This window comes from Botryllus schlosseri, chromosome 15 (assembly GCF_051294905.1).
Source record: "Botryllus schlosseri isolate E-star chromosome 15, Bs_hap1, whole genome shotgun sequence".
Classification (NCBI taxonomy): domain Eukaryota; kingdom Metazoa; phylum Chordata; class Ascidiacea; order Stolidobranchia; family Styelidae; genus Botryllus; species Botryllus schlosseri.
The window spans coordinates 15,832,820-15,888,414 of record NC_137250.1 but is presented as its reverse complement, the minus strand read 5'-3'; the positions used below and the strand labels follow the sequence as shown (position 1 = coordinate 15,888,414).

The window sequence follows — 55,595 nt, the reverse complement described above, 5'->3', positions numbered from 1 at the left end:
AGAATTAGTAAAAGCCGGAGGCCGTCGAAAAATTGGACATCAGATTCAAAGCCCACACACAGAAATTTGTCTAACGTACCTATTTTTTCATGCGTTGCAAAACTGTGTTGGCTGACGAATCAGCGTTTCTTATACTACAGTATTTCCATCCGCTCAAGACATACAATGCGCTACAATACACACATGAGAGGATGTCGTGTGCTGCCATGACCATGTCCCTCAGGATTGTTGATGTTACTATAGAGTCGGACATTAATATTGACACTGATTGGCTTCGTAAGATCCGTGTTCTTCTGGTATTTCTATGGGCTCTTTTGTCAATTTTACAAAATTTGTTTATAATCTTACATTAATTATTTTCATAGCCATACTGTCAACTGAACGTTGCTTATAATTTAACTTGCCAGTATGTAATATTGCCTTAATTTAACTGTCAATTCAATTTACTAGAAAACCATCTAAAAATTAGGAACAGTATGTGTTCAACGGAAAGTCACGAAATCTGTTCTTCACCGTGTACCACACACTTGAGAGACCTTGCTCACAAGTCACAATAGGAACTGGACGAGAAGAGCAAAAGACTCACAACCCATGTTCACTGCTGGATACGACTTTACGATATACTAGACCAGTCCCATAAACCTGCTTATCATTGTACATATGCAAAAACTGAGGAATAGAATAGATCTTATGAACCTAGCCTCGATAATAAGCAGATGACAATGGTACTGGTAGAACACCACGTCACCAACACGCGGCCCGTGAAGTCATATTTTGCGGCCCGCGACCTGATGTGAAATTTCGGAAGAACGCTCAGTAAAGCATTTTGCTGAAATTGATTTCAGTTTAAACATATTGTTGTTGTTGTTCAAAGTAAGCTACTATCCCGTGGCCAATATCAATATTCCTTACTAGCAGATACGGCTTCGGCGATGGTAGTCTGTTGCGGAATGCACTTTGCCAGAAAAATGAAGTTGCTTGCTTACTCCCAACAAATTTCTCGCCAATACCCCTGTTTGAGAACCCCTAATCTAATATTCATCATTTGTATTATATTGAAAGTTATGCATAGGCATGAATTCGTTTTTAGTTGATCTGCGGAAAACCATAGTTGCAACAAAGAAAGGAATGCTGACAATTGTACGTGAAGTAATTGAAAATGTCATTCCAAACGGAGAATTTCATGGCTTGCACTGTTCCTCACCAGGGCCGGTCCAGTGGGAAATTTCCTGCTGATCCGCCAGATTTTTTTTTATCTCAATTCTAAAATGAAAGAGTTTTGGCGCTTGTCCATTAATTGAAAACTGGCATCAAATCTGAAATTTAGTTGAAAGTGTGCAATGTATTTTTGATATTTTCTCGAAATATTGAGTTGATGGTCTATACTTTGGGCGAGCGTCACCATGGTGCGAGTGCGAGTGCGAGTGTCATAGCCTACGACGCGTTTGGGCAAGTTGTATATGAGGCTTTTTGACAGCGCAATTAAACGACCCTTGACAGTATAATAGAGGCTATAGCAAATAACAAAGTTGCATTTCCGAAACCGAACAATCACAATCAATTTAGTGGTCTTCAATAGGACTTTCCGCGCTTCACCTTGCAGAAACTTCAATAGAACCAAGTATGAATGCGTAGTATCAATATGCCATGATCAAATGAAGATTCCAATATTTCATTATAGTTGCATGTTCTTGTAATAGTTAAATTTTGGGTGCATTTTGTTTTTTAAGATTCACCGGTCCACAGCATTTGTTTTGAAGTTTTATCGGTCCGCTTGGTAAAAAAGGTTGAGAGCCACTGTATTACACAACATTTCAAAGAGTGATGGACAGGTAACATAATGAGTTTATTGCGTTATTTTTAATGATAAACCAATAACAATAGTGTTTTATTTTGTTCAGTGTCTGTGTATAGCGTAAGGTGCGATGCGTAAAGTTAGTATCGCTATTGTAGCGGTAAAGTGACAGCGAAGCGTGTTAACCTGCATTATAATTACAGTTCGTAGATTTGCTTTACTCAATTGTCGGCAATATTACGATTAGGTTGTGCTTGTAAACACAGTTTACACACACTTACCGTAAGGTTAATTTGCGTGCAATTGTCTGGCTAGTGGCTATACTCAGCTGCCGAGTGTTCGCAGGTAAATCGAGGTGATTATATTTTTCACTGAGTCATAGGGCGAAAATCTTTTGCCATACCTTTTACCGTCCCCTCGGGCCTACAGCCCAGGTACATGTGAGGTATATTGATTATTCAGTATCAATATATTATTTTCCGGCGTTACCAGCATCGTTGTTGGTCCACCTCGAAATTGATTTCAGGCCCTAAGTGACTTAACAACCAGGGCAACCCCATACCCTTTTTGCCAACAGTGTAGGGTTTTAAAAGGATTGTAGGTCGTAACTGAAAATATGGAATCCACTGATTGTAAGTCTAATCGTCAGCCGTTGCCGCTGCGGGAGGTTCAGTCGCGAGGAGACAAGTAACACGTCTAAAATTGTCTGAAAATAAAGTCATAGGTGTATTCCGACAAGCAATTGATATTACAGCCTCGTTGCTTACAGATCAAATATTTCATAGAGCAGACGTTAAGGTATGGAGGTAGCTCGCGATCAGCTACCTACAAAAATTTGCGTAAAACCGAATTGTAGAATTATCGGTATATCGTCAGTTCCAGTATTTTTAGTAAGGGCCCTTTTTGCCTATAACAGAATAGGTATAAATTGACGAATTATAATGGTGTCAACGCGTGATAGCCGTATAGAAGGAACTATCTACGTTGTATGTGCAGATATCCATAAGCGTCATAATGGTACAATATGATCATCTGTCTTTTCTATTGATAAACTACTACGTATTTGGCAGAAATAACTCCCACTACTTGTGTGCTATGTATAATCAGGCGTTCTTAGGAGATGACGATAAATCATATTTTCAAACTTGGTGGCGTCCAACGATCAAAATGAGAGAGTATAATGCGTAGAGGTAGATATAGTTGTTTCAAAAGTCCAGAATCTAATCGGTCTTTTCTTGAGTGAATGATGTGAATGTGTCGTCTATAATATCAATTTGAATTTCATCAACTAATCAGACGTCAACTCTCACCTATACCTATGTAAAAGATGTCTAAAAATTAGGCTTCGAATGTCCGTGGTTATATATGTACATGTACATGTACATTGTACATGTACGGTTACTCTTGGATACACGGAACAAGAAGAAGATCTAAATTTCCCGTTCGATATCTGTAGAGAATAGAGATTCATTTCAAAATTTTTAAGGATTTTCGAAAAGCAAGGGGATTCTACGATAGCTCATGTTTTTGGTCTTTCGTCAGTTGAACCGCATCATGAACCAACTATCTAATTGATTTATTAATCAGGTATGAGACGACATATGTGTTATTCGCCGCCGGCAGCATTGGCGCAGAAAAACTCTGTCTTTCGAGATTATCGTATCGTCCGACATGCAATGTGGGCAAGTGCATTTGCATCTATAATTGCATTTGTAGAGAGGTATATATTGATGAAGTTCGGATTTTTTTAGGGAGGCGAAAATTATTGTCAGGTATCGGTAACATTATTGCAGCTATAACCGACTTGAAGAGCTAGTTTATATGAAGTAATGGAGCCTTTGTATTTTATGCACCGACGCATATGAGCTACCTGCATCCACTGTGTAGAGGCGAAATTTCTACATCTATATGTCGTTACCTGTTGAGGTTCAAGACCGAAGAAAATATTTTCCATAATTCGGTCGTTTGGATCGCCTTACTTTAATTCTATGTATGCTGTATAGTGTATTGTATAATGCAGTGGTTCTCAACCGGGGGTCCGCGAAGCCTCTAAACTTATAAAATGATTGATTATTACAAGGCAGTTTCGCTCATTGCTGCTACAACTTCATTACTCACATCAACAGAATGGCCGTCTGAGATGAAATATCCTACTGTGCAAAACTCATTTTAATTGCCAACAGCCTATACTGATAAAAAAAAAACATATTGCAGTTTAGAGATGTTTTGTTGGGGTTTGTGGAAAATATAAAAATGTTTCAATATAAGGTCTATCAGCGTGACTTATTTTTACAAAAATCCATTTTTGCCGGTGACATACACAACCACTATCCCAGAACAACTTCGAGATGAGCTGCTGGATGAAAATAACTAGGATGGACGTTATATGCTCTGTGAAAAACCGGCGTCTCAACTTTGATGGTATATATGTTGCGATCATACGCAAAGAGGTCGTCGGTGGCCGTCATTATAGCATTCGCCACCACCTATATTTGAAGAAATAAATTTTCGGCACTCGTTCATATAAAATCGAAGAGGCGGATTTTCAAGACACGACCACGTATTTCAGCAGCGACAGAATTCGCTACCGTCTACACAATTTCCACATAAATAATGTGATGTTAATTTGTTACTATTTGGCACTAGTCTGTAATTAATATTCGCAAAACACAGATGATGGTTACACGATAATTGAGCTTGTTTGTGGTATTCATGGTGCTTGTCGACTAATGGTCATTCACACCGGGCCAATTTTCTTCATTTTCATTCCGTAGCTGTCGACATTTATCATGGTCCACTTCTAGGCTTTTATAAGAAACCGCTGACACGGCGAGGAAGATCTGAGATAAATCTTCAACACATGGGTAGGTATTCTGGAGTTGACCTCGGTCGGACTCGAACGCACAACCCAGTGGTGTCGCAGCTGTGGATTATAGCCTACCACTACGCGATCTCGCCAAATTAAGCTAAATTTGAACTAAAATCTAGGGGGTCCGCGGGGTCCTTGACGGACCAAAAAGGGTCCGCGAAGACAAAAAGGTTGAGAACCACTGGTATAATGTATGTACACTGGCAATATAAATGACTTTACCAATAAAACAAGTTAAATTCCATTCAGCATCTATTATTCTAATCAAATCTGCACAGAATACAAATATGGCAGAAGCAGAAACTTTCAAGACCAAGTTTGATTACGTCCTCAACTTGGTCGGGTTGATGGTTGGTTTCAGCAACATTTGGAGATTTCCTTACATCTGCTACAAAAATGGAGGAGGTGAGAAATTCCGCACCTACAGCAACGCTATAGAGATATCCAAACAACTTTTAAAAGCGGATCGCAAACTGAAAAAGGTTGGGACGCACTGTATTAGAACATATCATATGTCCACAGGGCCGTAACAGCACTTCGTCAGCCCCCCCCAAAACTTTGGTCTTGGGCCCCCCATAGGGTTATAGACCTAACTTCTGGGGGGCTTCGCCCCCCAGACCCCCCCTCCGGCGATACACTGTTTACTACTATTGTGCATATTCATTGGGAGTATGTTTAGTGAATCAGCTTTTGCCGCCTGAGCGCGCGAAGCGCGGAAAATTTCTAGAATTAATGATTTCATCGGTCAGTATGATCGGGAATTGCATATATTGGTATCAATTTTTATCTTCTCTCTGCTCACGTAACCAGATTTGCCGGTAGAGCTGATTGAGGTGTGTTTGAAAAGGTAGGATCACTCAATAATAATTAAACATCTTCGGGCGTATACCCGTTGGCAGGAACGAAACAGCACCTCGTCAGGCCCCCAAAAACGTGGGTCTTGGGCTCTCATACGGTGATAAAACGACCCCCCCCCCATCACGTTGTTCGCGTTTGTCACGAAATTATCTGTACTGCATTGTGAGCCAGCGCGAAGCGCGAAAATTTTCGATAATTTATGATAAAATCGGTCAATCAGATCGGCGATTGCATATATATTATGCTATCAATTTATTGTCCTCTCTACTCACGTAATTAGATTTACCGGTAGAGCTGAGTGAAGTGTCTTGAAAACGGGAGGGCCCGTAAATAATGATTAAACATCTTCGGGCGGACGGACTCGTTGATATGACTTCGTTACATGATGTTATTTCGTGACTTCCAGTCTGCTATATCAAAAAATATAGAATCGCCCAAACGTAGGCTTCTAAACTAAGAGACGCACACGATTTCAAATTGGTATTTCTTCACTGGAATAAAATTTTTCCCAGCGGGATGGTATTTGTCTTGTGAGGTTCAGATTGCAAAGACAGGAACATTCGGTGCCAGTCATTTAGGCGCCTATGGACAATTAAACCTATATGCATTTTGTATAGCCTATATAACGAAGTCTTCGGTCTGCATAAGGGCATAGACCTTTTCGGCCAAGCTTTTCTCGCTGCCGATCGTTCTGGCACACTTCTTGGAGTCGCATGTTATATGGCCTAAAACTTGATTGTATGTCATGGTTGGTCGTGGCGCGGTAATGGCCCAATACCCTACAATATAGAGAAACGGCTACATGAAATCGCGCGCAGCGCGAAAAATTTTGAAAAAATTGCATAAATTTTCAAAAAAATACTCTATGATTTATGCTAATTCACGAAATAATTTTGGGCCCCCTTCGAGCTCGGGCCCCCCCCCAATTGGGGGTTTGGGGTGCGGCAGTTACGGTGCTGTATGTCCACCGTGTATACCAGAACTTTACATACGCACGTTGTGAATTTAAATTATCGTTAACACATGAAGAACGTCCGTATGTACACTGTAAAAAATAAAAACCCCGATTCACCGCGAAATGTTTGGAAGCACGGTAGCCAGACATTTCGTGGTAATCTAACATTACCGTTAGTCAATGTAAATTTAACTTACACTCGTCCGGTAATCTCACTTTACACGCCAGACTGTAATGTTACAGTCACCTCCGGTATATCTGATCTACATGTTCTCCTGTACATTTGCGATCAAGACTGTCATTTTACCGCCTATACCTACCTACATGCTGTCCCTGTAAATCAGGATTACATACCAGCTTGCAAATTCACGTACATCCATACCTATCGCAAAGCAACCCGATGCAAAAATATCGCAACATTTTCTTCACATCCCCAAAACGACATTGAACAAACTGTATATTCATTAGGGTTGTTCAGATTTGAAAAATTGTCAGGAAACTTCGATGCTTGTGACCCTAATGATGGTTTAGTACATAAAAACATTTTTATGAGCAATTTTGGTCATCTTCCTCGTGACCTTCTATCCCCGAAAAGCCCCCAAAGATCCACGGGGCAATTCTCCTTACTGCTTGATCTGTAGTGTTGACCATGTCACCGGTTTGTAGCTTTTGTGACGTTATCATTCGAAAACGGCCATGTAGAGACGAGATATTGCAATAAAATAGATATGTTTCCAAAATTTTATTGAAATGCAGTCCTGTAAAGGCCACATGCATATCCGTTTTGCTCAACAAAACCTGTCTGTCATGCTCATGGGAATCACGTATTGGTTGCACCATTGACATCGGCTTTCTTTTGGATCATACATTGAAGAAGCGCCGTTGGGTTGCAATTCGTGACCAAATACTGATATTCCCAGCTAGTTTTCAGCCATAAAGTATTATTCAAAGTTATGTAATGTCAGTAATACTTTTCTCAACTTCAAATCATCTGTAAAATACCGAGTTATCTTATTTTATGGAAGACTGCAATTTAGTTGAAGAAGAATGCCTGAAATAATGCATCATCACAATGTTCAGCGCTTGCCTTGTAGGTATTCTTGTCATATTCCATACGTTAGCAACCTCTTCAACAGTTAGAAGGACATAGTCCTGCGTTGTGGTAGTTTCGGGGCAATTTTCTTTCAGATATGGCGGATGTAGTAGAATCTCATCTAGAGTCGGTAGCTTGGAGTGACTAATATACTCAGATAAATATCCGATCGAATAGTGACCGGAATATCAGACCAGATAGTGGGCAGACCTGAATCTTGTTCGTGGTTGGTCCGCAAAACCCATATCCGTTTTGTTTCAGACATTCTTCTGCAACTAAATTGCGGTCTACCATAAAATAAGATAACTCGGTATTTTACAGATGATTTGAAGTTGAGAAAAGTATTACTGACATTGCATACCTTTGAATAATACCTTATGGCCAGGCCGTGTTATTTTTGGCATATGCCAAAACTGCCAAAAATAACTTATTTTTGGTATTTTTCGATTTTTATTTTTGGCATCGTCCTCTAAACAGATAGTTTTAGCCTCGAATTAGTCACAAAAACGCTTTATTTGGGCTAGTTTGTCAAAAGACACCACAAAATGTGCAGCATCCACGTATAATCAGTGCCAACAAACAATAATAAGACGAAAAAACCCAACGATTTCATAGGTTAATAATACCAAACGAAACCACAAAATGTGTAGTATCCATCGGAATCGGTGCCAATAAGCAAAAAAAAAGAAAGAAAAGCCTAACAAACACGCTCAACAGCTGATTGTTACAGAGCTTCAAAATCTTTGAAGGGCCGAACCGGCTTCCATTAATCATGAAAAGAGATCACTTCGCCAGTGCCATCGATCTCATCGCGGAAAGAATTTTCTTCCCGATCCTTTTCCAGGAGTTTCCTGTGTTGTCTCTCAACACATTCTATTTAGTATCCCGACTATCATTTCTCCTTCAGTCTACCGATATATTTTCGGAGGACTTTTGTCACTTCAAGTGGCTTTAATATTACCAACTCGCATGGAAGATCCTGGGAAGGTTAGCTTGTTTAAAAACATTGACGCAACAAGACTGTCTGGCAAAACGAGACTATCCAGCTCAGAAATAGCCAGACAGTTTGTTGCGTCACAATGTTCAACTCGATCACAATGTACAAATCGTGGTTGATTTGGGGGGTTCCAGTTCCATGAGCAGAATATAATTTATATTTCAATAATCAGTACTGCGGCAGCTTCTCATTGATACCCGTTTTATCAAATTTAGCGCTCAACAATCCGGTCAAAAATGGTCGTAAAATTGCCTTTGGACAAATGGAAAGTATGACGTAAACCAAATGCTGTCCGCCGTTCAATTTCACTGTGCTTTCACCCCTAATGGGTGGGCTGGACCCAGATTAAGAAACCTGCCTTTCACAAACGCTCTTCTCGCTTGTAACGCAGTCCTGTTAACACAACACCATGAAAGAAATACACTATTTGGCAGGCTGTGTTATTTTTGGCATATGCCAAAAATTGCTTATTTTTGGCATTTTCAAATTTTTATTTTTGGCAGTTTTGGCATCTGGCACCTGAAATGCCAAAAATAACACGGCCTGCTTATGGCTGAAAACTAGCAGGGAATATCAGTATTTGTTCACGAATTGCAACCCAACGGCGCTTCTTCAATGTACGATCCAAATCAAGCCGATATCAATGGTGCAACCAATACATGATTCCCATGAGCATGATAGACAGGTTGTGCAGAATGAAATCGATGTGCATGTGGCCTTTATAGGACTGCATTCATGTAAAATTTTGAAAACATGGCTATTTTATTGCAATATATTATCCCTACACGGCCGTTTTCAACTAATAACGTCACAAAAGCTATACACCAGTGACGTGGTCAACATTACATATCCAATAGTAAGGAGAATTGCCCAGTGGATCTTTGGGGGGGTTTTCGGGGATAGAAGATCACGATGAAGATGACCAAAATTGCTCATAAAAGTGTTTTTATGTACTAAACCATCATTTTGGTCACAAGCATCGAAGTTTCTTGACAATTTTTCAAATCTGAACAACCCTAATATTCATTCATGATATCACGATGAAGTGGTTATCGATGGAAAAATATTGCTGCCGGAGGTCTAATTCTTCTTTAGGAGACATGCAGTAACACGAGTGGTCTCAAGAAAACGTGAATTAATTCCACCACCGGCCAAACTTCCAATTGTTTCTTTTTCTCGTTCTCATTCCTTCTGTGCAAGTAGTATCTTGCAGTTCCACTAAAAAGAATTCATGCGTAAGTCGCTATATAAAGCAAAGTTCCTAACGTTGACAGTGGACATGACATTATAAAGACTAAGACAAATGGGCTAACAAAAATATAACATGTTTTGAAGTACCGGTACTGGCACATTGTGTTGTGACGGCTCCGCCTTTTACATGACATAGCAGAGATTCATGACTTTATCTCTGTATTGAAGCAAAAGGTTCCTAATTTAAGGTGGCTTGTGTAGCAAACAAATCCAGCAGTGGATGAAAACATATCTATGCCATGGTCCGAAAATGACATTACCAAGCCAACAGTTTCAACTCCTCCGCAGCGGAGTATGTGGTCACTATATAAGTCGGCAAATATCCCAAAATAGAACAGAGAATGCGGCGAATGATATATATCAATCATGAAATTTAAGTCATCGAGGGCTGGTGTGCAGAGTCAGATATTCATGGTAACAAATACTATGTAGTACTGTATTACCTTGTAAGATGCGTATTCCATTCAGCATTCCTAGGAATCTTCAACGATCGTGTCCACTTTCTTCAAGCACAACAAGCTTCGCTCCACCCTTTGCTCAAATCTCACTAATGGCCACTGGCCAGACGAAACTCGAACGATTTCGAAATAAATGGTATTCATCCGCTGACACATGACACCAATAATATTTACTGGCCACGTTATAATGTTTGATCTGGGTCGTTTTTTCCATACAGAAACATTTAGCATTGCATATAGTCCCTTTTTTCATCTAATTTCGTATAAATTGATATATATTCCATGTGTTGTTCACTACTTACTGTACTTACCTAACCAGACGCTGCTTGTGATGTCACAGTTGTGCGTTGGTTGTTTACTACGAATCTCAGAAAAAGCAGTCACTTAATGTAACCTATTACAGGTCGCCTTGTCCGCCATTAACAAATGGTCAGCTGAGCATGCGGTGTTGATATTTCTAGTTTCCCCGAGCAATATTATACATCCTGAACTAATTTTCTAACTTATCAGCCTTATCCGTGACAACGAATGTAACCAGCGAGACTGGCCGTACAGCCATTGCCTTATAATATAATATGGCTACGGTGTACCACATTAGCTACGATTGTCAGTTATTTCTTGTACCCTACTAAGCTTAAATTGATACTAGGGCCAACAATTTCGGTATGACAGACCCCAGTCTCGCAAACGAGGTTCAATCAGGTCAAATCACCTCTAGAATGATATATCAGTAACATTCAGTTCTACGTATACATCGATGTTGATGCTAATCAATTTTGCCAATAGCCCGGTAAACTGCAGTAACGAGTAACTGTCAGTAATTTTGCGAAGAAATTCTGGTAACTTACTTTACAGCTATATTAAGGTAATATTACATATCAAAATGTAAAATGACAAGCTACGCACAGTAATTGGCTGCGACCGGTAATTCGTGGTAAAATTTACAGAGATTTCCCAGTAAATCTACCAGATTTTTTACAGTGTACACATTGATGAGCTGACTCTGATATTTTTCGGTTCAAGTCCAGTCCTGAAATTTTCCAATTCAGTTCAACTCCATATCCTGATACAAAAATATTTTTTCAAATTGACATTCTCACTCCATCCTGATCCAAAATTGTTTTCAAATCTAACGTCCAATTCTGTGACTGTATATACAAAATACCACGTTTCAGAGGACATTGAATTTGGTGTGATAGAACCCGATTCTCAAGTAGACCTACAAAGTATGTATAATTCTACGGTAGTCCTATACTGCCTATTCTACACCACACGGCGCAGTAATTCTCCTCCATTGTCAGAGAAACAAGACAGTTAATCAAAACTAGAACGATGCCTTGCAGTACCTCAACCATCACAACATGTACTACTTTACATGTACAAGAGAAATAGTGAACAATATATTCATTATCAGGGGGTCACTAACAACAAACTTGGTTTAGTATATTACTCACTGAGCACATAAAATCTAGACACACAAATCACAACATATAGCCGAGCTACCACGCACGGACAATTCCACCCAGTATAGGTTAACGCTGATAAGAAACGATATACCTCTGTTACATTTGTCAACATCTTCCTCCTGACTTGCGACTCGTCTGAATTCATCATGATTGCGTATGCAAAACGTAAAAGACTACCACAGTGGCACGCGTAAAAAAAGGGCAACTCCATCGACACTGTGGCCGCCACAATCGCAAAATTGCTACATGCTGTCAGCTGAACAACGTTTGTAGTTTTTGCTCTGCAAGGTCCTGACATTACAAAATATAAACTGACTGTAGTAACAAATTTTCGTGTCTTCTCCCCATCTCGTGTTTCAGGTCACTATTTTTCTAGCGAAGAGCAGACGACTAATCTGAATATTATGATAAATACAATATAGTTCTTATGTACAGGAGCGTTTATGCTGGCCTACTTCATTTTCATCATCCTGTTGTTATTGCCATTGGCTGCGATAGAGGCAACTTTGGGTCAACACACTGGAAAAAGTGTAATTAAAGTGTGGAATATCATCCCACTTTTTAAAGGTGAGACTTGATTAGGATTAGAACGGAGAATTTATGATTGAAAGCTTAGCAAGCCTTTTTACGACTGCAAGCACCATGAATGCAAGATTTTAACAATTTCATGAAGTTTCATCTCCAATCATTCTATGATTTCAAATTTTCACTTGGATCAAGTCACGATCTTACACTTTGTCATCGAATCAAGCCCAAGTCCAATTCATGGTACATGAGTCAAGTCCTATCATTGTATGAAAAGTCAACTCCTAATCACAGTTCTCGGTAAAGGGTCAACCGACAGTCATTCTTATTACCACATTGGAATCCCAATCGGCATTTCACTCCTGTATATTACTGAGATAGCAATCTCCCAGTATTTCATCGAACATTTAAGACATTAAAAACCAATTCAGATTACACTAAATTGTTTCAGGCTTAAAAAGTTCTTGTTTGGGTGCTAAATCATTTCGGGTTTGAGTCTGGTTCCATATACTTTCATGCATTTCCATACGAAATAATAACTATTACTAGCAGTGATATGGCAGCAAGTGGATCTTGCAGATGTCATTAAATTCGCTAATGTCCACACCCTGGGATTTTCGGATTTCCGATTTCCATAAATCTAGGCTTACCATACGTCCTCTTTTAAGAGGATTTGTCCTCTTTTTTGACTTTTTTGAAAGTTTCCTCGGAGGACGCCCTTTTGTCCTCTTTTTTGAGATTTTGTCCTCTTTTTTAGGATTTAGAGCAGATTTAGAGCAAATTGCGAGTGATATGCCACATAATAGCACAGAAATGAAGCTCCGACGGGTGAAAAACGGTGATTTTAGCTCTGAGCGAAAAGATGACCTTTTTTTTTTTTTTTTTTTTTTTTTTTTTAGTCAACCACCTAGCGATGTGGAGTAAATAACGTTATTTTTAGATCTGAGCGGAAGAGATGACCTTTTTTTTTTTTTTTCAGTCATCCACCTGGCGAAGTGGAGTAAATAACGTTATTTTGAGATCTGAGCGGAAGAGATGACCTACATAAATCATGCGGGACTATGGAACATGTGTTTACATATTCATTCTCAAAAATTCCGTACGCGTTGCGACAGCTCTGCAAATCTGAAGACGATTAAACTAATCCGAAGACAGGCCGTCATTTCAGTTCCAACGAGGGGGCTTGCACTATAATAGGCTGAAAAAAATGTAAACCATCCGACGAGCTCACATTTTACTTCAGTTTGCAAATCACGCTACCGGACATCACGTTGGTTACTCGAGATGCTGATTTAAATCGTTAAGACAACATTGCGCCGCAGTTTTAAAATGCACAATGTGCATGATGGTACGAAATCGGTTCAACTGGTCATGCTTTGAGTTGTTATTTCGGAAACACGAATTGCGGTGAAAAAGGTCGAGACTATCGCGTCGCTAAATAAGTGTGAGCAAATGTGATATACGAGATACCCGAAAAAGGCTATCAAAATATATGACTCGAATCGTATTAACAATGTCTTATACAATGCAGGTGACTTGGGCGAGTGATGCTTAATGACTCGAGGATAAGTCAAGTTAATCTAAAAATTAACTCAGGTCGAGTCTCTTCATTTTCCAATGTTCATGAGTCGGGTCTAGTCGAGTCACGAGAACATTCCGACTCGAATCGAGTTACGACTCGAATCATTACAGCCCTGACGAGACGTAAAGTTTTGATGGTGAACCTTCACCGTGTTCTAATTCGCACTCCTACTGAAGATGAAGGATGTGGCAAAATTCGTTTTGTCTTACCCTCATATTACTAGGACTGGGATATTCTGCAATATTCATGATGGCATATTGGAACTCATACCTGCCGGTGCTATTATCGTGGACAGTCAGGTGGATGTACGCATCATTCACCAGTGACCCTGTTTGGCTTACATGCAATAACACATGGAATACAGATTCATGCGTGTCAGTGGTTGGAAAGGATACGGTAGACTTTTCCACTTACAATAGATATCAGTATTCACAGCTGGATATATTCCAGGTGAATACAACTGACATCTCCGGAAACCAAACCGTTTTCTCTCGATCATCGGTAGAGGAATTTTTCAAGTAATTGCAAATGCTTTCCTCGCGATGTATGACTGTTTGTTATGTAGACTTCATGTTAGGTTTATCAATCTTTGTTGTGACTTCGAGCGTTAGAGTTGCCCCGCTAGTCATATCGCGTTATTTGATAGCATAATCGGTGTGACATATGATAACAACCGTTTGCATAATCTTTAAATTAGAGGAACTCTCGTGACTTCGATTCAGAGATCATATGGTATTAATTCCAAAGTTGAATATTGATGCATCACTTGGAGAATAATTAATTTCTTTTGTAGAGCGGGGTTGAGAATATACTATGAATAGAAAATTTTGAATGTGGTTGAATATTGATATAGCTTTCGGAACATTACTCGATCACTATGGGTTTCGCTTTGGACGTTCAATGGCAGTGAAGTTAATGAACCTGGGTAAATAGTAACCGCTTCAAAATTTTCCATTTTTAATGTGTGTGCCCACAATCTGAAATTCCGTATCGAATTGCAAACCAGTGAGTCATACTGCAAATGATCTCGCTGATGATCTCCCATAGTAATCGCATTAACTATACATAAACAAGCTAACGCAGAAGTTTTGATCGGACGAACTGTTTGCAGCAACCACATTTTGTCGAAAAGTGCGGGTTTGCATGATTATGGAGCCATCAAACCGGATCTTCTCATCGCCCTAGCGATAGTCTGGATTCTTGCCTATTTTTCGGTATGGAAAGGAATAGGCTGGACGAGCAAGGTATTGTTGTTCTACATCCGTTGATGTATCACGCTGAGCTTGACATCGATTTAATCGATTCTGATAGGTGGTGTTCGGGTTGCATTCAGAAGAAATGGTTGTTTAAAAGCACATTGTTTAAAACATGTTTTAAACCGAGTTTTAAACAAAAGCCTTTCAAATTTTTTTTTTCAAGTTGTATAATTATGCCATAACTGTGTAATTACTTTCCAAAAACTTGTTGTATGAACCTATACGTACGACGATTACCACCCGATATAGCCGATGTGTACGATATGGGAGGGCTGGAACCCGCGAAATAGTCGGTTCAACAGCTATAGTACGTAGATGTAGATCATTGGTACGGAATGAATGTTCTGATGATGATGACCGCTGACCGTAAAAATGCTGCATGACGATGTATAGTCCTGGACTCCTGGTTATAGATATTTTTAGTCCGCATATGGAAAGGGTTGGATGCCTATTTCGTCAGAGGAGCTATATTTATCCTGTATATTTTCAATCGTGAATATCAATCCGATATGACGTCACAATTGAATATGCGTGACGTAATGGCTTGGGAAAAAATATAAAATAAAAACCAAGTTTTAAACAAGGAAATTATTTTAAACATCTTTGTTTTAAATTGATTTTTGTTATAAACACAATCCTAGGTGGTGTACTTCACTGCAACGGCTCCATTTCTCATGCTCGTCATTCTGGTGGTACGGGGATCTACATTGGAGGGAGCGGCGTATGGCTTGAAAGAATATCTGAAACCAAACGCAGCCAAGCTTGTCACACTTGATGTAAGTGTCATATATTAATGGCGATACACATCAGAGGCCTCAAAAGTAAAATTGATGCCCGCTTTGTAGAAATTATTGCTATCATCTATTAAGAAATCAACATTAATTTTTATACAAAATCTTAGCCAGGGCGTTTGACAAAAGAAAAATGTTGCTTGCCAGGCCGCATGCCGTTTGATACCCTTTTTCTGCATTATGGGTGACAGTAAATACGGAAGTATACACAATTACACATTTATCTATAGTTGTTTCAGCGTGTTTACCGTTTATAGTTTATCGTATGAAAAATCGTACATGTCTACTTTGTGAGCGTTGGCCTCCTCGATCTTGTATGCGAGTGTTTTTTACCAAATAAGGTGCTGGTAGTTTTCGTACGCCCCGGCACATCGCAAACCGTGCTTGAAGACATTTTTGATTATAAGCTATATTACTACAGGTCTGGACCGACGCTGCTTCGCAAGTAGTGTTCTCATTCGGAGCATGCACTGGGACTCTTTCTACAATTAGTAAATTCAATAGTTACAAGCATAATTACGTGAGGTATATTGATTTATTAGTATTATTATTATTAACATTCACATATCAAAAACGCATCCTTAAGGGATATTATACTCATGACGATAGCTAATACTGCCGCCAGTTTTCTCGCCGGTGTGATATGCTTCACGGTATTGGGACACTTGGCAGTTTCGAAGGTTGGTGACAGCAACTTATAATGTAATACGTTTCGTCTTCTGGTTTCAATTCCACTGATATTTTCAGAATACTACAATTGATGAAGTTGCGGATAAAGGTCCGCAACTGGTGTTTATCGTTTTTCCAACAGCTATTTCCCTGTTACCACTGCCCCAGCTCTGGTGTTGTCTGTTCTTTATCACGATGCTTCTTGTTGGTTTCGACAGTTTGGTAAGCAGTAGGAATGTTGTGAACGTGAGGTTCGCGTTCGCGTTCTGTGTGTGAAACTCAGATATATAGAGGTTCACATTCACAAACGAACCTTGGTAGGTCCTGCCATGTGGACCTTTATCATATATAACAATTTCACGTCATTATAACATCATTGGTTGGAATTCTTTGCATTTCAACTTCGGACCACTCTATGCATGGGACTGGCTCCATAAAACAAATCAACACTAAACGAACATGCACTTTGACAATCTCAAAAATTTTACTTGCTTTGTTACAAAATTCTGCTCGAAATATTCAGCTTTCCGTTTGTGAATATTTAGATACTCCGTGTTGTGGGCTTGGCCCGCTATCACGCAACATCAAGAACGAAATACATTACATGTAGGTATAGTCCGCGAATGATGCGTCGAATGAATCGTTGTCAAATGTAATAAATCTAGCAAGCGTACGGGATCCATCTTGATTTGATATGTTTATTGTATCATAAAAACCAAATCTGTGCGATTGGGATGCTGGCTGGGGTGTTGTTTATGGGGTAATATCGGTAGCAAGTATATAGAAACCCGTTTCACACTCCACTCAATATCAATGTAGCAATAAACAGATGCAGAATACGTTGGCCGGACTGGCCTAGGCCGTTACGGCGTAAGTTTATATTCCCTCGCAAGCAATGCTCCCTCTAATTTTTCACGAGTCTGCGCGCACTCACCAACTCACTGCGCAGTCCCTTGCACAACAGTGCGAAACTACTAAAAAAGAAAAAGGTCATCACTTCGGCTTTTTTTTGTGCGCAGCTTATATTTATTTTGCGCAGAGACCGTGTTAGCACTGCGCAATTACGCACGTGCGCAGCTTAGAGGGAACTTTGCTCGAAAGTCCTCGTCGAAATTGCTGGCAGAGCGACGGAATATATTGATTTTATGGGATTATTATAGCATTTGCTTGCTCCAGTTGATACATTATGTGACGTTTAAAATGTCAGCATGTACTCCAGGATTGTGGGATAATGTGCCCTGAGTCGTCGCTAGGTCGCTAGAATGTAGGGTTGGGATTAGCAATATGACGTCACGTGACGTCATAGGTTCACGTTCGCGTTCACACAGAACCTTTCAAAAAGATTCGCGTCCACACGATCCTGAACATTTCAGAGGTTCGCAGGTCCGCACCATCCCTATTAAGCAGCTCTACATAATGACTCACAAAGTCTGATTAATAGTGTTGTGGAATAAGTAGTACGTTTCATATCCATTTTGACTGAAAATGAACCAATGTAGATATATGTAGATACACTAACAGCATTAGAACAAAATTGCTGCAGAATGATGATATTTGCTACGTTATTTGAAATTGGCTCGAAATTGGAAAATTTGGGATGGCTTGACTTGATTCGTGACTGCGCTTCACATATCTTTAAATGACTCGACTGGATTTGAGGCTAAATTTGCAATGGTTCGAAATGACTTGCGACTCTTTCGTATAGTGATATGATCGCAGCAATAGGTTGTTGTTGTAGTAATATTATATCGTTGTTCAGGACCAATATAATGTCAGTTAGCGAGCATATGTTGTAGCTGTTGTGACAGTGATGGCGTGGGTGAAATCGAAAACTAAGAAAAATCCATTAGTATTGAAGGATTGGTCGACTGCAAAAGAGAGTTCAATATGCTTTGCGAAGTAGAGTATTGATGATTGAAAAACATTTTCGCCAATACTACCAACATTGCATGCCCACTTAGAAATCGATTGTTGTAATTTTAACATTATAGTTCTGGTCTGGCATGCATATGTCTTTCCATGAACCAAATGGAGTCAAGTCGTTTAACAGCAGGGTTGTAACCAAGTCACACGGTTCCGAGTCACAAGTCATGCATTATATTTCAGTTTGTCTACCACGAGGCTTTCGTATGCTGCATTAGGGATATTGTGCCTGGTTGGTTTCGTTTCAAATACTCCAACGAAGTATGGATGGCCGCTACGATGTTTGTGCTGTTCATGTTTGGATTAACAATGATTACGCCAGTAAGTAAAGAAAAATATCCCATTTCATGTTAAATAGGCCTAATGATTCATAGATCAGGTTATCGTTACATAAATTATTTCGGTTGTAATAACATAGGTCTATGACCAGGCCGTGTTATTTTTGGCATTTCAGGAGCCAGATGCCAAAACTGCCAAAAATAAGAAATCGAAAATGCCAAAAATAAGCAATTTTTGGCATATGCCAAAAATAACACGGCCTGCCAAATAGTGTATTTCGTTCATGGTGTTGTGGTAACAGGACCGCGTTACAAGCGAGAAGAGCGTTTGTGAAAGGCAGGTTTCTTAATCTGGGTCCAGCCCACCCATTAGGGGTGATAGCATACTGTCCTAAATGGTGTGGGCACAGCGAGATTGAACAGCTGACTGCATTTGGTTTACGTCATACCGGTACTTTCCATTTTTCCAAAGGCAATTTTACGACCATTTTTGACCGGCTTGCCGAGCGCTAAATTTGATAAAACGGGTATCAATGAGAAGCTGCCGCAGTAATGATTATTAAAATATAAATTATATTCTGCTCATGGAACTGGAACCCCCAAAATCAACCACGATTTTTGCATTGTGATCGAGTTGAACATTGTGACGCAACAAACTGTCTGGCTATTTCTGAGCTGCATTGTCTCGTTTTGCCAGACAGTCTTTTTGCGCCAATGTTCTTAAACAAGCTAACCTTCCCAGGACTCTTCCATGCGAGTTGGTAATAGCCACCTGAAGTGACAAAAGTCCTCCGAAAATATATGGGTAGACTGAAGGAAAAATGATAGTCGGGCTGCTAAATAGAATGTGTTGAGAGACAACACAGGAAACTCCTAGAAAAGGATCGGGAAGAAAATTCTTTCCGCGATGAGATCGATGGCACTGGCGAAGTGATCTCTTTTCATGATGCATGGAAGTCGGTTCGGTCCTCCAAAGATTTTGAAGCTCTGAAAACCTTTTGTGGATGACTGGCAACATTCTTTCCCTAAACGGCTACTGTTGAAGCCAATATTTCCCAGATTCGCTGGGCGAGAAATGAATTTAGGAGAAACTTAGCTGACCTAAGTTGGGAAGCACTGTTACAGTGCAAACGATTTAAGTCTATTCAACAGCTGTAACAATCAGCTGTTGAGCGTGTTTGTTAGACTTTTTTTTTTGCTTATTGGCACCGATTCCGATGGATAGGCTACTGCACATTTTGTGTTATCGTTTGATATTAATAACCTATGAAATCGTTAGGTTTTTTCTTCTTATTGTTTGTTGACACTGATTATACGTGGATGCTGCACATTTTGTGGTGTCTTTTGACAAACTAGCCCAAATAAAGCGTTTTTGTGACTAATTCGAGGCTGAAACTATCTATTTAGAGGACGATGCCAAAACTGCCGAAAATAAAAATCGAAAAATGCCAAAAATAAGTTATTTTTGGCAGTTTGGCATATGCCAAAAATAACACGGCCTGTCTATGACTATGACTATATATCTGTAGGCCTACTGTAGATGAAACCTCATTCAGCTTATGAACGACGGACAGACACAAATGCATCTATACGTTTTGAAATAATACTTCTAACATACACTGGAGTCGCGGAATGCTCTTGGATGTGGAATCCTATTGGTATTATTCGAGTTGCATTGAGAAATATTGGATTGCTGCTTCATCGTGTAAGTCGTGGTATAATCATGTGGTTACCCATGGCGGGGTAATGTAGATGCATAGAAGTTGGGTAGACAAGAAAGTGGCGTGCGCATGTGACTTGGATATGTTTTAGATATGCCTATATGCTTCAGAAGTTCATAAAAACGTGACACGATGAGTCGACTCAAATATTGTCATATGGTTTTCAACATGCGTCTAATCTCCTTGCATTTTTAGGGTGGCATATACGTCCTTGAACTCCTGAACAATTACGCTATAACCGGATGGTGTATCTTTTTCGTGGCTCTCGTGCAATTCATCGCAATCGGCTGGGTCATGGGCTCGAATCGCATGTGTGACATGATAGAAGACATGACCGATTATAAGCTTATAAAATCAAGAGTATATCTGCACATCATGTGGAGATATGTAGGACCTGTTGTATCTATGGTGAGTTTATATCGTGCAGTTGCGAAAAGGTCACCGTTATCTGGTGTTCGGAACTTCTGAAATATATAGTGAATACGAACTTGATAAACATGCCACTCTTGAAATAATACACTGGTTCGACTAAAACGTTCTGAGTCAATCTGGGAGATTATAATCGATCGTATTTACGACAAATACACCCATCAACTCAATTATATCCTATCAACGTTACGTCTTCTGGTTGTGTGATCTTGTGAAACGGATCTTTTCGTAATCAATCAATCCCAATAATAGGGAAATTATCCTTACGAGATAACACAACTTGCTATTTTGTCAACTTCCAATTTACATTTGTTGGATCAAGAAAACGTGCATCAATGTATCTAATCTAGCGGTTTCCTTACTATTAACCTGGCGAACCCTAACGTTAATATGTGTGAGCCTTCGGCGAACCCCAAATTTTCGCTGCTTCACAACAAAAAGAATCAACTGCATTACATGCTGGATGTTGGTACACAAAATGGAGAATGCATCAGCAACAGTGTTAATGGAACAAAATAATTAAGACATGCTTTTACATAAAACTAAAAGATTATAGTGGGCATATAGTGGGACTTCTGCTTCATGAGTCTAGTGTCTGACACAGCGAACACCACGGGCTCGTGAGAATAGGCTATTAATACTGGTCTTCTGCGTCATAAGTCAAGGTCACTTAAAAGTTTCGTCAACCATCGCCAGAGTTGTGCTTATTGTCTCATACGAGCGATCATCAATCGCTGATGATGTGAAATCAGTTATCATAAGACAATAGGCTACAGCTCTGTCACGCCTGAGGGCTCTCGTTCTATCCTAGCTGCCCACCAAAATATCAGCAGCGGTCGTTGCCCTCCCCCAGTGGTGGTTCAAAACCCACATTAACGGGCCGGGTTGCGGCAGCCAAATTATTTTTCGGGTCACTGAACATGAGCAGTAGATCAGTAATCTGCTATTGCATGTCACATTAGGGATAAGCATCCAGTTTCTATGCCTGATTCTCTCATCCTAATAATTACGAGGACTCCACATTTTGTGGGGCGAATGTAGTCGATTGGAAGCATACTAGGGATGGTGTAAACGTGAGGTTCACGTTCGCGTTCTGTGTGTGAACCTCTGAGATTTAGAGGTTCACGTTCACAAACAAATCTCGGTAGATTCTGCTCTCTGAATCTTTTCATTTATAACAATTTTCATTTCATTATAACATCTTTGGTCGGAATTTATTGTATTTCAACTGCGGGTCACTATATGCATGGTGTTGGCGGCACAAAAAATAAACACTAAACGAGCAAGCACCTTGACAACCTCAAAAATTTTACTTCATTTGTTACAGAAGTTTGCTCGAAATAGCCAGCTTACCCTTTGTGGATATTTAATGACTCTCTGCAGTGAGCTTGACCCGCAATCACACAACATCAAGAGTGAAATACAATACATGTCGTCATCGAAATGCTTATTCAATCAATTAATGAACCTAATATCGTAGTCTGATGTAAAAAAATCTATCAGGCGTACGGGGTCTTGACTTCATATGTTTACTGTATCATAAAAACCAAATCCGTGCGATTGGGGTGTTGGCTATAGCTGTATAACTTGTTAATGGGGTAATATCGGTAATAAGTGTAGAAATCCGTTTTACACTATGCTCAATATCAACGTAGCAATACTCAGACGCCGAATAGATTGTTCGGACTGGCCTAGACCGTTAAAGCGTAAGCTTATATTTCCTTACAAATCCTCGTCGAAGTTGTTGGCAAAGCGACGGAACATATTGATTTTATTGGATTATTATGTCATTTGACTGCCCCAGTTGATATATTTGGCGGCGTTTAAAACGTCAATATGTACTTCAGCATTTTAGGATTATGTGGGCCGAGTCATCGCTAGGTATGGTAGGCTAACACTTCACTCCTTTCGAAGGTTCACACCATCCCTAAAGCCTGCATGAAAAATCAGAAATTTGAATCGTTTCGGATTTAACCAGAATAACAATTTCAGGTTTTCACCTTTTACTCACTGTCACAATACCGAACCTTGAAGCTAGATTCGTACATTTATCCTACTTGGGCGAATGCAATCGGGTGGATTATCGCTCTTACATCAACAATGACGTTTCCTATCGGAGCCGTTTGGATAATATGTAAGGCAGACGGAACAACACTGAAAGAGGTATAATATCACCTTGACATTCAGTTGAATGGCCACGATATCCCTACATCAGATTTAAGCATTTTCTCATCATATCTCTAGACATGCAAGATGAATATTCTCTACAAATGTCTTCCTGTTTGCTTTCAAGTAATATGATGGTCATGTGTGTATACGAATAATATCAAGCCACTTGTGTAAATCCCAGTAGCCCATGACCGAATATGTTGACGTATTTATAACCCAACGTATAGCGAAATTATGACGCCTACTTTGACAAGCAGATAATCCTTGAAGAGCACCACGTGCGTACATTTACCATAAGTTTCAAATTATTTTTCAGAAGTTCAAAAAATCCCTGGAAATACAAGATGTTAAAAGACCTATTAAAATGGAAAATGAAGCGGGAGAAAAAATGTTACGCGTAAAAAGTGACAGGGATATTGATATGTAAAATACGGATCCATTGAATAATTCTTGCGATTGCTTAAATGTCCAATGAAGTGCTCTTTGTAACTATACTCAGTGTGCTTGTACTGTCGACCTTCTGCAATACAGAGAAATCAACATTACAAGCTTATTGGTGACAATTTTTGTGGTTCCAACAGTGTTGGGATGACTCGAGTGTGTATATTTCTGTTCTGTGTTCTCACCTTGACCAAACCTCTTGTTTTTATTTAAATTGAATTCGAATATAGGTGATATAGTCTGTTACCATTGGCGCAGGCTCGAATTGTATCGTATCAATTTGTAAATGGGTGATGTATTGCATCTTATCAATTCGCTTCTCTATTCTCTATTTTGACTGGTAACCATAAACTGAGGCTATGCAATTACTAACGTAGCTTAACAGTTCTACGTATATGTGAGCGATACAGCGCCTTCTTGCGTGTATATTTACCTCTATATTTGGTCATCGGCTCAGAATCAATGACCGCCCAATCTGTATTTTAGACAGCTAGCAAAATGCAATGAGGTAATCATGCCCCATACTTCGAAAAGTCAACTTGACTTGAATTGTGACTTGACTCGTGACATGACTTGACTTGACTCGGGTCACCTCCAAAAATCGAGTGACTTGACTTGACTCGAGTCGCCTCGAAAATTCGAGGGACTTAACTTGACTCGAGTCAAAATGCGCAATGATTCGAGATGAATTGTGACTCGAAGGTAGAGACTTGATTCTGAGTCGAGTCAAGTCACTAGTTAAGTCGAGTTCAATTTTCAAAGTACGGGGCATGATTCAAAGTCATTGCATTTTACTCGCCGTTTCAGATACCATTGCACTCTCCATTGATTCTGAATCGAGGAACGAATTAAGAGTTGAATACACACGCAAAAGGGCGTTGCACCTACACTACATATCCATGATAAACGTATAAACGAGTCTGATTCTAGTAGACTTTTTCCAATGACTTGACTTGACTCTAGTCACTTTGCAAAAATGACTTTACTTGAGTTGACTGTCGTCTCAAAAAAGTCCATTGACTCGTTACTCGAAGCATAATTGTCGAGTCAATTTCAAGTCATCAAGTAATCGGTGTCGACAAAATCGTTCAACACCTGTACGTACATGTTCTCGACACGCTGATACTATCTGTCTGAGCAACCATGCATATAGTCCTTTAACCATTGTGAAGCCTGGTTTTACTCAGCCTCCATCAGTAAATCACAAGTAAATTGGCCGCAAACGAAGTGACTGAAGCTTACTTTGTCCTAGACTAGTAGTAATCTATCGATTACCAGTGAACTCGGCCCTCGGTGAACTCGGCTCTTGGTGAATTCGGCCCTCGGGAAATTTTGTATTCAAACTATTAATGCGAACTATTAAACTAATAATATTATTATCAATTGATTTGTCAATATTGTACGGAGGTCAGGGCATGCATAGATCACGAGATCACGGATTGAGTAAGCGCGGGAGATAACGCCACGCTCACATATCAAACACACGTGGTCTGCTTGTTTGTTTTGTGGTATTCATGGTGTTTCTCGACTACTATGGCCCTCGGTGAATTTGGCCCTCGAACAATTTTGCAATAAAAATGCATTTAATGTAATGTATGATTCTCAGGTAGGGAACAATCACGTGCCGTGGTAGATCTCGCAGTGCGAGAGCCTGATATCGAAGACTCCACCAGCACGCACGCTTTACCGGTTCTCCGTGATTGGTTACCGGAATTAATCGAATGTAAACATGGAATGGCATTGTATGATCTTGGTTGCTTTTACATCTTAGGCTATTTAACGTCCACTTGCAAAGTAATAATCTTTTTTATCACACGAGCTTTCGGAGCTCCGTTCCTTTGTCAGGTGTTAAAGTGAAAATAACGCAAAAAGATTTTAAATGCAAACATATGCTCATATTGTGACATCATAGAGAACTTTCAGACCCGATAAGTATATGTATATTTATGACGTCATAGACAGCAAAAACAAAATATGTCTTAGAAACGTCTACAACAAGTTGTGGCACTGAAAATGAGGATTAGCACCGAATTTATCAACTGCAGCTTCGTATGGTGTAGTGGTTGCCCGACATATGAGCATGCGACACAATGGAAAACGACAGTTCAGCATGGAACACATCAGCATGCGTCACTTCAGCATGTGACTGTATAACCCACAAACTTACCCTAACCCGAAACACAGCCTAACCTAACCTAACCTAGCCTAACCTAACCTAAAGCCTAACCCTAACCCAACCATAAATCCAACCCTAACCTACCCCTAACCCGTAATTTAACCCACATGCTCATGTGTCGCATGCCAAATTGTCGCATGCCGAAGTCTCGCATGCTGTAATGTCGCATGCTCATATGTCCACGGACCGGTGTAGTGCAGGGATGTCAAACATACGGCCCGCGGGCCGCATCTGGCCTACGAAGCAATTCAGAGTAGATTGAAAAAAAATGCCCGTATTATCCAGCACATCTCTAACAATTATTGAGATATTTAGTAAGAAATACATACATTGAATAATCCCCAACGACATTCCCCAAGACACCAAATGTCGAGTATGTTCAATGTTCATAGGCCCCACTCTAACCATCCGACAGTGGTGTTCAGGTGTTCAGGAACATGTCGCTGACATCAATACCCGATTCCGGAAAGGCAAAAAAAAAAGTGCACACTGACTTCAGAGTGTTATGGAAAAATCTACCACAACGTAGTTATTCAGAGAAGCAAAAACGCCAATGCGAAACCGGTACATGAAGGTTACAATGATAACATAATGGTTACACAAATTATAATTCAAATATCTGTGGTTACACTGCTGTATCATTTCTGACTCAAAAGGTTCCCGGTCCCCAGAGACAGTCGAATCGCGATCAAATAATAAATGAAGCAAATTCAATATATAGGTAAATCTCTTGTAATCCTCAAAACGCATATACACAGGGCTAACTCCCAGAGTACGACTAAACAGAAGGAATAATGGAAATGTGCCAGCTTATTTCGTCGTTAGTGCCACTGTTTTACCGGTGCAGCGGTATTCAATAGGCGAATAGGCCAATCATCGTATTTATCCATTATTTGCGAATGAAGGTGTTGCTGGAATCTGGAATAGAACCCATATGATCCTTAATATATGTATTATGCTATTGCATATATAAGCTTAATAATAATGTATTCAAGTGAAACAGCATGGATTTTGAGACAACATTTTGGAATCATTTGACTGGTCCGGCCCGCGAGCGATTTCAAGGTTTGAATCCATCCCGCGACGCCAGTTGAGTGTGACATCCCTGGTGCAGTGTGACATGCACCCTCTATCTATATTTAGCCCTTGATGGAATGTATTTAATGGGTCGATGTATTTTTGTTCAGACGCCTTGCGCAGGGTTGAGTCGTCGATGTTTCCGCCCAACACGTTGATAATCATATCATTCTGCGAGTGTCCTACTGAAGAAAAGTGCTCACCGACGGGCTTCGACGTGTTACGTTTAGAAAGAACATGCCGATGACCATTATTCTCTTGCGGCGTGGTTGACCAGTTTCTCCAACGTACCACACATTACAACATTCTTTTCGGCAACGAATTGAATAAATCACCTCATTGGATTTCCATGTGCAGTGGCTATGGCCTGTGGTGTTGTAGCCTACTTGGTTCGCCCTCTGCAAATCACGGTGCTCGTATAAAGAATTGCACGCATCTTAAAGGTTCTTCCGCAATTCTCTACGCTGCTTTTTTGTCTTGAAAGAGGTAGCCTGCTTTTGACCAAAATGCTACGAAAGTTTCGTGACCGCCGGATGGCTAAAAGAGGCGTTTTTGGGAATACCTCTCGACATTTTGGGGCATTTCCCAATATCCGTCAGCGTTTCCGTAAAATCTTACGGATCTTTTCAGCTCGAAGAAAGTGAATAGTCACCAGAGGCACTGTGTGGTCTTTTGTGTCATCATCATTATTGGTACTGCTATTGAGAAGTTCTTCTGACTTGCCTTAACACGAGTCACCTTCAAATATCGAACGACTTTACTTGACTCGAGTCAAAATGTACAATGACTCGACTTGACTTGTGACTTGAAGGTAGTGACTTGATCCCAACACTGGATTAGGTTGTACTCCGATTTCCCTAGCGACGGAGCCAATGCTATACGTACAATCAACTTGAATCGTATGCATTCCGGAATCGACGTATCGTTTCTGTAACGTACTTGTTCTCGAAGTACATTCCTGGAGCATCCCATCATAGGAGAGCAGAAACACGGTCTTCTTGAATACTCGTTCCGCCCAACGAGACTGCATTTCTGCAATTGGCATCGGACTGCAAAGCGGTTGCACATTCACGATAATTATAAGAGCATGATTTTCGTGCAGTGATAACGGCAGAACATGTTTATACAATAGGGGTGTTCAAAAATGAATTTTCTTCTCAAATTGTACTGGCTACTTAATAAAATTGTTGGGTTACCTAATTTAAGCCTACACACCAAATTTGGTTCAATTCCAGCCAGTAGCCGTATTGCTACAGGAGAAGAAAGTTTCTATTTATTATACAAAAATAAATTACCAAAAATTTCAAAATTTTCTGTTCACCCAAGAAAGTTTTAGGTTATCTATAGAAACGATGTTCACCAAATTTGGCTCAATTCCAACCAGTGGAAGCGGAGTTATTGCCGTCGAAAAATTTGTATTTGAGTAAAATAGTATTTACGGTGGGCTAAACTACAATATCTATTTAAAGAATTGGTTACCGTAAATACTATTTTATTGATAATCCATTGCATTTTGTTAGCTGTTGAAATACAGATTGATTTGTTATTTATTTTAAATCGAGGAACCCAAGAATTAATGTAGAGTTACATATCACAAAAGGGCGCTATATCGCTCACGCATACGTCGCTCACGCTCGCGTTCACACGACCCAGATCCTTTCAGAGGTTCACACCATTCCTAGTCACAAGTATACGCGAGGCAATTGGAAAGGGCATTCAAATCTGAGTCGTCCGTTGTCTGCAATGTTCTACACAACATTTCGAAAAGTGTTAGACAGATAACACTGTCTGACGGTTTTTTGTACCTTCATGAGATTGTTACATACATGTTAATTATAGGCCGATAAAAGTGTTTTGTCGAGTGTCTGCATGTAGCGTGACAAGCGATGCGGTAAGTATAGGTATATTGATGTTGTAGCGGTAATGCTACATCGAAGTAGATATGGGATGTTCGAAATATCTGCACATTTACATCGGCATCGATCAGACTTGAATATACTTGAATACAAGCAAAACGACATCACAGGTTCACGCCATCACTATCCCAAACGCCCAACTATAGATATATTTTCTTGCAAATACCCTGTTTGAGAAGTCCTGCTCTAATATTCATCATGAATTTGGGACTCTGTGTTCAATTGAAACTGAAACATACGCATGAATTAATTTTAGTGGAACAGCAAAGAAAGGAATGTTGACGACTATGAGAAGGAGTTGGAATATCATTCCAAATTGGTAGTTTGCAATGTTATACACGGTATTTCAAAGAGTGCTGGACACTGGACAGAAAATACCGTCAGAAATTATTTTGGTATCTTCGTGAGGTTATTGCGTACTTTTTAAGAATACACCAATAATATGATGGTGTTTTCATTGCCATTATACAGCGAAACGTGCTATGCTGTGCGGTAAGTTGGTATCTCTAAAAACCTAGATTGTAGCGGTAAAGTTACAACGAAACATGCAAGATTATTACGGTGTTTAAATAATCTCTACTCAATTGTCTGTGATATTACAGCTTTGAGTGTATATCCAGAATAGGACGTGCTTGTACACTTAGTTTACATACATTTTCTGATCGTAAGGTTAATTTGCATGCAAGTGTCTTGCTAGTGTCTCATTGGTGCAGCCAGAATGAGACAAAAGTGGTCATGTAAGGTAGAGTATTTTTGAGCAGATGTATTCAACTTGACATTACATTTTTCTTCGCGCTTTGCGCGATACATCATTTCCGTGTTTATTTTGTTGTTGAGTACCCCTCTCCCGATAAATAAAAAAATAGGCCGGAATAAAAATACGCATGATCCACAGAATTGAATCTTGCTGTATCCATGTGTGCCGCCTGCGGTTGCGGGACTGTTAGGCACCAGATTTCCGGCGCCAAAAATACGCTTGAGGCAGATAGGTTTTAGTCGACACAAAGTGCGACCCAGAAAGATCGCCGGTGATAGAACCTTGGTCGAAGATCGCACGGGATTGCCCTGTCCTTGCAGACCTTAGTGGTACGGTACGAATGCGACGAGCAGATGCAATAAATATTGCGCCCCGTGAATAAATGCGAATTGGAAATCGTGTCCATCTCACCAAAGACGTTTCTTTTTTAATTGGCCGTGATACGTGTGCGCGATCTTTTAAGTGACGACAACTTTCTCCGGAGGTGACGAAATAACAACATGCTGCTTCATAAATAATTACAAGTGGCCCACCCGATGCTCACCCCCCAGAAACTCATGAATAGTCCCCCCGTGTGGTATGAACGCAGGATGAATAATTGCTTGTCTTCTATATATTTGAAGACACCGCTTCTATCAGCTCTCCCGATAAATATTATAGCGGTAACGTAGCCTATATGTAGGACCGTAACAGAGTCGCACCCCAAACCCCCCAATTAGACGGGAGCTCGCATCGGGTCCTATATTACTAACGAAATTCAACCATTAACTTTGAAAATATTTCGCACTTCGCGCGGAAGTGGAGACGCACTGATCTTCTGTAACATAACATTATGTCGGTTGGTGAAAGATCACCTTAATAGTTGTGTTAATCACCCAATAATGACCCAAGACCATAGTATTTTACTTTTTTTTTCATATCTTCAAAAGGGGGGCGTATTTTACCTTATCTAATTTTTGCACCTCACAAAATTTTTCTGGCTTCGCCCGTGTAGTGCCTACCCTGCTGCCAAGTGTTCGCAGGTAAATCGAGGTGATTATAGTTTTTCAGTGAGTCGTTCAGCGATAATCTTTTTCCATGCGTGTTACCGTCTTTTTGGGCCTATATCTCAGGTTCATGGAATGTATATTGATTAATCTGTATGAATATATTGATATCCGGTGTTACCGGCATCGTTCTTCATCCACCTCGAAATTGATTTAAGACCATAAGTGGCTCACAACCCTCAGTATATGGCTCAGTAAGATTTGGGATATATACAGAGAATTTATAGCACTGCAAGATTTATCCAGCATATCTCTCTACTTTTCTATGTGGAGTTATGCGAGTCATATTGGTACAATATGACCGTATATCTTTCTTTCTTGATAAATTGCCAAGCATTTGACGGAAATAGACTCCCGCTACTAGTGCAGTATCTACTATTCGCATTATCAGGCGTTCTTCGGAGATGACGATAAATCATATTTTGATACTTGTGCGGGGCCCAATGATCCAAGTGTGAGCGGGTGGTGCGTATACCTATGAATACCGATAAATAATATATTAGTTTCATAATTTCAGCATCTAATCCCTCCTCTATGGAGCGAATGATGCGAATATGTCGTCTAATATCAATCTGAATTTCAATAACTGATCAAGTATGTCAACTCTCAATGATGTATCGAAATGTGATTTACGAAGTATATTTCGAATGTTCGCAGTTATATATTTGTGCCGGTTATTCTTGAAGAGTTTATAGGTTTTTAAAAATGACAGTGGGTTCTACATCAGCTTCAATGTTTTGTGTTTCGCGAGTATGATCCGCCTAATCACATCACGAGCCCACTATCTAACTGTGAAACTCTGATTTATTAATCAGGTATTAAACGAAACATGTTTTATACGCCGCCGGCAACATAGTCGAGGAGAAACCCTGTCTTTCGAGAGATTGTCGTATCGTCCGACATACCACGTTGGCAACTACATTTGCATGGGTAATGTCTATAATAATGTAGCTAGGATTTGTTGAGGATGGCAGCAATGATTTTCAGATATAGGCAACATTTTTTTGCAGCTATAGCCCACTTGAAGAACTCTTTGTACATTGTATGATATACACCGATTGAATAAATGACTTTACCATGCACTAAACGGGTAACTTCTTTTTGCCAGCTCTTATTCCAATCCGATCCATATATACAGAAGCCGTTTTAACTATGGCGAAAGCAGAATCAGATACTTTCAAAACAAAGTTTGATTACGTGCTCAACTTGGTCGGGTTGATGATAGGATTTGGCAACATTTGGAGATTTCCTTACATATGTTACAAAAATGGAGGAGGTGAGAAATGCCGCGTTCATAGCAACGCAATAGACATATAAATGTTACTTTATAAATTTGAACATGAAAATATGATTCACTGGAAGGCATGTTAACTAGAGCTTAAAATTCCGCCGTGTAGATCTCTACTTTATACATACGCACTTTTTGAATTTACAATATTAGTACCATGTGTAAAGTATAGTTCATATTTGCAGGGGCATTCATGTTGGCTTACATCATCTTCATTCTCCTGTTGCTTATGCCGTTGGCTGCGATAGAGGCAACTTTGGGTCAGCACACTGGCAAAAGTGTAATTAAAGTGTGGAGTATCATCCCACTCTTTAAAGGTGAGACTTGGTCACGTCGACAACTACGGAAAATGCATGATTGAAGGTTCAGCATGCTATTTTTTATTACACGCTCTATGGGTTGTAACTATGTCATGGAGTTCAGTCCAGAGTCATTCACCGATTTCAACTTTTGACATTGGCCAATTCAAGTTTTTTCACTTTGTCGTTGAGTCCAATTTTAATTCATGGTACAAGAGTTTTATTCCACATCACTATACGAAAGGTCGAGTCCTAGCCCTAGTCCAAGTCACATCATGCAGTTGTCAGTAAAGAGCCATCCGAGAGTCATTTGTAGTGTGACATTAGCATCCAAATCGGCAACTCGCTCCTATATGTTAGGGTTGCCATACGTCCGGAATTTCCCGGACATGTCCGGAATTTCACTGTTCAAACTATAAGCGTCCGGGAGGAATTTCTAAAATATGCCAATTGTCCGGAATTTTGAAGATTTGACGATGTAGGCTCATAATTTTTTCGTAAATCAACATAAAAACATTATATTTGGGAATATTTATGCTGATGCATGATATTTTTCTTCGCGCTGCGCGCGATTTACCATCACATTTATTGATTTTATTATGAAGACTACCGCACCCTCGCCAAAACTGCAATAAAATACAAATAAATACAACCTTCATTTACTGGAATAAGCCTTATTGTAATCGCAATTATAGGAGAACGGTGTATTCCTAGAGATCGTTAAGGCCGTTTAAATGCTTTATTCAAAGATAGTGGTTCCAAATGTGGGGGTCGTTTGCCTGTATTCTGGGGTTCGCGAATATGTTGAACGTAATCACCTTCCAATATAGCCCGTGAGTAAGTCCGGGCAAAGGTGCTGACTTCTTTTAGTAATCAGCTCGTCAAATTTTGATCTGGGCCACGGAACATTTTCAAATTTGCAGATGGAGTGGGGTGTTTATAAAGTTCCGTGGTGCGCACCGGCATAAGGCTGATAAACGATCTGATCGATTGGGCATGAACATTACTTAACGATGTACAATTACGCTCCCTGTATTTTCGAACTCATCATCCTCCACCAGCTCTAACGCTAACTCTGATAATGTGGGCGGAGAGTAGTAACTATCTATAGTAATATAAGGAACAACCGAACAACCAATATTATTGATAGAATTCATTCAAAAAATTTAACGACAGGATGCATATAGAAACCAGATTCATATAGCAAGCCCCCCCCCCCCCAGAAGTTGCATCGATTACCCTATGGTGGGCTCAAAATGATTGTTGATTTGGGCGGGAAGGGGCTGAAAACATGTGCTTTCGGTCCCCGTCACACAACACACATCCACATACTCCTGAACCGGATCGTGACCACCTCTGGTCTATGAGCAAAGCTTTGCTAGTGTGACGTCATAACTCATTTTGAAATCCACTAGTGGGCGCTAAAGAGTGTCCGGAATTTGGGTCACAGAAACCCTGGTTGGAGGGGAGGTTTTAGACCCTTTATACTTTGCTGTACTCCTACTGTAGATGATGGGTGTAACAAAAGTGTTCAAGTCACAACATAACCCCATATTCCCAGGACTTGGATATTCAGCAATATTCATGATGATCTATTGGAACTCGTACCTGCCGGTGCTTTTGTCGTGGACAGTCCGGTGGCTCTACGCTTCATTCGGCAGCGACCCTGTTTGGACTAGATGCGATAACACGTGGAACACAGCTTCATGCGTGTCAGTTGTCAAAAATTATACGGTAGGCTTGTCCACCTGCAAATAATGTCAATTATTCAGCGTTGGATACATTATAGGGGAATGACACTGCCATCTACGGAAACCAAACCGTTTTTCGTCGATCATCGGTTGAGGAATTTTTCAAGTAATATGCAAACTCATTCCTCGCGTTGTGTGACTGTTTGTTATGCAGACGTTACGTTAGCCGTATCAATCCTTGTTGCGGTTTTGAGTTTTATCGGTGCCGGGTTCGCGATATCGCATTCTTTTTTGATACTACAATTATCGAATGTAAACATGGAATAGCAACGACCGATTTTTCAGCTTCGTTCCGCGTCGCTGAGGCTGGAATCAGAATTGTTTTGCGGAAGCGACAGTAGGATTTCTGGCAACCAAAAGTTCTCTTCCAGAGGGCAGAATTTACTGAATCTGGTTTACTTTCGATAGTGCGATCGTAGTTGCGTGATAATGACATTTTGTGCATTCTTCAAAGTGAAGGAAAGCTCGTCACCTCGATTCAAAGATCATATAGTATTATCTCCAAAGTCAAATGTTGAAACAATTCGAATTCAAATTGGTTTCTTTTGTGGGGCGGAATTAGGATTTGATTCTAAAAAACTTCTGATTGCTGCCGATTATTCATACGACTTTCGGAACATTAGTCTATCGCTATGGACATAGGACAGAGATCTGAACGTGAAATGGAAGTGAAAGCAATTGACTGAGGAATTCGAAATGACAATCAAATCTTATTAGGACCTACGCTTATAGTAACTGCCTTAAAACTTCTCTTTTTCCAAGTAATATATGCCCTCAATATGAATTTCTCGAATCTCGAAGCAAACTATGGTGATTCATGCTGTAAAAGCGCTCAGCGGTAATACCATATAGGAAGATTGGTATTAACTATATAAGGATGACGCAGCAGTTTTGATCAGAGTGTCTGCTTGCAGCAACTACATCTTGTCGAAAAGCGAGGGCTTGCATGATTACGGAACCATTAAACCAGATCTTCTAATCGCCCTAGCGTTAGTCTGGATTCTTGCCTATTTTTCGGTATGGAAAGGGATCGGCTGGACGAGCAAGGTATTGCAAATCCGTTTACGTGTCATACTGAAAGTCAAATCCTATGCGATCGTTTCGGCAGGTGGTGTACTTCACTGCTACGACACCATTTCTCATGCTCATTATTTTGGTAGTTCGAGGAGCGACATTGGAAGGAGCAGCCTATGGCATAAAAGAATATCTTAAGCCAGATTTAGCCAAGCTTGTCACACTGGACGTAAGTACTACAAGTGCTACACGTCGGAAGCTAAGGAATCAAAATAAAGAAGCGTGCAATTTCATGTTTGCCTTCTGTAAGCAACCCTAAATCCCCAACGTTTCGCTACAAGCATGGGTTGACGTCACATTAGCCGTAAAACTAATGCAACTTTGAATATGAGGTCTCTGTGCAAAGAATTCGATTGTTCAGCATCGCTGAGAAATTTTTTCATAATACACATGCCAAGAACTATTTTTGCTAAGTCTCAGATAACTAGATGTTACTCTGGAATCCCAGCTTTCGGAATATCATAACCTTATGTCGCTATACTATGTGTGTGTGGTTACTAGTTGTGTACACAATAAACTAGTAGTTCCAAGAGGTTCAGAGTTAATGGTATAAACCAGTGCTTCTTACATTAAAACCCAAAGAACCGAGACCCAAACGCGGGGAACGAACGATCAATATAAACACGTGGGCTGAGAGAGGAGCAAAATATGTATAGTGATGTAAAAAATTCCGTATACATTAATGACAAAATTCAGCTATGAATTTTAAATTGTTTTGAGCTTCGCGCGACTACGCAACACTGCCTACTCACAAATTGAAAATGTTGTTCTTTCAAGTAGTAGCGAAAGGCACATTGTAAAAGTGGGCTCTATAAGGGGCTAAACGAAGCCCCCCTCCACAAAGTTTTGTTGATCACGCTTTGGATGCCCAAGACAGACATTTTGGGGTCTGGCGAAGTGCTGTTAGGTCCTGCCCGTAAATTTGCAAGTTCTTAGCCTTGGCCACTATCCAATCGCCGCACACATGTTATAACAATCTGGGCGGCATGATTCCTAGCTATTTATTATTATTTTAAGTTATATTTCTACAGGTCTGGACCGACGCTGCGTCGCAGGTAATTTTCTCTTTCGGAGCGTGCACTGGGACCCTTTCTACAATCAGTAAATTCAACAGATACAAGCATAATTACGTGAGGTATATAGATTGCATATTTTACCCTGTCCATTATTGACAACGTATCTTTAAGAGATATCATACTCATGACGATAGCTAACACTGCCGCCAGTTTTCTCGCCGGTGTGATATGCTTCACGGTATTGGGACACTTGGCAGTTTCGAAGGTTGGTGACCGCGCCTTCTAATGTACGATATGTCTTGTGGGCACAATTGTACTTGTATTTTCAGAATACTACAATTGATGAAGTCGCGGATAAAGGTCCGCAACTGGTGTTTATCGTTTACCCAACGGCTATTTCTCTGTTACCACTGCCTCGGCTCTGGTGTCCGCTGTTCTTTATCACGATGCTTCTCATAGGTTTCGATAGTTTGGTAAGTAACCCGGCATAATGACATACCAGGTCAGATTAATACTGTTGTGAATTAAATAGTACGCTTTAAACCTCAGTTGGCCATCAATTCTCTGCAACAGATATATTACCGATACCCCAGCAGGCAATAAATAACGTCATTAATAGAATAGAATAGTCTGCACCGGGAGTCAGCACCTCTGTTGTGAAGTTCTTGCACCTATCTAGGATCACGTATTAGCACCGAGCATACCTATACTGCATGCCTAGTTATAAACCGATTGTTGCAACTTTAACACAAGGACATTGTATGTAGTGCTGCATTTACAACAAAACAAAAATGCATAAAACAGGTCCCTTGTTTAAATCATGATTTTTATTTTCATTTTTTTCCACACAGGACGTCATGAATCTTTAATTGTGACGTCACGGTGGATTGAAATTGGCAATCGAAAATATGGGTACATACGGCTCCTTAGACGAAAAGGGCGTCCGACCACTGTCATAAACAGACCAAAAATATATTTAACCAGGACTAAATCGGTATGCATCATTTTTGCGCTCGGCGATCTTCATCATCAGAACACCCATTCCATATCAATGATCCATATCTACATGCTATAACTGTTGAACCGACGACGATTTCGTGTGTTTCAGCCATCCCACATCGTATACGTCGACTGCATTGGACGCAAATCGTCCGTAGGCTCATAGGCTACGACATGTTTTATCGAAAGTATGCACACAATTATACGTTTTTAAAAAAAAAATCGTTATTTTGAAAAAGGCATTTGTTTAAAAGACTGTTTAAAACATGTAATAAGCAAAGTGTTTTAAAACACCGTTTATTTTAAGTACAACCCTATTTGTATGGTTTGGTATGGCATGGTATGGATGAATGGTATGGTATATAGAACAAAATTCCGGTATGGAATATGGAAATCTTTAAGTATGGTATGGAATTGTTTTTTCCATAGTTCCATACTTAGGCAGTTTTGCATCATAACAATGATTCAACTTTCGTTTTGTCAAATCGATTGCATACCTCAGAAAATCATTATCACTATCGTATTCTAAGATATGTTCTAATTCAGTGGTTCCCAACCTTTTTTAGACACGCCCCCCTTTATGATAGTGAAAAATGTGGCGCCCCCTTATCGTCATATCACAAAATCCAACCGGCAAACACTTGTTAATGCATGAAACAAGTATACAGTCAAGTTGTTTCACACCTCGCTGACAACTGACTTTAGTTCAATTAATATCTTCCAATGAAGCTCAAGTGTAATAGTATCATCGTAAGTTCACAGTAGCCCTTATTATTAATAATTGATTATTGACCCAACCTCTGACGTTGACATAGACCTACTACATTATAGTCATTTTGAATTACGTTAACGTTAAGAACTTGTTCTTGTTGGTATACGATTATAATTATTATCATTCACCAATTGACTATATATCACCCGGTTTTATGTGCAGAGTGAGCAATACCGGCATGAAATATATACGAAGCAGAAATAAATGTAAAATCATGCATGGAAATTTCAGTTTGTCTACCACGAGGCGTTTGTATGCTGCATTAAGGATATCGTGCCTGGTTGGTTCCGTTTCAAATATTCCCACGAAGTATGGATGGCCGCTACAATGTTTGTGCTGTTCATGTTTGGATTAACAATGATAACGCCTGTAAGTATAGAGACAAATCTCCCGATCCATGTCCGCTAGGCCTACTGATTCATTAATCGTGTTATAGTTACGTGTGTGTTATTGGGTTATATGCACACATATCTGTACTGTTTACAAAACCTCATTCCGCGAACGAATGGTGCACCAGAATGCATTTATTACCTACTACATGAGATTCTACTTCTAACACTTCTCCTGCTAAAAAGCTCAGGATGTGCAATTCTACAGGTATTACTCGAGTTGCCTTCAGAAATATTGGATCGTTGCTTCCTCGTTTAATTCGTGATAAAGTCGCGGTGGTGTATTGAAATGATGAATTTGTTAGCAATCAATTGAATTGAATTCGTGGGGTGGTAATGTAGATGCACATTGCACATGCACACGGGTAAGAAGAAAAGTAGCATGGGTAACTTGGATATTCGTATAGGTATAGGGATAGAATTATCAATATGACGTAACGTAACGTCATAGGTTCGTGTTCACGTTCGCGTTCACATAGAACCTTTCAAAAAGGTTCGCATTCACACGAACCAGAACCTTTCAGTGGTGCGCGCCATAATAGGTATGCTTTAGGTGTGCGGAAAAAGCGTGAATATGAAGCAACACCCATATTCATTACTTGTTTCCAACATGCATCTAATCTCTTTCCAATTTTAGGGTGGCATATACGTTCTGGAACTCCTGAACAATTACGCAATTACCGGATGGTGCATCTTTTTCGTGGCTCTCGTACAATTCATCGCAATCGGCTGGGCTCTGGGCTCGAATAACATGTGTGACATGATAGAAGACATGACCGAATATAAGCTTGTAAAAACAAGAGTATATCTGCACGTCATGTGGAGATATGTAGGACCTATCGTATCTACGGTGAGATTCTATAATGAAGCTGCGAAAACGGCGCGTTATCTGCGGTGTCATGTAGGGGAGATGTGGTACCGATGGATCAAAAAGTACAAAATAACCTGTGGCCCTCAAATCTTCAGCCGAGAATAGCAGATCTTTTGCCGGCTCAACACTTCGATACAAGCTCTACCTATCGCGGACATTTAAAAGAATATCCGCCTTTTCAAAAAATATTGATAAACGTGTAAAATTTGTTGCTCGAATGTGTCATCGGTCCCCACCCGGTGGGTCCAAAGGCACACGACCATGGGACCTATGGGACATACGCTCTAAAGCTCAAATTTGTTGATTTGTTTTGCTGTGTACTGTAAGCTAAGCTACAGCAAGCCAATGAAGAATGTTTCGTCGCGACCTTCAAGAATCAAATAGATTATATCAACTCAAATGTTGGCAAAGATCATGTTCTGATTTACGCCTAAACTTACAAAATTAATGCCACATACATATTACCCTCAAATCGACATTTTGACTTTCAAATACCTCGTAATAGCGATAAAACACCGCATGTAACTATGATTTACAGCCTATATATATGTAGGTGAGTTTCTGTTGTTGAGTGATTAGTTGGTACATCTATTTTGCTTGATTTGGCTATGGTACCATAGGTCCCCCACCCCATAAATATTGTTATTGACTTGAAAATAGTCCACTCGAGGATGGTATTGATTCAAAAAATATGTGCCATTATATACCCTGATACAGGCCCTATACTTCACATCAAAAATTATGGCGGGTTTGTTTGTCTGACAGGTGATATAGAAAAATGAAAATGTCGATCCAAATTTACTTTATACCCCCTAAAACGTAAATCATTCGTCACAGACCCCATTCCTCATGCAGGTCGGATTTTTTTGCATGTGAGGAAAGATTCTGTCAGCATGTACTTGTAGACAAATTCACGGAGTGTAATCATGGAATTATCATGGAGAATTTTTAAAGTATTTTCGGTCCCAGTGATCCATCGGTACCACATCTCCCCTACTCCTAGCATGTATAGTAAAAACGTACTTGATAAACGTACCACTCTTGAAATAATACAATGGTTCGACTGGAACTTGGAGTAACGCATAGAACGGAATAACTACATTAACTATGCAGCCGGCGATATGTAGGGTTACGGTTAGCTTAGAGATATGGATACCATATTTCGTTATTCTGCATCAATTTGAAATTAATTACATCGACCTGATCTCATAATATTATAATGTGATCTTTGTCGTATAGCAGGGGTGGGCAATTATGTTCCTCCGCGGGCCAAATGAGAAGTAGGAAATACGTCGGCGGGCCGAGTGAACAATTTTACTTATATTCTTGCGCGTATTTTAATTTCATTTCTAAATTACATTATAAATAAATGTTGCTCAGTGAATGTGTTCATGTTAGGTAATGAGAAAGTGGCGGTTACCTAAAAATTATCTATTTGCTGTCATGATTCAAAACAATGTTAAACATGATACATTTTTCTCTCTCTTTTAACCCCTACCTACGTTGTTCTATTAAGACACTAAAACAGTGTTTCTCTAGTTTTTTTTAGGCACGCCCCCTTTATGATAGTGAAAAATTTCGTGCCCACCCCCATATCATGATATCACAACATATTAAAAGGAGAAACCAAAATGCCAGCAATCCCCAGGGATCGTTTGATGGCATAGAAGGTTATGGTTGTTAATGAGAGAATTCCGTAATATAAAAGTTGGACAATACATAGAGCAATAACTATACTATAAGCCGGGGGAAATCGCGCGGATTGCGAAACATTTTTCATTTATCTTCGGCTTCGCGCCTCCCTTCAGATACTTTCACTCCCCACAGATCGAGAACCACTACCCTGAAATGTATATGGGATAGTACAAAGCTTGACTCGGTCGCTGCATTCCGAGTAGAGTACAGTTCAAATAGCCTTGATGTTGAGCGAAGTTTGCCGTTTTTTCGGAAATTCGCCATCCCTTGATCGAGTGTTTGGTGTTTTTGTCATAATTTAAATCCTTAATCTCGGTGACATGCTCGGCAAAATCTAAAAGGACGGGTTTACCCCCAACTCTAGTATACAAATATTTAGTGCTCTAAATTTTCCTTGAATTTCAACTGTCGACTTTCTTTTTTGGATATGCCAGTTCATCCTTTATGGGTGATAGATATGATGAGTCATATAGTAATCGCGAGATCTCATTGACTTGTTTTACGAATTAGGGATTTGGAAACGCCTCACGTAACAATTTGAAACACGTACCGTATGATACGTAACGTGACAATGGCAGCAAATGTTTGACCTAAACTATGGAAAGAGTGATTTCTTGTGAATTTAATTGTTACTCATACTTTGCCACATTGTCTTTATTTTGAATCTAGATTACGCATGCGAGGTACGTAATGAACAGGCTTCAAAGTAAACGAATTTCCTGTTTAGTTGATACAGCCTATGGTTTTAGTTCACGCATCAACATTCAAAAAGCAGGTTTAATGTTATAAATTCCTAGCAACCATTCGCGGGCCGCACAGAATGGCTTCGCGGGCCGCATGTGGCCCGCGGGCAGCACTTTGCCCAGGTCTGTCATATCGGGGTTTTAAGATGTCATTGGTTCAGTGTCATTGCCATCATTCACCTTCACTGGTTTTGCAAGACTTTGTTTTGAAAAGTTATATAGCTACGGTAGGAACACAGTGTCCTATATGGTGTAGACACAACGAGATTGAACGGCTCGCTGCATTTGGGTTACGTCATATACTTGACCATTTAGCCAAAGGCAATTTAACGGTCATTTTTGACCGGCTTGCTTAGTGGTAAATTTTATATAACGGGTACCAATGGAAGGCTACTGCTGTACTGATTACGAAAATATAAATTTTATTTTGCGCATTGCCCTGGAACCCTCCAATATCAACGTCGAATTTTACATTATGATGAAGTTTCGCATTGAGACGCAACAATGCTGCCTGGCAAAACGAGACTGCAGCTCAAGAGCAAGAGCCAGACAACATTGCTGTGTCACAACGCCAACTCCATCACAATGCAAAATCCGACGATGATTTTGGGGGGTTCCTGGGCCGTGGGAAAAGCGAAACTTATATTTTTGTAATTAGTATAGCGGTAGCTTTCCGTTGGTACCCGTTTATCAAATTTATCACTCGGCAAGTCGGTCAAAAATGACCGTAAAATTGCCTTTGGCCAAATGGAAAGTATGAAGTAATCCAAATGCAGTGAGCCGTTCAGCCGCTGTGTGCACCATATAAGACACTATATATGGTAGGATATGATCACTTTCGCAAACCGTCAGTCAAATCATTTGCGGATCACTGAGCTGAACATAATCTGTGAGAACTCATCCGCTGTGACAACGTCCGCGGTTCTCCAACCCAAATCATTAAGAGATCACCATATTTCGTGTAGTCGATTGGAAGTAGCCTATCCATGATAAATCAGGAATGTGCATTGTGCATCGTTGGAGAATTAACAAGACGATTATCAATTTCAGATTTTCTGCATATACTCGTTGTCACTCTACCGAACCTTGAAGCTTGATTCGTACGTTTATCCTACTTGGGCGAATGTGCTGGGGTGGATGATCGCTCTTACGTCATCGATGACGTTTCCTATCGGAGCCGTCTGGATGATATATATGGCAGATGGAACAACGCTGACGGAGGTATAATATCGCCGTGGCATTCAATCGAGAGGCCGCTGATGTCACTAATATATATTATTCGAGTATTCGTCAAGTCGTCTTGAGAAAAGCATGAATTTTTTCTCTCAAATGTCTTTCAGATTGTTTTTAAATTATATGACACTCCTGTGTCTATACGAATGATGCAGGCCAGTTGGTTCTAATGCGTTTCCTGACCTATTTGAAACCAGCACATAATATCGTCGACCCAGACATTGAAAGCCCGATGATTCATGACGATACAGCCACCGCTTATATATACCGTACACGGCTCAACTGCTATTTTAGAAATTCAGAAGAACTCTGGAAATACAAGATGTCAAAAGACCAATTGAAAAGGCGAATGAAGAGGACGAAAAAATGTTATAGAGCAGGGGTTCTTAAAGTATGGGTATAATTTTGGATCGCGACAGCACCACAGCAATTATTTATTGTGTATGTAATATTTGTTGAATTTCACGCAACAACAAAAATTTCTTCGCGCTACGCGTTATTTCCATTGACTAGTTTCTTTGGCTTGATCATGAAAATGTGTTGGCCTTTGTATTACACAAATTGGTTTTGATTCATGATCATATTTATCCTACATAGGTTTGTTTGGAAAACACCGTCGGAGGACGGAGACCCTTGGGATGCTTTAGTATAGGGATGTGCAACATGCGGGAGGCGGGACTGTAAGACACGGGTATTTCGTGGTCAACCCTTTTCGCGTCGGAACACATGATGATATATGAAGTTTTTGCCAACATACGGCTTAGCAAGTTGCAGTGCCAACAAGATCTGCGGCGATGAAACCTTGGCCAAAAAACGACCGTTGCTAGTTGGACAAAACTTTGGATACTGATCCGTCCGGTCGTCGAAATGGTCGGTACCGGAACAGTATAGTCCTTGCAATCTGAGTAGACAGTAGTACAAATGCAACCCGTCGTGAAAAATATTGCACCCCAATTTGAAAAAGCATGCGACAGAAATGCTACTTAGAGCTGCGTTACGTACAACCGTCGTCTGCGCGTTATCTATGTCAAGGCTCTTCAACCGGGTGTATCGTGCACACTGGGGTGTACCATTAATTTCAAAGGGTGTACAACTCGGATGGGGTGTACTGGGGTATACCAGCATTACAATTCGCATTACAATATAATGGACAAAGAGATTTTATTTCAATCCATATATTTTCTTCACGCTTAGTGCGATTCAGGGTGACTTGGATTTTTCGTTTTGAATATAATATTCTCCTTGCAATTTGAGCCATACCGTACAAATGCGAGCCGCAGAGGAAAATGACGCACCTTATAAAAAAGACTTGGATTTAGAAAAACTTAGATTTAATGAAGACATTCTTTCAAGTTTGTGCTGTATGTAATGTTCCTTATGTTCAATAGTACGATGAAATATGTGTTGCATCATTTAGTTTTCATGGTGATGTTAAATCTTACATCGTGTAAGAAACGCCTCTTTTTGATTTCAAATAAACGAAAGATGCCTCATAAAAAATACCAAGTTGGAATCGTGCATATCTCACGAATGAAGGTTTTCTGGTATTTTTGGGTGATTGAAATATATTTCGACTATACCGACAATCCTGATGGGAGGTCAAGACATAGCAAATTACAACAAAGTGATTATTAAAAACCGGAAGCTGTATCATTAATTTTGTGCCCAAATGTTTCCAAGACATTCCTCCCTCAGCTCCACCGGTTAATTTGATCAAATGAGCTGAGAATGAACGATATTTTGACAGCAATAAGTGAAGCTACCAATATTATCGACGAAATTCATACAACATGTTGAAAAATTGTCGCGCTCCGCGGGACCAGAATACTCAGTCTCTTTTCCTGACATTTATACTCGTGATTATAGTAAGCCTGCGTGGATGTTCTGCTTCTACAGTACGAAAGTAAGAAAATATTATACGCAAGGTAAATCTCAAGAAATCAGTCATGGCACGGAACTCCACGAGGGCTCTCCGTGGTGCAAAGCTCCCAGTAGCCAATTTCACATGAGTATTTGTCGTCCAGATGGACAATGACGGTTATCCGCTGAAATGTGGCCGTATGCTATATAGGCCTATGTAATTGAAAAGCGACCGCGTATACCGCAACAAAGTGTAACGCCCCTGAATTAGGCTTACCTACTACGGAATCGGTGTATTAATTGGTCAGGGTGTACGTCTACGAGTTTTGAGTCAACGTTAAAAGGGTGTGCCATGACGAAAAAGGTTGAAAAGCACTGCTCTATGTCATACATGCCCGTAAAGCGTTGCATTCTAATAAGAAATGCATTTTTGATGTACGAGGCTGTCCTTTTCCATTAAAGTGAGGTTACTTAACACCTTCAACTTATTGGTGGCGATTATAGGTTGCGATAACCAGCCAAATTAGGAAATATACCTTATTCGTATAGCTGTTACAAACGTGAGCGGGAAACGTAATCTGGAACTTGATATACTTAATTGGCTGGTTCGTTGTTCAGAAGTTGAAGATAGCTTTCAATACCACATCCATTGTAGTAAAATATTTATTGGACTCGAAGACTTTACGGGTGCCTCTTTTCTAGGGTTACCATATTTCTGTGTCCCTAATTCCGGACACTCTTTAGCGCCCACTAGCGGGTTTTACAATGAGTTATGAACACATTGTCAGTGAATATAACGCCACACTAGCAAAGCTTCGCCAATCGCCAATCGACTGTACACAGGAGTGGAGTGGAACATAGGTTCTGAATTGGGCCATCTCTAATGTGAGCTCTGCTGATTGCTTGGGTCTGCAACAGATATCTTCACGGGTAGGATGAAATCGTTTACGGTGGACCTTATCCGGTCCGCCGGTCGTGTATTTTACGGCCATGCTGTACTGTTATATCGGTGAGGTTATCTGGCTGTGAGTTGTAACAGGGTACGAAACAACGTTTTTTCTGTCTCCTTCCGCCCAAAATAAGCTCTGATCTTGGACCCACACCATTGGGTAATCGATGCAGCTTCTAGGGGGCTTACTATATGCTTCTGATTGTTAAATTTTGTGAATGAATTCTGTCAATAATATTAGTTCTTCCGTATATTACTATAAAATACACCAGATAGTTGCAGATCCGGTGGTTTCAAACCTTTCATGCTCGCGACCTCATTTTCAATTTGAAATTGTTCCGTGGTTCAGCTCGAAAATTGATAGGCTGATTATTAAAGAAAGGTCGGATTGCCCAGACTTACTCACGGCATATTATGGAAGCTGATAACGTCCAACATCTTCGCGATCCCCAGAATGAAGGCAAACGACTCCCAGGTTTAAAACAACTGTCTTTGACTATAGCACCCAAACGTTCTTAACCAAGTCTAGGAATGTACCGTTATCTTATAATTGCCATTACAATTAGACTTATTTCAGTAAATAATGGTTATATTTATTTATTTTTGATTGCATGTTGCGAGGACGGTGCGTGGTACCCATCTTAAAATCAATACACGTTACGCTAAATCACGCGCAGCGCGAAGAATAATTTCAAATGCCATAAATCTGCTTAAAAATACTATTGGTTATGTTGATTTACGAAAAAAATTGAGCCTTCAAAATTCCCGACATTTCGACAGAATTTCCTCCCAGACGCAGTTTTAACAGTGAAATTCCGGACATCTCGCAACCCTACTCTTTTCAAGAGTTACAGGCACATCACAGGGATTTAAACAGGATTAACCAGGCAAAGTATGACGTAACAATCAGAATTACATACCATGAAATCCACATTGTGACAATGGCAACAATAATAAACTTTGAAATGGACGGTACTATAGTAACAATTACAATCACGAATTAGAACAAACTAGTCATTGGTGGAAAGGTTGTCAGTTATAGAGAAAATTTTTTTGTCTGCTTCGTCAATTGAATAATGGTTGATTCTGACACTTTTAAATGAAACAAAGATCAGCCTCGCACATTGACAGTGAACATTTCATCATTATAGTTTTGAGCGCAAGAAGGGTTGTTGACCGATCGACGAAGCGTATGCTTGATATTCGTCATAGGAGTATGTATTGGCTTGCGAACTCCGTACGGTCATTTGCGTATGTTTTTGAGCGAATCAATTTGCGGATGTGCTGCGTTATCCGCTCAAACAATCTTTGTGATGTACGTCCCACATACCTACCTATCATAGTGGCACTTGTATTCGTAGACGACGTTACTTGCATTAACGGCAGGAAGTACATCCTTTCGAGAGTTTGGCAAAGTGGTTTGGTTATATACACCACATGCCCATTAACGCTATAATAACAACGCTGAACTGCCGATTTGATTAACTTTTCAAAGCAATTAGACACGTTGGCTAGCCAAGGTAGGTGTAAAAATGCCGGGCATTTTTCTGGTCCATAGTTGGGGGCTCTATCCGATCGTTTTAACACCCTTGTGGTGGAGCATTTTAATATATGCTCTGGATAGCCATTTTTGACATGAAAGAGTGGATCTCATCCAATTCAAATAAAAAAAATTGTGGCGAGCTGAGACGCAAGGCCGGTTGAACCAGAATTGATATTAGGTCTAGCGCCGCTTCCGGCAGAAATAATCCCAACCGATATAATGGCCAGTGAACGTTGGCTTTCTTTACACAGACGTCAAAAACGTTTTCTCTGATCTGTCGACCAACATGTCTAAAAATGGAACGGACACATTAGTTTCTTTTTCCACAGTAAATTGTAGAGCCGGGTGGAGACAATACAATTTTCCCATTAGTTTGTTCTAGTTCGCGTTTGTAATTGCTTATTTTCAAATTGCGCTCTTACTATAGCACCGCACATTTCAAAGTTTATTATTGCTGCCATTGTTACAATGTGTATTTCATGGTATGTAATTCTGATTGCGACGTCATACTTTGCCTTTTTCGTTTTGCTTGTAATTCTGTTTAAATCCCTTTAATGTGCCGTTAACTCTTGAAAAGAGGCACCCGAAAAGTCTTCGAGTTCAATAAATATTTACAACCATGGATGTTCTATTGAAAGCTAACTTGGTTTCGTCAGTTTTGTCTGTTGTCTACCTATACGCCTTCTCATCACTACAAAGATTCGTCAACTACAAGTTGATTTATTGCGCTACAAATAGATATCGTCCACTATGTCTGGATATAAAGTGTTATTTTACAATGCGATTGCACATTATGTCAATATGTACAGAAAGACGATTAAAGTTCACCGTAATGTCATGGCAATCGAGGTCAAATGAATTTCCGAACGGCTTTACCTGATATATGTATATACCGTATTTCGATATGATATATTAATTTTGTCTTCACGTGCGATGCCGATGCATAGCCACGAATTTCGTGACTTTACGCTTCTGTACCGCAAATTAGTGTTATTGATCAAACAGTCGCTAGGCATATACCTATAGGCAAAAAGAGTAAACGAGTAATCATATCAAACAACGCCCCAATAAAATATCAATAAAGAAATTACGAAAAGCAAGGCTCGCATGCTGATGTGTCGCTGTTGTTTTTGGATCGTGATTGATTTTCCGCAACCCCGAGACCTGACTTTCCGTTCACTCTTCGTAAACCCGGCGGCAATCCGCTGCGATTGCTCCTCTATCGCAGATATGGCGCCGTCCCAACTCCCAGGACCGTGGATGCGATATTGATAAGATGTACCCGGCCCTGTTAAGATTTTCCAGAAAAGTCTAGGATTTGATACAGCTATCCCGAGTAGATTAGGTTGTACTCCGATTTCACTTGCGACGGAGTCCATGCACTCCATATAATCAACCTGAATCGTGTGCCTTCCGGAGTCCACGTATCTCTTCCGTAATATACCATTTCTTAAATTACATTCTTGGAGCATCGCATCATACGAGGGCAGAAACGCGGACTTCTTGAACACTCGTGTCGCCCAACGGGACTGCATCTCTGCAATTGGCATTAGACCGCCAAGCGGTTGCACGTTCCCGATAATTGCCAGACTCGGATTTTCACGCAGCGACAACGGAAATACGTGCTTGTACAAATTACTGAGCTTGTTGTGATCGTCTGCGGACACTACATCGTCTGGTAGAAAGGGGAACTTGATTTTGTAACCGGTAGCGAAGATGACATCGTCGACATCATGGTAGGCTCCGTCTGAAGTTACAACACCGTCCTTTCGAAAAGAGGTAATATCCGGAACGACGGTAACGGTGCCGTTTGCGATTCTTGCCGGGAGCTCATCATTAACAAGAGGATGCTGACCTAAGAGAAAAAAGATAAATAATAATCAATTCAATACGTAGCGTTGGTTGATATCCAGGAATGTCAATATACGGCCCGCGGAGCAATGATTAGGAAACCTATCGTTAAATCCAGCACATTTAATAAACACTGCCACGTAAATAATCCCTCGAGACATAAAATGCGGAAAATGTTGATATGCCACATTATATCGAACTAACAGCAATGTTCCGTTTTTTAGTCTACTCTCCTCCACTTACATCAGTAAGAATTATATGACATCGGCACCGAATTGAGAAAAGTTAACATAGTCGACACGCAGTTCAGAGTTATTTGCGAAAATGGGCTGAAGGGTAGTTATTCGCAGAGACGAAAACCCCGATGCTAGACGATTGTATGCCAGTTACAGTGCTCCCAAATCTTTTCCAGCTAAAGTTCTTGTAGTTCTCACAACGCACACGCAAGGCCAACGCCGCATCACGACAAAAACAATGGAAGCGAAAAACATTTCCAGAATAGAGACCCTAATATCCAGAATACTATAAAATTTTATATATGCTATAGCCCAGGAGTCGGAACCTGTATGGCTCGCGAGACATAGGCCTATATTATGGCTCTTTGAGCATATGATATGGCTCTCCGATAAATTCTTGATTCAGCACTTGATTCGAATCCTTTTTATCGATATTGCTGCAACTTTGCTGCAAATTTTCGTAACGGCCTGAAACACTATTCGTGTGGTAGCAGAGACGAATGCATGTGATGTCAAGACTCGGAACACCCCTATTTCGAAATCCTAATACTTGTCTCAAATGAACGCTGCTGATATTCATGTGACATCGCATAACTAATCCCATGCAGTGAATTTGAGCCATCATGACGTCACAAATTGTGACGTAACAGTTGATGACGTTGCATGAATCTTTGGGACTTACAATGGATAATGTCGGGCTGATATGACTTTTGAAGAAAATGGTGTCCAACCCCTGCAAGCCTATCCTATAGCATCAAAATGTTTAAATGCGGCCTGCGGCCTAAATTGAGTTTGACATCCTTAGCCTAGCAATTAAGATAAGAATCACTTATTTACTTACTTAAAATCCGATGGGTCGGTTTTAACCCGTAGACTTCGTGATCGAATCGGGTGTTCATCACAAATTCAAATACTTCGTTAGCTATCGAATGCGGGAAGACTTTCATGATGTAATGTATCAATCTTGTGTTCAACTGGACATCGTACGGCTGACCCCTGTAACCTATACAATGAAACAATTAATAAATAACATATCTGCACAATTTAAATTGATCACACCACTCCGTCAACCATTAGAACTAGGCATATATAGGAATTATCGCCGATAGGCATAAGCGTACCTATCCTGTTAACTACCCAAGATCCCCTTCTTGTGCTAAGCAGCAACGTGTCGGCGTGCCTGCTCAGCTCTGCTGCTAAATCTCCGCCGGTGTTTCCCAGACCAACGACAATAACCCGCCTATCGATGAAAGATCGGTGGTCTCTGTGTACAGAAAGGATGTGCATTGGGCAATGGGCATTGGCATGCACATGCACACTCCGGTCAGACTTGGTATTCAAAAATGCTACGGTAGAACCGCACATGCCACTCACCGGTACTCGTGGCCGTGTAAAACGCGACCTTGAAAGTCCTGTCGCCCGGGAATACTTGGCGACGGATCGTTCGGATGAAAATGATGACCGGTGCAGACTAAGACTGCGTCGAAAGTGTCCTTCTCAACTTCGTTTCTTCGAGAATCCTTGAACGCTATCACCCATCTGCCTGTTTCTTGAAAGTTGTTCGCTTTCGATACGGACACCACCTCGGTGTTCAATTTAATGTACTGTCTCAGTCCATATTCGTTCGCGTACAAGCTGATATATTCGTGCAGTTTCGTGTGGTGCATGAAGTTGGGGAAATCAGCGGGCGGTGGGAACGTACTGTAAGCTAAAAGCTCCTTGCTGGAATTGATGACGGTCGTGCGATAGACTCCTGCCCTTCCGTCTTCGGCTTTTTCTGTAAATCTCCAAAGACCGCCGATTCCGTCCGATTTTTCGAAGCACGTAGTATCCATATCTTCGTCCAGGCAGCATTTAACAGCTGCGATTCCGCTGGCTCCAGCGCCGATCACTGCTACACGCAAACGTTTGGCATTCATCTTTACTGTCCTCGTGGTTGCGACGCAAAGTACTTTAATGGGAGCAGTATGTCTCTATCTTTTCATTCATTTGTACTTTGTACTTTGTACAATGCCACCCCGCGTTAGTAGAAAGTCATGAAAAAAAAATCAAAAATATTAATATTACGATAGCATTGCATCCGATGTACACGTTGAATTAGGCGGCTGGGTATATAATTACAACAATAAATTATCATTACGTATACTATACACTGAAGATTAGCGACTGAACATGGTTTCAAAATACCCAACACTCAGATGTTACGGCGTCAAAAGCGCCTTGGCCCGTCTAGGGCTGCCTGAATCCGTAAAATATCGTGAACCAGCTGTTATCTCTTTGATGTATAAGCTACTATAACTATATGCTACATAGCATACGTGATTTCCGTAATTGTCCTGACTGTTGATCAAATTTGAGATCACCATTCCTTTCGTTAGTAAGCCAGAGCCATAATATGTAGAAATCACGTGATTTTGATTTCTCTTCAAATGGGTGTTAATGTGACACTCATTCTATGTTACTTCCGCAAAGCAATTTGCTTTTAAAGATCACTTGAGAGTTGTATAAAAACCCATGTACTTGGACAGACAACATTCAGGTATAGCTGCATCATGCTCAATTCCGCCCGTATCACAATGAAGTCGCAAAACTGAGTTTGACCTTGCCTTATCCTGGCATCGCCAAACATAGCCTATTGAGCTCTCGTTCAACTGATGCCCCTTGGCAGCAGTCGTTTGTGAACTTTCGACCCACAAGTGCAACCGAAGATCACAATGCTTCTGATTACTGACCAAACAATCGTATTTGAGCTATATCTCCCGCATGTTTGGTGACCAGGGTCACTATGAACTCTGATGCATACTCAAACAGTTCCAGTCAACATTGCATCGACTGAAGTCGCAATAAGAGTTTTAACATACGAATACGTATATATCCATATCATGATGCTACCCTGTAGAATAAGAACACGCTGGAGCAAGGATTAACGAAGCCTGGCTGTAATTTTAAATCTGCAGCATACCGCTGCTGGCTATTCGTATTTAATTATATCAATTATCATCGATTTATTTGCCATTCTTGTGATCAAATACCGGCAGCGCAGACGGTGACATCACTGATAGACATTGATCAGCTGATGTCAGGCAAACTGTACATAATAGAGTACGTGGTGTCCCAAGAAGGATACCCTTACTTACACTCGCACAAGATTTCTGTTATCATGCTAAAAACCAAAATACCTGAATAAATGAGCGGCGTGGTGGTACGTTCCGAAGCTGCAACAACAATGGGCTGCGTGTTCTAGTCCGGCTGATGTAAACTCCAGAATTCCTACCTAAGTTTTGGAGTTTATCTATAGGCTTCCTCCTGCAACATCATATCTGCGTCAGCTGTGTCTTACAAAAGCCGGCAAGGAAAGTTGGCCGTGCTACAGGTCGGTCGATCAGGAATCATATTAAATAATCTCGGCCTGGCGCAAAATCACCTATGAAGTAGAAAAACCACTATTACAACAGCAATAACATTATTATGAGTCCATCTACAAAACAGCGGAGATATTGCTATTTGTTCATTCGTGGCATAGCAAAGGGACTGTATATCTAAGAAAAAACGTTGCTTCTACAGCTGACCATCCCGTTTCTACAGTTAAGACATGAGAATATGGGAGAGGGGGTGATACATCGTGTTTCCAATTATGATTAGGGCAGGTCGCCATGGTCAAGCGATATTACGTGTGTGTTAAAGGTCACTATAGTCATTGAGTATATGACCTTACGTACACTAAGGAAATACAAAAACCATGATATACAGCTCTGTGTTTACGAACAACCATATTTACACTGTTGCTATTTTGAGATTTGTAAGACTCAGGCGACGATTTATGAGGCTTTGACACGCTGGATGTAACCGTTCATTCACAAGGCATTTAGGTTATTTAGGGACGGTCTATAATGAAACCAAACAACTGGCCGTAGGCATACATGTTTGCCTAATTGCATCTCGAACAAACATGTTCCGCTGTCACAATGTGAACTTTATTTACACTTATAGCGATATTTTTTAAACTCTTGAACCAAATCCTGCATGCCTACGAAATGTGCGCACGTAAGAACAAAGCGCCAAATTATGCAATGCTGAATGTACACGCAATATCGGTTAAATGTTTTTGCTTATTATATATAATTGTCTCTTTGATCACGCAGAGTCATGTATACATCTGGATTCGGATTTTCCATCATATACTCCATTCCCACGAATTGGAATACTCATATGCAAGCGACGATACTGATATTGAAAATGTTGCACTATCCCAGGGCTCTTCAACCTTTTCGCCGTGGTACACCCTTTTAACGTTTACTCAAAACTCGTACATCCCTGACCTGGGGTGTTCAACCTTTTTTCCTATACATGGCCGCATCTCGATTACACATATAGTACGTACACGGTCGCATTCCGGCGGAGATTCATGACTCATATTGACGACAAATACCCGTATTTTAAATATACTACCGGAAACTTCGCACCGCGAAGAGACCTTGTGCATCTGGAATAGTGGTCAAGTATATCACAGGTGAAAATATATTTGTGCGAACAAAAATTTCCAAAACCTCAACAAAATCTCGAAACAGCAATATGTTTAGGCTGTTGGCCATTTGGTAATTAAAATGAGTTTTACAGTGGAATATTTCATCTCAGATGGCCATTCTGTTTATGTGGTCCCCGAAGTTTTAGCAGTTATGGGGCGAAACTGCCTCGTGATTTCTCTAATTAAAAAATGTACAAATTAGGTTTATCGACCATTTTGCAAACTTGGAGGTTTCGCGGAACCCCCGAAAATGCTTCGCGGACCCCCGCTTTAGAACCACTGTTATAGACTTATATCACAAGTTGAACAGATGTTAACTCTACTTTGTTCCACCCCGAAAGGAACCAACAATTCCATTACCAACGGTTGAATGATGAGGATAAACGTTTACTCATGACTTCACAAAATGAATGTAATTTACAAACTCTGTACAGTTAATATGGAGATTGTACGGTATTGCTCATCCGGTCAACCTGTTTTGATGAAGCACAAACTTGCGCATTTACTGTGATAGCTAGTCATCGGTCCATTGCAATGCGTACCTGTTACACCCCCGTACACCCCTATCCGAGTGATACACCCTTTAAAAATTATGGTATATCCTATAGGGTGTACGATACACCCGGTTGAAGAGCCATGCACTATCCTACAGCCTCGCACGCACGAGCACGAGCATATTATCTTCATTTTCGTAGTCACAAGCGTCTGCATGGTTTAACGCAAGTAAGAAATTCTGGAGATCTACAGTCCTTCACACAGGACTTCCCGCCATATATCCCACGTTATGAAACATATTGGGATCTACAAATCCGACTGGTGTAAAGATAATTATCAGGATTTATTCTGTCATTCAATTGTTGCAATGACATCTTATTCACCCGTCTGTCTACTGTCTCGTTCGTTTGTTTTGCTAGGCGACATTGATTTGTCCATTCAATTACCTGACGTGACGTATTAATATTTAGCACTATCGTCATTTGCTACTTCTTTTACGTGACCATTCGTCTCATAGGTTTGCGAATGTTCCTGATGAGGACTAACGAAAACAATAAATAGTGAACTTTGAACATTGTCACTATATATGAGTGTGGTTCTATCGCTGTCCATCATTGTATTTCATGGCCTCTGTATACCAAGAAATGACAAACACACGAAAGCAATATATACTTATTAATACATATTGACGTCGCAGTGGTATTTCGATGTGGACATGCAAATTACAGTGAAATGCTTTGGCATTGGCTTCCTTCTTCTGCACATAAATTCAACCCGCAGGTTGAGTGCTACTTGACAGATGCGCTCTGGACAGTGGGGAGTATCAAGCTACTTCTATTTTTTCAGAGCACTGTTTCTTTTTGTCATCTTTCACTTCTCACATCAAGTGCACACGTTGTTACACTATATCTACATCAAAATTGCTGAGTCCAAACATCTTACTCTTTACGGTTTCAATTTTGTCAAGTGGTAGAGCATGTACGGCGGTAACAGATGGTAATGTCGAAAAATGCACATACTTTCATCGTCATTAATAGTTATATTCTTCTTTAGACGTGAAAATGCATTTCGCGATTCGGAAACCCGATACAGGCTATAGAACAGCAGAAATCTGAGACGATCCGTAAAACTCCTTCAGTTTAAAGTACTTACCTGGTAACCTTCAAAAACTTTTTCTAGTATTTACCTTTTAAACTCAACATCTGCCAGGTTGTAAAAAACATGCTAAATTCATCGATTCTACTCTGGATCCGATCTTGTTTAGTTTCATTCTGTCACTGTGCTCCTCTGGCATGCTTTTCTGCTGCATCAGATCACATGTACGAGTACATCCGAGAGAGGGAGCTATGTAGACTAACTTACTATATGTAGGGATGATGTGAGCGTGAGGTTCACGTTCGCGTTTTGCGTGTGAACCTCGGAAATTTAGAGGTTCACGTGCACAAACGAACCTTGGTAGGTTCTGCACTGTGAGCCTTTTTCATATATAACAATTTACACGTCATTAT

The 55,595-nt window shown here is 40.3% G+C and overlaps 3 protein-coding genes and 2 long non-coding RNA genes across 5 annotated transcripts; 2 read left to right on the top strand and 3 right to left on the bottom strand.

Moving 5' to 3' along the window:
• The first annotated feature begins 4,901 nt into the window (after nt 1-4,901).
• On the top strand, nt 4,902-25,711 carry LOC145457920 (sodium- and chloride-dependent betaine transporter-like). Its single transcript, XM_080336213.1, has 13 exons — nt 4,902-5,069; nt 12,178-12,309; nt 14,073-14,245; nt 14,300-14,367; nt 14,961-15,093; nt 15,747-15,881; nt 16,318-16,421; nt 16,483-16,576; nt 16,644-16,787; nt 18,672-18,809; nt 20,683-20,895; nt 22,909-23,079; nt 23,402-25,711. The coding sequence occupies exons 1-13, from the start codon at nt 4,952-4,954 to the stop codon at nt 23,510-23,512; spliced, it is 1,734 nt and encodes a 577-aa protein (XP_080192339.1). The 5' UTR covers nt 4,902-4,951; the 3' UTR covers nt 23,513-25,711.
• LOC145457923 (uncharacterized) lies at nt 6,887-11,450 on the bottom strand. Its single transcript, XR_013921007.1, has 2 exons — nt 10,262-11,450; nt 6,887-9,785 (listed from the first exon to the last, which is right to left on the bottom strand). It is a non-coding gene; the product is annotated as an uncharacterized LOC145457923 (long non-coding RNA).
• On the bottom strand, nt 13,061-13,297 carry LOC145457924 (uncharacterized). The gene is made up of 2 exons (XR_013921008.1): nt 13,228-13,297; nt 13,061-13,134 (listed from the first exon to the last, which is right to left on the bottom strand). It is a non-coding gene; the product is annotated as an uncharacterized LOC145457924 (long non-coding RNA).
• A 5,246-nt stretch (nt 25,712-30,957) lies between the features above and the next one.
• Nucleotides 30,958-44,175, top strand: LOC145457921 (sodium- and chloride-dependent taurine transporter-like). Its single transcript, XM_080336214.1, has 14 exons — nt 30,958-31,092; nt 31,607-31,774; nt 31,972-32,103; nt 33,647-33,819; nt 33,875-33,942; nt 34,751-34,883; nt 34,945-35,079; nt 35,942-36,045; nt 36,098-36,191; nt 36,256-36,399; nt 37,929-38,066; nt 38,724-38,936; nt 42,446-42,616; nt 42,923-44,175. The coding sequence occupies exons 2-14, from the start codon at nt 31,651-31,653 to the stop codon at nt 43,001-43,003; spliced, it is 1,710 nt and encodes a 569-aa protein (XP_080192340.1). The 5' UTR covers nt 30,958-31,092; nt 31,607-31,650; the 3' UTR covers nt 43,004-44,175.
• A 3,509-nt stretch (nt 44,176-47,684) lies between these two features.
• On the bottom strand, nt 47,685-52,063 carry LOC145456786 (flavin-containing monooxygenase 5-like). The gene is made up of 4 exons (XM_080334896.1): nt 50,442-52,063; nt 50,189-50,331; nt 49,909-50,070; nt 47,685-48,835 (listed from the first exon to the last, which is right to left on the bottom strand). Exons 1-4 carry the CDS (start codon nt 50,984-50,986, stop codon nt 48,033-48,035), a joined length of 1,653 nt encoding a protein of 550 aa, XP_080191022.1. The 5' UTR covers nt 50,987-52,063; the 3' UTR covers nt 47,685-48,032.
• Between the last annotated feature and the right edge of the window lie 3,532 nt (nt 52,064-55,595).

Bases quoted from the DNA above. Each gene is read 5' to 3' on its own strand.
- LOC145457920 (XM_080336213.1), top strand. From the start codon at position 4,952: ATGGCAGAAGCAGAAACTTTCAAGACCAAGTTTGATTACGTCCTCAAC. The intron at 5,070-12,177 runs GTGAGAAATTCC...TCTTATGTACAG, and splicing joins CTGCTACAAAAATGGAGGAG to GAGCGTTTATGCTGGCCTAC. The intron at 18,810-20,682 runs GTAAGTAAAGAA...TTGCATTTTTAG, and splicing joins GATTAACAATGATTACGCCA to GGTGGCATATACGTCCTTGA.
- LOC145457921 (XM_080336214.1), top strand. From the start codon at position 31,651: ATGGCGAAAGCAGAATCAGATACTTTCAAAACAAAGTTTGATTACGTG. The intron at 33,943-34,750 runs GTAATATGCAAA...GTCTGCTTGCAG, and splicing joins TCGGTTGAGGAATTTTTCAA to CAACTACATCTTGTCGAAAA. The intron at 38,067-38,723 runs GTAAGTATAGAG...TTCCAATTTTAG, and splicing joins GATTAACAATGATAACGCCT to GGTGGCATATACGTTCTGGA.
- LOC145456786 (XM_080334896.1), bottom strand. From the start codon at position 50,986: ATGAATGCCAAACGTTTGCGTGTAGCAGTGATCGGCGCTGGAGCCAGC. The intron at 50,332-50,441 runs GTGAGTGGCATG...TTCTGTACACAG, and splicing joins TTACACGGCCACGAGTACCG to AGACCACCGATCTTTCATCG. The intron at 50,071-50,188 runs GTACGCTTATGC...TTCATTGTATAG, and splicing joins TTGGGTAGTTAACAGGATAG to GTTACAGGGGTCAGCCGTAC.